The 72,089-nt window shown below is 39.8% G+C and overlaps 2 protein-coding genes across 3 annotated transcripts; both read left to right on the top strand.

The window, feature by feature from the left end:
* Window positions 1-2,409: 2,409 nt before the first annotated feature.
* Window positions 2,410-20,766, top strand: LOC131253570 (mini-chromosome maintenance complex-binding protein). Of its 2 annotated transcripts, none has more exons than XM_058254610.1 (14): window positions 2,410-2,684; window positions 5,434-5,547; window positions 5,686-5,793; window positions 6,302-6,433; window positions 6,514-6,561; window positions 9,663-9,779; window positions 10,183-10,341; window positions 11,212-11,286; window positions 12,433-12,546; window positions 15,430-15,632; window positions 16,208-16,343; window positions 17,033-17,266; window positions 20,123-20,190; window positions 20,437-20,766. In XM_058254610.1, the coding sequence occupies exons 1-14, from the start codon at window positions 2,499-2,501 to the stop codon at window positions 20,549-20,551; spliced, it is 1,809 nt and encodes a 602-aa protein (XP_058110593.1). In that variant the 5' UTR covers window positions 2,410-2,498; the 3' UTR covers window positions 20,552-20,766. The 2 variants fall into 2 exon arrangements, with proteins under 2 accessions (XP_058110593.1, XP_058110592.1); XM_058254609.1 differs by having other exon boundaries at window positions 2,412-2,684; window positions 6,514-6,565; window positions 9,667-9,779.
* Window positions 20,767-39,629: 18,863 nt separating this feature from the next.
* On the top strand, window positions 39,630-68,463 carry LOC131253569 (5-amino-6-(5-phospho-D-ribitylamino)uracil phosphatase, chloroplastic). Its single transcript, XM_058254608.1, has 11 exons — window positions 39,630-39,776; window positions 39,874-39,990; window positions 46,161-46,229; window positions 46,315-46,419; window positions 47,741-47,795; window positions 50,033-50,106; window positions 61,086-61,169; window positions 62,545-62,685; window positions 62,801-62,866; window positions 65,217-65,326; window positions 68,151-68,463. Exons 1-11 carry the CDS (start codon window positions 39,681-39,683, stop codon window positions 68,317-68,319), a joined length of 1,086 nt encoding a protein of 361 aa, XP_058110591.1. The 5' UTR covers window positions 39,630-39,680; the 3' UTR covers window positions 68,320-68,463.
* Window positions 68,464-72,089: the final 3,626 nt, after the last annotated feature.

Genomic DNA, 72,089 nt, shown 5'->3' with positions numbered 1-72,089 from the left:
ATTAGAGAAACTAGTCTTAAAATGAGAAAATGTTGTTGGTGATGTATCTGTCTCCAATAGGGAGACATCCCCCCCTCACTCTCTATTTGATGTCTCTCTTGGAGACAACTATTAAAGTTATATATATTTGTGTGTACATCTACTTACAATGAAGCTTATATTTCATTTGAGTCTTTGTATGTGCTTTCTTGCATGGTTTATATATGGGGACCACAAGTAGAGGTGGGTATGCAATTTCATTAATTCATTTTTAAAATTTTTATTTTATTTTTTTGCATTATTTGGCGTGGGATTTATTGTACAAGTGGAGAGAGAGGTAAGCCTTATATTTTTATTTATCTTATTTATAGCGAAGAAAAAAGCTCTATTATTATCATGTGAAGCACGCATACTGTTGAACCACATAAATTTTTGTACCACTTGTCTAAAGTTTTATTTTAGCTCTTTTTGTTTTTCGTTTTTGTCATTTTCTCTTATTTTTTAGCTTTGCTTACAATGATCACATGCAAGTATTTTTCTGCAACATTAACTAAGTTGTTCATCATTTTTTTCCAAATATTTTAGATATGTATTAAAAATAGGTAAACCCAAAGCTTAAGTAGACTGCACCACATAAAACAATGAGGATAATAACAACCATCGTTGAAAGTTGTCCAAGGCTAACAATGACCTTTACTTGCCATCTATCCTGTTCATAAGGTCATGCAGGCATGGTTGAAGTGAAAGCACAAATATCAACTTGATCCAAAACTTATGTGGCCCCTGAGAAGTTTTCAACAGGGACATCATTATTCCCACAGTTTATTGGTATGGGGTTTATTCAAGCTTTTGATCTACCTCATTTACAAGCATGATTTCGAAATTAAGTTGGCAAAAAAGATGTACAACATAGATAAAACGCACATATCATAGTGACTCCACAAAGTTGGGTCACCAAGAAATTCGTGTGGGTGGTTGTGATTAGTGTAACATGGATACGCATTAACCTGACACCCAAGTAAAACATCTTTGCCGTTCATCAGTTAGATCAAATGTCAAGTGCATTTATTAAAAGAAAGTTGGTTGGTTCATAGAAAATGAGCTCATACATATAGGAAAACAATCTACTTTTAAAAACATTTTATACGAAGAAACACTATCTAATGAAAATTAAAAATATTTTATACGAAAAAACACTGTCTAAGGAAAAAGGAGACTTTAGTCCTTTATTTTCATTCATCCATACCCCACTTGACATTTGCATGTGGGTCCCAATTGATAATAGTTCGGAATGGAAGCGGACTCTATGATGTGCCACACACCATTGACCTCAGTGGTGTGCTGGCGTTACTAATTTAAGGTGCCTCACCTTATATATATATATATATATATATATATATATATATCACATTGAACATCCATTTAAAAAAAAAAATCATTTTATGATATGAGATTAAAAAAAGAGGTAAATCCAAATCTCAAGTAGTTCACCTATGAAACTCATCTATCATTGAAAACTTCTAAAGGTTGTGAAGTTTTGAATCAAGCTTATATTTGTATTTTCCCTTCTTTCAAAAGTGGATTAAGTAAGACCGCATCCTTCTCGTAGGGATACCATTGGGCCTACCTTGATGTATATATTATATATCCATGTTGTTCATATGTTTTTATTTCAAATAATTTTAGAGCATTATCCTAAAATTGAAGCAAAATCTAATTATCAAGTGAATTATGCCATACGAAATAATGGTGATTAATTGTCCTACATTAAAATTTTATTAGGACGAACCTTAATGTTCCCATAGTATTTATTTATCATCTAATCTATGGATAAAAGTCATGTGAGTGAAGGGATAAAACAAATATCAGCTTGATTCAAAACTTGTGGCTTATTAATTATCAATCACCACTTTCTTATGATATAGTTCACATGATGATTAGATTTGCTAATTTTTAGAATAATGTTTTAAAATGATATGAAAAAAATGAATAAAAGATTTAAAATAAAATACTAAATACATACATCAAGGTAAGCCCCACGATAAACCCATGATAAGGGTCTCACCTAATGTTCTCTCCCTTCATCCATGTGTGTCTTGTAAATAGGCTGATGGCAAATAAATTCCACGGTGGGCTTTAGGAGGGTTTGACCGGTGGGCGTTACTGAGGTAAACTTAATTTTTAGTCCATGATCTAAAATGGTCTAGTGGAGTGGAGGACTAGTTGACGTCAACACACCACTGAGGTCGGTGGTGTGTGGCACACCACGCAATCTGCTTCCGTCCGGACTACACGTGCTAATTTATCAAGTGCCGCCACACGCAAAGGCTCCAGGAATTGGCGCCAAAACGTTGGCGGGAAAGCCACGGGGCACCCACGTGGCACCCTTGCTATGGCGGGAAAACATCCTATTTTTTTCCGCGGGAAATCACTCCAATTCCACCACGTCTCCCTGCCCGGCCATCTCCCTGTTTCCTCCGTTCCCGCCAAAATCCTCATATCGGAGAGAGAAAGAGAAGATGGTGGGCCTCACCTTCGACTGCCTGGCCAATCCCCTGGGCGCCGTACGGCTGACATTCGAGAAAGCAGTGGCCGCTGCTGTATCTTCCGGCCTCGATCCCTCCATCACCTTCTCCAGCGGCGCTGACTGGGGTGCTCTCGACGTCTTCCGTAACTTCCTCTTCAACCAGGGCGGTCTCTCCCATGTAATCCCTCTCTCTCTCTCTCTCTAAAACCCTAGATTTCTAGGGTTTTCTCATCTTCTTTCATCATTTCCTCTCCCATATCACACGTTCTCGAGATCTGGGCCATTCATCTGGTAAGAGTGTGAGCATGCCTATCCATTCATTAGATAGGTTATACGTGTGATCTGAACGTGGGCCGTTGATTTTTTTTCCTAACCGTACGTTTTTCCTGTATAAGTGTGGCGTGCCTGATGAGTGGGCCAGGGCATGCTCGAGGTGTACCCTACCTGATGAATGGCACGGATCTCGTTCATGTATGTGCCCATTGTTTGGTATTCAGGGCCATTCGTTTCGTGGGCTGTCCAGGATTGGATGATCCTGGCCACAACAACCGTCAGTTGAGTGTGGACAGCTCTGTTTTTCTCAACAATCTATTTTTAGGCCACAAGTAGAAGGGCTAGGATTGTCTGATGGAGGTGATTTTTTGGGGCATGGCTCATCCATGGTAGGATGCAACAGATCAACGGTTTAGATTATGGGAAAATATATGGTAATTTTGGAGCAAAGGAACGGTCCAGATTCAACTGGCAATACTCAGGTCTAGATGGTTACAATAGTCTCCATTCTTCAAGCATTTGGGCTTTTCGTCTATTGCTCGTCCAGCTAGTGGCCCATCATACCAGCGGTCCAATCACCATCCATGTTTGCCACATGTACGATAAGGAACTGCATAGAATTTCTATGATGACAATTGCATTAAAGCATTTGCCATTGTAGCATTCGCATTGCAGTGTGTGAAACCAGGGCATTCTTCTAGTTGGAAATGATTAAAAAGAATTGACATGCGTGGGTCATCTGCTGAAAGGATTGATCTGATTTTCAGCCCATAGGGTAGTCACCAATATAGCACTAGCTCTTACAACAAGTAGCAATTGCTACCAGTACAGCTCTTACAGTACAACAATAGCAATCTTTCGATTTGGAGGACCTCACTAGCTCTGTCTGTTAGTACAACTCTTACTGTCAACAGTACTAACAAGCTAACTACCACTACAGCTTACTCTTTAAGTCCACCAATATCTCTGTTGGGGGCCTAGGCTTGTGGGCACTCTGTCTGTTTCAAATCAATCTCTTTATTTCTTCTTAGCCACTGTTGATTTCCTTGATTCGGGCACAGTGTCTTTGTTAAATTGTTGTCTCAGTCTGTGTCTCATCTCTGGTCCCGTGGTTTAGTAACCTTAGTCCAGATGCAATGTTGGGATCACCTGATGAACGGCCCATATCTTGCATAGACATGCCCCGTTAGCATGCGGGAGTATAGGATTTTTAGTCCCACCCTGATGAGCAGTTGTTGAAAGGGTAATAAACAGATATTTGGTAAACTACGTTGTGACTTTTTAACCGTTCGTTAATTGGCCTTGACACATTCACTGTACATGTGGCATGCATGTATGTCATGCCAGACACTGTCTGGATCATGGGCTGGACTCTGGATGAGCAGAACCTAAAATCACACTAATCAGATGCTTGTCACCATCCAATGAGTGGCTATCAAAAGGATGGCTAAAAAATAATTTTAACTGTCCAAATTCAAAGTAGCATGTGTATATATGTATGTATTGAAAGGCATGTTGCGCACAAACCTGAGACCTCACTGTCGAACCCAGTACTTTCTTTCCAAATCGAAAGACTGATATCAGATGGTCAAAATTGTTCAATCTTTGTGATTTTTGGGCTGCATTCATCTACCGTGGTCCATGGAACCCAGAATTTTGATGGTATGGATGAATGGATCTGTGTGCCATGTGTCAGGAGGATGAGTTGCTTTTTAGCAAATGGTGGAAAATGCACAAACTAGGCTTGCCCCAAATCAAATAATCTTTGGAGAAGTTCAGTAGTTTCATATTCAAAAAGTGATGCTGATGTTTCTATGAATGAAGCATATGTTCTAATTTACATTTGGTGCTTTTGCGATCGAATGATGTTGAATTATCTTGAATGGGATCTGATTAGTCTGGATCAATTGTTGACATTCATTGGGTGTCTGAATGTGTGTATGATGTGGCTTTGAAATCGAGTCAGTAAGGTGACTGGCAGGAGACAGTATTTTCAATGTGGGCCATTGTTGTATTCTCTTTAAATGTCCATTATGAGATACATGCGTGACACACTTGATAACCAGATTGGCCACGATTTCAGGCCAAGGCACAGTACACACACCTCATTTGCATATGAAGGGATGGTAGGCTTTGAAATCCTACTCTGTTAAGTATTCATTGCATTTCTCATCTGCTTTATAAGAACCAAGGAACATGAGAATCTATACGTGTTCTTGAATCAACCCCATTAGAGCTGTGGCAGACAGGTGAAATATCCTAGTCATCCATCAAAAGGATACCACAATGGAGATTCCCTATCCCAATAATGTGGTGGGTCCACTAGTCAGGTGGGCCATAATTAACTGGACAAATGTACGGTTGTGAAAAGATCAACTAGTTTTCTAACCGGTATTTCTAATACCAGGGCACACCCACTGAATGAACCACCTTTATCTTTGAGCAGCAACATCCACATGGTGGGGTCTACCTGATGGATGGCTTCACCTGTCTCGTACACACGCTGGCTTAGCAAATCTTTAGAAATGGTTATTTTGGCCACATTAAATATATGTGCTTCAGTTATTTTCTTGGAAATCGGGATGTGATCTTTTGTATTTTCTATGCAATTTCTGAACTCGAAGAAATCCATGCTTTTGACATGCCTCTCGTAGGTTCCAATCCTGGATCCAACAAATCTTCATTGGATTCAACCCAATACTTTGGTTCGATTCCGGGGAATGGTGCAAGACATGCTTGGCAATGAATTTTATGTTGGGGCATTCAAGGTAATTGTTTCATATGCATTGCCCTTTGTTTTAGTTGATGTTTTATTCCTTGTTCACATTCCTTGGCTGCACCACCATAGCTTTTGATTGTCCCATGATTGGATTTACAACGATCCTAGTAATGCTGGATATTTACAGGATGGTTCGACGTGGAGAACGAATAAATTCACTGATATTCCTTCGTATCCGATTGCTTCTTCATCTGAAATGCGAGTTTGGGAACGACGACTTCTATACTGCATTCCAGTAAGCTGTTATACTTTTTGTTAAACAGGAAAAGTTGAAATGCAGAAAGTAAGCCTCAATAGGCTGCTGCTACTCATTAACTGCACACATGGCAGGGATATAATTCAAATAGTCACTCTAGAGTGTTTAAATCATCAGCTTTAATTTGGAACGTGGCCCAAAAATCCAATTTAACAAACTATCACCATTAATTGGAAGGTCACAAAGAAAAATATCAATCATCCAAATTCAACAAACAAAAGCAAATGTTGGGATGGTCTAATTAGTGGCACTTTTGGGCCATGATCCATCCATGATGGGGCTGGGCAGTCCGATTGTTATGCATGTACGTCACATGTACAGTGGATGAGTTATGATACTGTACGAGTTATAATATGCGAATGCCATCCAGCAGGGGAAGATGAGCCCTGACTAATTTGAACAAGAGTTGGTACCTTTTTCATTGAAGGTGCCTATCATTTGCTTTCTGATTGAACTTTCTTGATTTATCAACAATTTTCCTCGCTAGGTCCCAGGGCAGAATTCATGGGTTGTGGAGCAGTCCCCTTCTGAAACCATGATAAAAAGATGCAGCAGTTCTTCATCCCAACATGGAGAAAAGCGCCCGAGAGATACAGCTACTGATCTTATGGAATTCGAAGTACTATTCAAATCATCTCCCTATAGTCAACACAATTGTTGCTATATCCTTTTCTTTTGCTGACATGTTGTCAATAACAGGTGTCGAATCATGAACTGATGGATCCTTCTTCATTCACCAAGAAGCAGGCAAGTTGATGAGAACTCTTGTAGTAACAGTTTGCTTTGAAAATTGAATAACTTAAAGAAATGCTCATGATTTTAAAAGATATTGCTTATATTAAAAACTCTGGAATGTTGGATCCTATGAAAATGACTCATTAAATCCTTTCGGTATAATCTCAATCCAATTCTTCCATCTTGTATAGTTGTCTAGTATGCAAGTATGTGTAGGAGTAGTTGTTCAATCGGAATCTTGGTTACGAGCCCAAGAAATTTCAAACAGAAGGAATCGTTGCAATCTAGCTGATCTAGTAAGACTATTGGATTTCAGTTTGTGGAAAAATCTCAATCCAATTCTTCCATCTTGTATCGCCCCCCCCTCTTGAAAGTTCCAGTGATTCTATAGGTACATCCCCCTCCCTAGTGTAATGCATTTAGAGGAGAGTGGGAACTAGGCTTAAACATAATGGATTCCTGTACATGTCACCTCCAATGAATCGTGGATTTTCTTTACTGCAGGGGTAATGTTAAAACTTCCTTGAGATACGTAAAATGAGAACAATACCAATAGATGGTGGTTGTAACTAACATACATTCTATGAATCATCTTTATTATCATCTCAATCTTTCTCCCAGCAAATTCAGGCTGGCTAGATTAGCAAAAGTTTTACAAGTGGCTGCCCACCGTACATCAACCTTCCTCCTTTACCTGGAATATAAGAATCGACCACGGCGAAGGCTCACATTGACACCAAAGCACCATCCCTCCTAGCATTGACCCCCAACCTAATTATTACATGCATGCCCCCAAATGGTGGGAAAGCCAGGTAGGGTCATGGAGGGGCAGTTGGCAGACAAACTATTGAGCATGAGGACATAGATGTGCCACCATCCGAACAAAAGTGGGAATGACATGCTCATGTGGTTGGGTGGGGGAATTGCAGGAGTCTATTGATACACTTTTATTGAAAACTCTCACATGCCAACATAATCATGCCAAAAACTGCACTTGAGCCTAACAATTGTGCATCTTTCGGAAAGGGAAATTTGCAAACAGTTAAACTCTCGAGCATGTAGGGGTCAAGCTGAGCCCAACCTGACTTCAAGAGAACCTGATCTGCAAACTGACCCGACTGGACTCAAATTCTAACCCGAGGTGCCCAACTAGAACCCAACCTGGATTCCTCTATACCCTAACCTGACCTTCCCAGCAAACCTGTTACTGTAAGACCTATGGAAACACGTATGGGTTTGGGGAAGGGATCCCCTGAATATTGGGTACCTGTCAGATACTTTATGAAATAAATCTTCAAAAGAAAGAAAAAAAGAAGAAGAGAGAAATGGGCGGAGTTTTGGAAAACAAAAAATATAAATTCTAGTCCTATCATCAGCTACGGGTTCAAATCTAAGAGAAATTCTAAATAATGTTTGCTGCCCTGAAATTTTCTTGTCTTTTCTTGTCTTTCTTGAATGATAAGGAGAGAAAAAAAAGAAAAGATAAGAAAAAAAACAACGATTGGCAACCCAACCGACCAACCCAAATGCATGTGATTATTCCCAATAACCCAACCCAGTTTCAAATCAGTATGCTTTTTCCAATCCTAATCCAACCCTAGGAACTTGATAATCTAAGGAGTTGGGTCAATCAGGTTTAGTTTGACCCTAACCCAAGTTGCAGCCCTACAAGCATGCCCGCTAGACAAGCTTGTGAATAATGCTATACAAGCTAGTTATTGCATTTGTGAGCATCACTTATTAGATGGGACACTCATTTCGTGATGACTTCAAAGACATCAAAGTGTCTCATGTATTCGAATTTCGAACTAAGGGTCAAAGGACCTAGTTAGCACCATTTTTTTCCATTTAGGATCCTGTGTGCATCTCATCCAATTCCATTTAGGGGGTTTTTGTTTTTTCATTTACTCGTGTATTTCCTTGCAAATGAGTAATGATTATTTACCTGTGTAAATGCAACGCTTGTCCCAAGGCTGACGTTGACATGGAGCTTGTTTGAAAAGCTTCCCATTTTTTTAAAATACAATCGTTCAGTTTCACATATAAACATTGTGGGCCCCACCATAACATATCTTATCCACACCGTCCATCCATTCTAACAGCTCATAGCTCATTTTACGACAAGAGCCCAGAAATGAGGCAAACTTGAAGCTCAAGTGGACCACACCCAAAAAAATGGTGTGAATTGAACACCTAACGTTGAAAACTTCTTCGGGGCCACAAAGGCTTTGTATCAAGCTGATATTTGTGTATACCCTTCATACATGTCAATGTAATCTAATGAACAGGTTAGATGATAGATGCACATATCTGTGGGCCCTAGGAAGGTTTAAACTTTGAATGATGGGTGTCATTAACCCCCTATTTCCTGTGGTGTGGTCCACTTGATCTTCCAATCTGTCTTATTTTTTGGCTCATGCCCTAAAATGAGACGGTAAAACAGATGGATTGTGTGGATCACACACGCATTACCGTGGGACCCACGGACTTCAACGCTTTCCAATCCCTCTTGATTTCATGCTTTTTGGACATTGTTTTCAAGATGTAATTACATATTTACCTTACCCTCAAACATACACCCTTCAAAATTAATTATTAGTTATTTACCTGCATTTACAGGTGTAATTGAAAAAACAAACACCCCCTTAGTAAATGTCAACCTACAAACCCCTGATTGTGGTACTTAGGTGTAGGATCTGGAACATCCAATTAGATGACCCGCTCTTGTATGACCCAAAGCCCAAAAATTGTCCCAGGTGGGAGATAATAACCATCCAATCCATCACTCACAACCGAACAGTTCAGAAAGTCTATGGATGCATTCTGGTAAGAAGTTTATGGATAAAATGGTGAGAAACAGCTGATATCTGCACCTTTTGATTATTAACCCCATCTATAAGGTTGGCCTATTTGTGGGTCTGTTCTAATAGATGAACATATTTGTCAATGTTAGCAGCTGCAGGGTTGATACCATTTACTAAATGCTTTTCAATGCACTCTGAATCTGGCCCCTTTTCTTTAGTTTAATCTCTCCATTTAGCACTTTTGAATCCTTGATTCAATGATACTGAGGAACTGTTCCCTCCTTTTCCCTTTTTTTTTTTTTTTTCCAGCGAGAAGATGCACTCCCTTCCCAGTCATTTCAGACAACACAAGAATCAGTTTGGGATACCTGTTCTGAACCATCGGTGCCTGAATTTGATAGGAATTCCCTTCCATGTTTAGTTAAGGTACAAACTGGACTTTCTTTTAGCATGCAATGGCTTCCTCCTGCCTTCACAACTACATTGGTTTATCAGGGTGCATTTGGATGCTCAATTTAACTGAATTTCAATTTATTTTGGTTGTTGTAGAGGAAATGACCAAAGTGGGGCTAGCCCATTTTAGGTCATGATAACTTCAATCACATGTTTAAAGTTAGACTTAAACAATTCTAATGTGATTCATGGCCGAGTCCATTGTGAACGGAGTGGAACTAGTCCCACTTTGCTCATTTACTCTTTATTGAAAGTCTTAAGACCATTGTGGCCAACTTCATATCTTCCATCCAAAGACATGGATTTTGTATTTTTTATTTTTTAATTTTTTTAATTATTTTTTTTAAATAATTTAATGGCAAACTGTGTTCTACAGATATATGATACACCGGAGGCTGATTTGAAGCTGAACGACGTCTTTGAGTTTATCGGTGTTTTTACTTTTGATCCAGAGCTTGCCGTTCATAAGGATAATTCAGATGAGTTCTCGAATGGCCTTTGTGATGATGCGCTGGTTCATCTGCCTCCTAGTAAGGTGTGTAATGTTGTTTTCCATCTTAAGAATATTAGAAGTACCTTACATACAATTGTTGGATGAGCTGTGAAGCCGCTGCCCTTTGCTTATTTTGGTTACTTTTTGCATGTGAGCTTTTTTCTGTTAGTTATAACTAATATGGTGGGAAATGAACCCAAGCTTTCCAATGCACCTATACATGCATGGTTTGTGTTCATATTCCCACACATCATGTGTGCGTCTATGTGAAATTAAACTTTTTTTTTTTTTGTGAGGGGCTATCTGAATGTGACTTCATGCTTACCTGTAAGGAAAAGTGATTTGTTTGTTCATTCTCATTCTAACTCATTATCATAAGCTTTCTAATCTTGTGCACACTTCTCCACAAACACCCCTAGATGTGGTCACATGTACAACTTAATGTGCTTGGAACTCTAGTATGTGAATCATGTGTGCCCCACTGCCTGGATGTACCTGGCTGAAGCTTGTCGGGTGGTGACTCATGCACATAGATCGTGGCTGGTGGCAGCCTTTTTTAATCCATCAATTGTTTCTGTGCTTATGGCTCACCCGATAAGTTGACTAGCCTCATTTTTCAGTCAGGTCATCAACATGACTGGGCCCTTCGGATGCATTGCCCTGTTTGTCCCAAAAGTCTCATTTTTCAGTCAGGTCGTGACTGGGCCCTCCTGATGCATTACCCTGTTTGTCCCAAAAGATGATTGGTTTGCGCATGTGGCTGCATGTAGAAGTGTTCATGGTCTTTCGAATTCTTGAGATATGTCATCTCTCTCTCTCTCTCTCTCTCTCTCTCTCTCTCTCTCTCTTGCTCTTTTTTTTTTCCGAAGCACCTTGATGTCTCAAGATACTTTCAAAATGATGATATTGCAGGTTCCACGCCTCCACTGTTTAGTACACCGGAAGCTGTCAGTTCAGGACTTCCTTCTTAGTCCCCGTGTGATTGAGGTGATTATTTTTACCTTTAAATCTCTTATTTCTTGTTTTATCCAATCCAATCAAACCTGGAAATATGATTTTTTTTTTTTTTTTTTAAATATCTGCTGAATGTTGTGGAGTCGCAGCAATTCATGTCTACTCTACGTACTTCAAGTAATCATATAGTTGAAATTTTGGATTTGTGAGTGATTATTCGATCTTTGACCTGAAGATACACATAGCTTGATCATTATTTTCCACCAATGAGGCACAGGGTTCACTAGCCAGACTATTGAGCTGGTGGGACCCATCTTGATTCATGACCTAAAAACTTCCCAGATGCCATTCTTTGTGCATTTTCTGTTGAATGTTGCTGTGTTTTGTAACTGCTTATTCGCAGGTCTTCAAAGGTCCAGGATTCTCCCATTTGAGGAGACTTATGTACAAAGTCCACCTGTGGGATCCATCAGATCAACAATTTGATCACCCAACTGCTGAAATTGGGTGCCTTTAATCTATGCTGAACAGGAATTTTTGATAGGATCGACACCCTGTTTGATTCGATCGAGAAATTTCGGATTTTCCCCAATTGCTTGCTGGACTGTTTTTGGCCCTGTTTGATTCTATCAGAGGAGGCTTTGATCCTATCGACAGGCCATCGATGGTTGTCGATCCCATTGAAGGTCCTATCAACAGTTTGTGCAACTTCTGCATAAGTGTGCAGTTTTGTTTCTAATTCTGGATCCGGGTTATATAAACGAGTGTATATGGGATTAGGGTAAGACAAGGTGATTAGAAACTCGCTATGGTTTGGAGGAAGGGGATCTAGGGTTTGCAAGTAAGTTGATTCCATGTCTTGCATTTTCGTTTTCATAGTGGATTGCTTGTCGCTTTGTGCCGTGGTTTTTTTCCTGCAAGGGTTTTTGCTTGTAAATCGCTGTGTTCTCTGTGCTTGCCCCAAATTTCTATGTCCGTGCTTGTTTGATTCACATCTGGGTCTCGTCTGGGTGACGCTTCTGCGCCCAACAACTACTTTGGGCCCCACTTATACAATCCGGGGACCTGAGATTATATATCCTCCTGTCGAGGATCATATATTCCTAGTAATAAGTTGCTGCTATTCTATTATTATTTATTTATTGCTGATACCACTGCCTTTGTTGACTGAGTCTACAGCCAGTGCCTAGTTCGGTCAGAGGTATCCGAGAAGCACTGCTAAGACATCTCACAGCTGTTCTTGGGAATGACGGCGTTGCGGCTCAATGCATGCTTTTGCATCTTCTGTCAAGGGTAATTTTCTTTCCTTGGTCATAGTTTTGTGTTTTTCATACAGTGCTGGAACACTGAAACTCATGACGGCTTTTCCATGGTATGGGCCTCTTTGGACTTCACCAGGGTTATCTTTAGTTTCTGTAATAATGGAAAACCAACATTATCTGCTTTGTTATCCTTTCGTCAATTGACACAGATCGATTCACGTAAATCCACCTACACTTTGCCTCAATGGTAGACGTTTCAATATTGAGGTCCCAGGTTCAAGCCCATACTTGCCTGTAAGAAAAATCCTCCTATGCCAAATGTAAAAAACACATTTCTTTTCTGCTTTGAAATCCCAATTGAAAACAAATGTACCCATGTTTCCCTTCTGCATTGAGGGAGGGATGATGACATCTGCCCATCACGGAGTTCTTCGAAGTGCCCGGGGTGGCGATGGGTTGGGCTCTGGTCTGATCATGGCAGTCCAAGCCTGACCTATTTGCTAATGGGCCCAAAATCCCCAAGCCTGATCCATGAGCCAAGCTTGGCTGACCTGATCCAGGAAGAAAACAAAGCATTGGGAAGGCGCAACCCAAGTCTCTTTTCAGTCTATCAACAATTCTCCACCACTAGCAAGCATGCACTTGGTATGCAAAACCTTTTTGCTGCGTATAAATAAAATATGTAGGCTGGTTGGGTTGGGCCGGGGTTTGCTGAGGCCAGTCCAAATGCTCAAGTGGGCCACATTTTCTGACCAAGATTGACCTGAAACCTGATAAAACTCAGACAGAGACCCACTTTTAGGTGGGTTGGGTTGGTTTGGTGCAGCGCAACTTGGATAATTGTCAACATTAAACAAACAACTAGATGCTTTGAGATCCAATGTTTAAAAACTCTTAAACTCAACTGGAATAAGGTTTGTCAAATTGAAAAACTTGGTCAAGCTTTTTCTTTCCTGATTTTTTGGTAATATTTAATCTTTAAAGCATGATAGCTTCCAAACATTGTAGTGTCCTAGTCATCTAGTTTTGTTGAGTTTAATGGAGTTGTTTGCATACTCATGTTCACTCGCTACTGCTTTTGGCCTATTCCCATGTAGGTGGTGGCCCACCAAATCAATAGTCCTTGAGATCTGTATGCTAGCCATGTGTGTGACGAAGAATTGCATAGTGCTTCTATGGAGCTGCATGATAGTGTTTCTCCTCTATACTAATACCATGAAAACCCACATGATCTCAAAATGACTAATAACTAGCCTCATGGAAATATGCGATAGTCCCTAGTGGTGCTACCTTTCGTTTGGGTATTTTATGGTGTCTTGCAGTATTGGTATTGGTTTTTTAAGAGAAATGATATGATACCAATACTCCCATGCATGTAAGGGCCTGTTTGATTTTCCGGCTCAAATGTAATTACCATGTAAATGGGTAATAATTATTTATCTAGGTAATTACCACATCTTTCCCAATGCAGATGTGACAACTTACTTTTTTAACACTTTAATCAAGAAATTTATAACATCAATGCGGGGCCCATCGTGATGCATGTTACTTATCCACACCACTCATTTGTTATGCCAGCCGAATTTATGGCATGAGCAAAAAAATGAGGCAGATCCAAAGGTCAAGTGGACCACACCACAAGAAACAACGGGAATATGAGCAAAAAAATGAGGCAGATCCAAAGGTCAAGTGGACCACACCACAAGAAACAACGGGAATGGAATGCCTACCATAAAATCTTCTTAGGGCCCTTAAAAGTTTTGGATCAAGCTGATATTTGTGTTTTCCTCTTACCCATGCCTGTGTGACCCTATGAACGGGTTAGATGATGGAAAAACCTCAATGTGGGCCCAGTGAAGAAAATAACTTTCAATGGTGGACGAATTAGGGCCACTGTTTCCTTTAGTGTGGGCCATTTAAGTGTTGGATCTGCTTCATTTTTCGGTTCATGTTCCAAAATGTTCTAATAAAATAGATGGACGGTGTGGATATATCATATACATTACAGTGGGGTCCACATATTTAAGTCAACACATTTGTTTCGATTTTCGAGGTGGAATTACTCTCATATTTTCAAACATGGTGAAAAAGTAATAATTACTTGTTTACCCTGATTTACATGTATCATGGAAAATCAAACAGGCGTTAAAATTATTTGGGCTTCCTGATTTAGATTCGCACTTCGATAGTTGAATGGAGGTATCTTTTAGATTTTCTCTACACTGGTACCAGACAAAGTGGGGCCAACATGGTGTCTACATGACATCCAACCTGTCCATCAGATGTGTGATCGCAATTTACCAACATACATACAATTCAGCCCCAATCCAAACTCAGGTGGGCCACAGCAAAGGGAAAAAGTTGAGAGTGGACGACTACGATTGATTTGAAAAGGGTCCGACTGTGTAGTTTATCTGTAATATGGGCCATATTTCAACCCCTTCATCTGGCCTGGATGAAGGGTCAGGCCCAAAATAGGCTGTTTTGCAACTCCGACAGGCCCAGTTCAAATCAAGGGTGGGGGTTCCCTTCCATCTTGTTCCCTGTGATGTGGCCCACCTGAGTGTTGGATCAGGCTGCAATTTGATACATGAGGCTAAAATGATGTCACACTTCTGATGAAAGTGTTGGATGTCCCACATCATCATGTGGGCTCCACATCTCCCTGGTACCTTACAGTGCTACCAGTACCACTGAAGCATATCTCATTTCTCTGTGTTTTGCGAGTCCATATTTACCGGCACAGTGATTGATGTGCTGAACCTACCATGTCTCTCGGGTTATAGTAAAAAAGCATGCTCTTTGAAACCCAAAAAGGAATTGGGTATAAGCAAATCAGCATGGGTCAGTGTAGATGTCTCTGTTTTGATTTTTGCCCCCAAAATCTAGCTGTTATATTGGAAGTTGTGTTCAGGTGCATGCTAGAGTGGAAGCTCTTGCAGTGGGGAAGCTATCACTAAACTTGACGGGTTTAAGCAGCGAGGCCATTTCTATTTTTGGAAATCAGATCAGCCTTGCAATCCAGAGCCTTCTGCCGTTCACACAATCTATACTTCTCACGGTGGAATATCTCAACACTGCAGCACTCGGGCCTAAAAAAGATTACAAATCAAATAGGTAAATAGAATTCATCCTAGTGACTTTGGAAGTAATAACCCTTTCCCATGTTAGAGATTTATTTTAAAATGCTGATTGTGTTTTGTTGAGTATGTATGGCTCATTTCTATGATGTGTCCACATAAAATTTAAGGCCTCTTGAGAGAGTGAAAATTTGAGTCCTACTCATCAATGTAATTTGTGTGCAAGATCTTAAGAGTCATGGTCCGAAATTTGGGCTGGCCCAGACATTGGGTGGAGTGTGGACCACATGGGTGCTGGAAAATAGATTGATGAGAAGAAAATGGCCAAACTAATGTTCATGTGCCTTGCCTGATGATTGGACTGTGCCTTGCCTGATGATTGGACCGGACTACTTTTGGTATGCGGCACACAACGAGGCCTACCAGATGAATGCCCAGGCCTGGTGTGCACGTGTGTTTGGCAGGACTGGAAATCATGCTCTTATGAGTAGCTAACTAGTGCACTTCCTCAGAGTCTTATTTTAAGAAAACGTGTATTTATTTATAATTATTTTGGACTGGTATATTGATGTGACATGTTCTTACTCTGATGGGATGGCTGTTTTTTCACAGGCTGCTTACAGGAGTTCTGCAGCTAGCCCAGGGGACCCACCTAATCATTGATGAGACCCAGTTGCAGTCAGGCACTCTCAATGCCACTGGAGTTGCAAATGCGCAGTTACTTAAGAATCTCATGGAGTCTCAAAAGGTAAATCCAGCTGCCTTGCTGTTTCACTTCAGCAAATGTCTATGGGCTTGGTGGAGATCGGATTGAGGCAATACTAGAAGAAGAGTTCTGAGAGTCATGATGTATCAGGATCAGGAAACATGGTAGCCTGATGTGCCAGTGCATACAAGTGGGGCCCATACAGGGATCTGGATCTGACTGGCTTCAAGGATAGGGTACCCCAAAAAATACTCAGAAAATCCTAAGAATGGACAGTAGAAAAATACAAAAAATGTTCTGGAAATGAAAACCCATACATTTGATCTCTAGGATTCTTCCAATCTAGACTTTTGGGGTATGCTCTATCCAGGCGGAGCCCGTCAGATCATATTGGTCTAATTTGCTCAGCCATGGCCTGTTTGTACAACAGGACCTGATACTACCTATATTAGAGAAGTAAATATTTTGTTATCTGTGCTACTTCCTATTGGGGTTGAAGGATAGTTTCTTCACTTTACAACATAGATTTTCCATAGCCAAGGACCACATCCCTCTCACGATCTAAATCAACACAAGAATTTTATCCTATGGGCAGGATCAACGCATGCATGACTAGATCTCAGATGCCTTGTGTGTGTGTGTGTGTGAGAGAGAGAGAGAGAGAGAGAGAGAGAAAGAGAGAGAAAGAGAGAGAGAAAGAACCTTGTATTTATTCCATCCGTTTATTTCAGGTGGATTACGAGTTTCAGTTCTATAAAATGGAAATGGCTGCCGATGTCCAAGTACTAATCCTTTCTGAAGGAAAGTCCAATATCTTGCCAGCCGACTTGGTGTTGCCTTTCCGTCCAGCTGCTGTCTCTTCCACCATAAATGCAACTACCACTGCTGAAGAATTGGAATCATGGAGATGGTACTTAGCTGCACTAAGATCCCTTCCACATACTATTGAAGCGGAAATGCAGAAGGTAGGCTATATCTATTATCCTTTTCTCAAAAAAGAAAATAGATTTTTTTTTTTTTAAATTTTTTTTTTTTTAAAATTTTCGTTTTAATGCTTTTAGCAGTTTTGAAAATGATTGGTAGTCCATGAGACTCTAGTCATGACCTTGTTCTCAAAACACACACACACACACACACACACACAAAAGAACTTGCAGCATTTATCCTTCCTGAAATATTTTTTAATAGATTTTTTAAATGCTTCTAGTAGTTTCAAAACAAATTCATAAGCTTAGAGGACCTGAAATATGAAATGATTGGTAGTCCATGAGAACTCTTAAGTCATGACCTTGCCATTGGTGGAAGGCATGGGACCCACCTGAAAAGTAGTGGGACACTCCATGTTTTCTTTAGCTTCCTCATTTCTACAGCCAATCAGAAGGGGGGTATAAAAGGTGAAGACTTGCAAGCCTACTTAAACCGATCTTCAGAGCTTCAACTACACTGTCTGCTATGAGGGCATGGTTGATTTACCCTCTTTCCTTTTTGAGCTAATATGTGATAGTAAACAGCAAAAGCAAACAATTATGATTAGGGGTGCTACCTGGAGGGGTTGGGTCAACCCGAGTCCGACCTGACCTTAAGAAGACCCAACCTGAAGTCCAACCTAATACATGTGATTATCACCAACCCTAATTTCCTCAAACTGAATCCAACCCCATTTTAAATTGAGTTGGTGTTTTCCAACTCGTACCTGACCTAAGGACATTGACAATTGACCCAACCCGACCTGACCAGAACTTGGGCTGGGTCGGTCGGGTTTGGGAGTTGCAGCCCTAACTTGGATTGAAAATTAATGAAGGTTTGCAATCTACCAAGGGTGGTGATGATTTTGTGAATAAATAAGGTGTATTTGTATGAGGCTGCAAATATGCAATCAAAACAGACTACATGGATATTGGGATGGTGAGAAGAAGATGCAAGGAAGACCTATAATGAGTCAATGACTTGGATTGAGGTGGTGAGAAAGGATATGTGGGCTTTACATAGGTTTGATTGGCCAAACAAGATTCATGAAGTCGACCCCAAAAGACTTGGATAATGATATGATGATGGCGGCAGCAGTGGCGGCATGGATTATGAAAGGTTTAGGATATTGAGAGCTACCACTTTTTTATGTTAGTGTTGGAACGTATGGCCATCAATGGCCTCCACTTTTTTATGTTAGTGTTCGAACGTGTGGCCATCAATGGCCTCATTCCATAACGGGTGAAATTTTCTCCTCTCGTAGCATATGTATTGAATGCACAAAAACTCTAGTAGCGGACAGATTTCAAAAAAGGCTATGATTTCACCATCTATAAAAGAGGAAATCCATGGCAAACACAACAAAATGTCTTATGAGAAAACAGGGAGATATTACTCGTTTTTGTGTGTAAACTTTTTACTGGCGATCTGTCTTCAAACGACTGTGCAATCGTTTCTCCATGATCTGCATTAGTATAAGAGCTTAGGAAGATCAACGCTCCGTTGCTATTTGACCTTACGACAATCGGGCCTCCCGTTGGGAGAGGATTCGAACTAGTGATCACAAGGAGGAGAGTTAATTTGTTAGACTTAACCTGATTGTGAATGAGATCTCAATCTCGACCATTAATCATACTTTTTGATGTACGGTTAAATTCATCATGGAAAATGGGAGCACAGATTTCTAGACACAGTTCATCAAGCCCAGGCCCGTAAGATCGGGCCTATTGTAGTAAAGGCTAAATTCCACCCTGAGTTGGTGTTTGAGATGTAGTTCGTCAAGTCCAGGCCCATCAGATTGAGCCCAACTCAGTTCATTTCAATTTTTCCTCCAGTTTTTTTGGAAATGGCATCAAGAGTTGTGAATATTGAGTTGAGCAAGACTCATCGACTTAACGGTAGGAATTTTACAATGTCGAAAATGAGAATCAAACATCCCTTTCCAAGATAAGGTTGATTATGTCCTTGACTCAATCTGATGGGCCTGGTTGAGAATCAAACATCCTTTTCCGAGACGCCACATAGCAGAACATGGTCCAAGAGACGATATATGTTGTCTCGGAATCTTTGCTTGCCGGCAAGATGATTCAGATGCCTGGTAGATCGATTCAGTCTCATCCAGGCATATTGCAAAGTCAAAGGAGTATTTTGTTGACATGAAGGAGATAAGAATCAGCAATCATTACATGTATATGGGAAACAATACATATAGCGATGTAGCAGGCATCAGAAATGTAAGGGACTTGTCCCATGTGAAATGAATCTACTCCTAACTAATGTCTTGTATGCTCCGACTATGTGACAAAATCTGATTTCAGTGTCCTGACTTGATGAAAATAGTTATGAAGTCCATTTCAGATCATGGAAGGTATTTGTGGGAAAACATGGGAGAATTTTGTTTCAAGGAACCAAGGTTGATTGGTTGTATTGTTTTAAACAAAGCTTCTGAAAGTAAAATTGCTTCTTCATTTATTTATATTGATGATCCTGTTAATTATAATTGTTTTAGTGTGTAAGTGCTAAATGTTTATGAATAATTTATTTGGCACAATCTATTTTCTACGTCTAATTGTGGTTTAATACCTAAATTAAGCATAAATTTGTAACTTGTGAACCTTGTTTATCAGGAAAAATGCCTAGTAGTAGCTTTTCTACTAGCTACTACACTCATATGCATCTATTTTCCACATTGATACTGTAATTTTTTTTTTCTCTGCGTGAAAAAAGAAAAAAGAAGAAGATCAGCTATGAGAATACATATCAACAGTTGATTAGTGGGTTTTACTCAAGAAACTGTTGATTTCAGAATACACAGTCGGAACCTGATCGATATATATGCTGATATTTTGTTGCAGACGATAGAAGATGACATGGTTGCAGCTAGACGAGTTGATCGGAGATTGGGTAGCGAGGACTTCAGCAGGTAGGTCTCTATCTAAACGCTTCACCTGACTGATTGAAACACTCCTACTTTCGGTACATGGTTATGCTCTCCTATGTACCAAAAGCAGAAAATGAAGTGTATTGATCAATTCAATTGGAGGGCAGAGACATTGGTTTTTACTTCTTTTTTCTACGTCCCAGGTTTTGTAGATTTGATTGTTTGTTGTGATTGTCTTAAATGGACCATTGATTTTGATTGAGTGGGCCATTGATTGCATTGTTTCAGGTGGCTGACGATGGCCCGGCTAATGTCTGCGAGTTTTGGCGAAACGAGCCTGTCAATGGAGCATTGGCAAATGGTCAAGGAATTGGAGAGGCTGAGAAAGGAGAGGCTCAAATGAGAATGTTGGGAAGAGCATATGGGCGTGGCTGTCCAATGCTGTAAATGCTGATCGCGACCGTCAAGTCAGATTTGGGGTGTCCAGAGGGGAATTTTATGGTTTGGATACATATGCATGAAATGTCTTTGGTTATGGCCGTCCATTTTTTTTAATGTTTTGAAGAAATGTGTATATTGTCTTTACTTTTGGAAAGGTATAGAGCCTTTTGTGCCCCAGCTGACAATCTAACGGCTAGGATTGTCTGATTAATGTGGCTGTCATAATCATTGACCTGACAGTCCCACGAAGATGATAAGATCCTCACCATCGAATATCTGGTCATGTTATAATATACATGTGTTGCATCAGGATTTTACAAAACTTGTATGGTTTGGGGCCTCGCCCCATCCACGGTGAGGCCCACAATTTGGATGGTTTCGATTGGCATACATGAATGCCTGATGCAGTCCCGATGTATCACTTCCGCATAAGTGGGGCCCATGGTTTGTTGATCCAAGCCGTTGACATGATAGGCCCATGGATTGAGGAGCTAAATCCTGATGGGGAGATATCTACCCGTTCAGGCTAACATGTATTTAATCATACTGCGCAATACAGTCTAAAAATACTTGCCCATGTCCACCATGTCTGCGAATTTATCAAGAAGCCCTGGCCCAAAAATCAGGGTGGTCCATTCATCATCAGGTTTGTCACGCATGTAGGAAAAGATGGATTGAAAAGGTCGACAGCCTGTATTCAATCGATCGGTCCTGATTTACTTCCTATGCTATCCATATGTAGGATGTCTGATGAATGGCTTGGATCCTAGAAATGTTGGTACGGATGCCTGATGAAGTGACAAGAGCCAGAGCTACATCTGATGGAAGTACACTGCCCGGATGGTGAGGATTGTCCTCAAGGGATACGATCCACATCGATGGTATTTGTAATGTTGCACGCCTTTCATGTCTTCATTACAACAAGTAGGGCAGGGCGATGACCATGAGGACCATGACAATGGCCATTTACACTGCTTTATCAAGAAATATTCAGTGTTGACTGAATGGCAGAACATCTGTTGTAAGAGGAAGAGGAATACCCATTGAAGGCTCGAGTGACCAAGCAATCAAGGCGACCCAGCCATTGATGGCTGACCGACCAATCAATGTGAATATGTAACCATTATGAATCCGGATCCTAATTCTTGTTTGTTGTTATCTGATTAGGTTATCACACACTTGCATATGCATATAATGCAGCAATACTGACATTGACCATGTCAGTGATAGCTTGGACCAATCACAAGATTAAAAAAAAAAAGAATTTCTTACTCATGGCAAACAGAGGATCCGGATTCGTGTCTCTACCTGCTTTTGACATGGTCACAACTGTCTTATTTGCCATTGTTCTCAATGGACAAAAACGACATCATATCTGGCAATGTTGACTTGATAAACAATGATCAAACCATTCACACCAAGTTAGCAACTTTCAAAGCATTTTTAACATTTTTAGTATCATCAGCTTGATCATTTAAGTAACGAATAATTAACTTCACAATAGTTTAATGTTTTTTACTTGTGCTCGCCATATATTTATTGATTGCTTGTATAAGGTTTTCTATCACCAATGATTATAATACTTGAGGCATATCTGACTTCTTTGGTTTTGTGAGATATTTATATAAAGATAATTTGCAACTAATAGGAAATTAAGTACTGATTGGGTTAGAATTCTGCATGTTAAAGTGACGCATAATTATTTCAATATAATCTTTTTGGGTTATCCAAACCTTCGTATTCTTCTTGCCTCCAAGTACAATCATTGTAAAAATCTGATTAACAACATCCAAACTTTCATATCAAATTGTCTAGCTAAACAAGCTTTTAATGTTGTAACAATATCTATTAGTACATGCAACCAACATGTTATCTACATATCATAAAGCCACTATTACCATAGTTATAAACATAGGCACAGTAATTTGCCTTACATCTCTCGAATCCTAAGCTCATAATGTAGGAATCAAACTGCTTATACCAACACCTTAGCGCATGCTTTAAACCACAAAAAACATCTATTTAGTCAACAAACAAAATTCTTCTTGTTTTCTTCGATAAAACTTTTGAGTTGTATAAATTTCTTTATCAAGATTTCTTTGTAAAAAAATAATTTTTACATCTAACTGCTTAAGCTCCAAGTTAAACATTGTTGCCATACTTGGCACAATATAAATAATACTTAAACAGACAACTTGAGAGAAAATTTCATTGCAGTCGATACCTGATTTCTGAGCATACTCTTTTACTACTAATTGGGCTTTGTATCTTTCAACATTCCTGTTAGTATCTTTTTTCAACTTATAAACATATGTAATAAATGACATTCTGCCATTTGGGTAATTCAATCAATTCTCAAGTCTTGTTTTTATATAGAGCCTTCATCTCCTCATACATGGACGCTCTTCATTGATTACCATCTACAAATTTATATAATTCTGTATGAATAAGGCTCGCGTTCTTATGTCATGCAAGCATAAACTGTAACATAATCATCAAGCTAAACAGAAGGTTTTGTAGCTCTCTTTGGTTGACTTGGATCACTTTGAATTTTAGCACCTGATATCTCATCAACTTGCTTATCATTAGAATTAGTATGTTGATTTTGAACATCATTTGAATATCCTAGTTTAATTATCTTTTAGGACTCTAAGCTTGGTAATTCTGTATCTTTTTACAACGAATTTTCATTATAACTCAACAAACACCAAAATTACCTTCACTCACCTTAAATGGACCACACCAAATGAAGCGGTGGTGACAATGACGCCCAAGGTTGAAACCTTTAACGGGTTCCTTGTAATATTTATTTACCATCCAACCTATTTATAATGCCAAACCTGGATAAATGGAAAACATAAATTTCATATTGATCCAAAGTTGCACCTAGATCCCTAGCTCAACCGGCAGACTGAGTGGAGACACCTTGTTTCAACACTTGAGGTCTTCGTATCGATCCCTGATAGGGGTGGCTAACATGGCTTGTGTGTACTAACAAGCTAGCTCACATATATATATATTGATCCAAAGTTTCCGTGGCCTCTACCAGGTTTTCAGTACACCTACGGCGTAGTCCACTTGAGTATTGGACCTTCTTCATTTTTTAGATCATGCTTTAAAATAATCCTTCAAAATAAATGGACGATGTTGATAAAACATATACATCAAGGTGGGCCCTGTAGAGCCCTGACGGAAGCGTCCGTCTCTAGCTAGGTTGTGGGCATAGTATCCAATTCGTCCTTAAATCGCACACTACCACTTTATTTCACATCAAATCTTTGTTTTAAAAACGTGCAACAAACGGACTTGGACTGCGTAGTGTAGCACACAGCACGTACGCGTACGCCCGTGAAGTGTCGGGCTGAAAAAGCTATGCGGGCCCACCACAATGTGTGCTTTTTTAATCTGACTCATTTTTTTTTAATATCATGTCTTAAAATGAGTTAGTTAAATAGACGGGCAGCTTAGATGAAACACAAACATCATGGTGGGCCCACATAGCTTTTCTAGTACCGAAGTGGGTATGGAGGGTCACTACCGAATCCGAGTCCGTTTATAAGGAATGATAGACCGTCCATCAAATCAAAAAGGATGGCAGGAGTTTCTATTCTTGTAGGGCCAGGTCCCACGTTACCACTTTATTTCACATCAATTCTTTGTTTTTTAAAATGTGCAACCAACGGACGTAAATTTCCGTTGCAAAATACCTTTGGGGCCCACCGCGATGTATGCCCATCCAAGGAATGGCTGCTCCACGCTATCGGATGCGGATTCGCACTAAGTTCCTGTGTAAGGATATGGGTGGGGGCCACTGTGATGTTAGGGAGAAATCGTTACCGTACATCCTTTTTGCTAGTTCATTTCAACCGATGTGGAAAAAAAATGAGGTGGCTCGCCATCCTGTCACCTATATACTTTGACATTGATTGATCTGCCTTGATGGCTGTATTCATGGTGTGGTTTTAGTTGTATATGCGCTTTGATTAGCGTTCATCCGAAGCCAAAGAGCGAGATTCAAACCCAAAGAATGTCTTCATATTCACTTGAGATTTGGATCTCCCATATTTTTGTCCTCACGCCTTAAAATGATCTAGATCCATCGGATTGCTTGTATTCCGGGACAAGTTCACTTGTATCCCGGGACAAGTTCACTGTGTCTATTAGGCACGCCGTGCATATCTCTAGATTTTACCTTCCAATCCATCCAACCAGGGGATAGGATCAATTTTAAGGTAATGGATTGTTTTAAGATCCATGGGATTGCTTATATCCTGGGACAAGTTCACCGGGTCTGTTTGGCTCGTCATACATATCCCAAGATATTGCAATCCCATCCCTCCTAGTACCGTGGGATCAGTCTGGCCAGGCTTGTTTGATTTTCCAATTCATTGGTAAATATCATGTAAGTTATAATAATTTTTTTCCTTATATTTACCTCACCTTTTCCTATGTTTGATTTCACCTAATGCATTTTGACACAAAAATTAAGAATGCCACAATGTATTTGTGGGTTCCATTGTGATGCGTATCGCTTATCCACACCGTTTATCTATTGTACCTGATGAATTTATGGCATGAGCTAAAAAATAAGACATATTGAAAGCTTAAGTGGACTACACCACTAAAAAAAGAGAATCAAACACTTGCTATTAAAAACCTCTTAGGCTCACTATTCCTGTGTGTAGGTCATTCGAGTGTTCAATCTACCTAATTTTTCAGCTCTTGCCTTAAAATATTATGTCAAAATGACTACTGAATTTATCATGTACATTATCGTAGGGCTCATATATTTAAAATAATTCTTCTGATCTGATTTTCAAGGCAAAAGGTTTAATAGATTTTCAAACTATTTCAAACGGGTGAAACGGTGATAATTAACCCATTTAAAGATATTTACACAGCCATGAAAAAACAAACACACCCTAATCCCATGGGATTCGCCGGGCTAAACGGGGCCCACAAAAATCGCAGTGGGCCCCACCCAGCATCCTACTTCCTGTGAAAGTCTTTAATAGAGAATCCGCGTCCGTCCTCGTTAGCCAGATCTGATTCTGAGTGGACGGCAGAGAGTGTGACAGGTGTCAGAATATTATTCAATGTTCGCAAGCGTCAAATCATCGCCGCAGACCTATGGACAGACATGTACTGTAAGACACGCGTCGGCATATCACACGGCATTCCACACGTGGCGTTTTTCATTGGCGGGAGTTCGATGCGTCTTTTAACTTGGCAATTCCCTCTCGCTCGAGTGAACTTAAAAGGTGTACTCCCACATACCTTTAACAAGAGACACAGCACACGAGTGAGAGATCGTAACCGTAGAACTTCACTCTAGGATACTATTCCTTCAGAAGTAACTGCTAGATGATCATCAAGTGGGCCACCCGCGTTTGGAGACCTGAACGGTTAATAGACAGTCAAAATTTCATGTAACGTGGCCCACCTGATAAGCTGCTAGTATCTAATCGGTTGTTATTGTCTGATGAACGGATCTGGTGTAAGACACGTGTAGAGTACGCTTTCAATTTGCACTCGAGCGGGTACACTTTTCAATTTGTATTAGAATTCGGAGCATTTACTGGACCCGAGTAAATGGAGCGGATTAGATGCGGCCCTACCGTGGGGCCCACCTTGATGCATGTATTCTATATCCACTCCGTCCAACCATTTTTCCATATCATCTTAGCCCATGAGCCCAAAAATGGAGAATATTCAATTCTCAAGTTGACCATAATATAGGAAAAAGCGGTGATTGAATCCCCACCATTAAAATTTTCCTAAGGCCCACCTTAATGTTTAACGTTTGATTTCCCATTCAACCTGTTGATGAGGTCACGTAAAACTGGATGAAAATAAAAAAGAAAAAATCAACTTAATCCAAAGTATTTTGTGGCCCATTATAAGTTATTAACGGCCGATCATCACTATTTCTTGTTGTACGGTTTACCTAAGATCTAGATCTGCTTTGTTTTGGGCTCATGCCCTAAAATGATAGGGAGAAACAGATGGGCGGCATGGATATAGAATACATACATAACGGTGGGCCCAATAACTTGTTTGGCTGCATGGATTTTGAAATTTGTGTCGAGTGGCTTAGATTTTACAGCTTTGATCTATAGAATTAATTTTTAGAAACATATATATGTTGGTGATTATTGGACAGTCAACTGTAAGTGAACTTGGCAAAAAAATAATCTACAATAGTGAATTCATTAATTTAATATTTGAACTTAAATATTATATTCCTCCTAGGGCCGTTTGATTTTAATTCCAATGTAAATATATATAGTAACTTTAGTTTGATTTTAAGTGAGTATTCTTGTCTCCAAAAAAGAACTGACTTATATTTCTTATCTTCTGCAATGTATGCGATATATCCACATCATTTATGTTTTTTCTTTTTTTCTTTTTTTTTTAAAGAACATTTTAGGGCAAAAAAAAAAAAAAAAAAGGTAAATCAAAAGCTCAAGTGGTCTAAACCACAATAAATAATGGTTATAAAACTTCTACCATTGAATATATATTTTTTATTCAAGGATTAATAAGATTGTTTAATTTCCATCAAACATGTTTATAATGTCACATCAACATAAATAAATGAAAGACAAAACATACAAATATTCTTGTGAGGGCTCTAGAAGTTTTTAATGACCAGTGTTCAATTATCACTATTTCGTATTATGGTACTTGAGTTTTGGATAGGCTTTATTTTTTCCTCATGCCCTGAAATCAAGTAGCGCTTACCTTGATTGGAGATCATTCCAAAATCTTGAATTATGTAAGCCAGATATAATTATTTGTTGAAAAGTAGTAAAAATTATAAAATTTGGATTGTCTTAATATGTAAATCTTGGATTTTAAGGAATGTCTAATAACCCTCTTTTTACAAACCCTAGGGTGCCAAATGACCCAAAAGCGGTAGCATCTAAACCCTAGGAATATAAGGTACAAGACCATAATGCAACACCCAGGCTTTGTGGGGCCCACTGTGTTGTACATGTCACATGGGGCACTTGAAATCCCATGTAATCAAAAGGTAACTATTCACTTAAATTATATAATATATTTGCAGGAGTTTGAATTAATTACTAATTCGCTTGCAATATTGCAATATTCCTGTGGGGTGGAATTGTGTTGTTTTTAAAATACTGGATTTGAAATCGCATGTAATCAAAAGGTAACTATTCACTGAAATTATATAATATATTTACCGGAGTTTGAATTAATTACTAATTCAATTGCAATATTCCTAACTAACGTTCTTGTATGATGTTTGAAAAAATAATTATAATAAACCTATTGAAATATGTACTTTTGTTGAAATTATAGTAATCCCGTGGACAGAACATAGCCCGTGATGTTCCATGTTAAATGCTCAATATCCAACGGTTAGGATCGTTCAAATCAGTTAATAGATTGCAGGAAATATACATGTGATGAGACTAGTAAGTTGGGAGAGTCGGATGGGCTTTATCTCTTATCTAGTTGGTGTTCCAAGGTGAGAGTGGACGGCATTCATTCTCCTTCAACCTGTACAAATGAGACCTTGGTCCGAGAATCCAGACCGTTGATCTGATGTTCAACATTGCGGGTGGACAATGCCTGGAAAATCTCGCTCGATGATGCTTACACGGATGCAAGGTCAGAGGATTCAACCGACCGTCTTGTGGGGCTACGTTGGATTAGTGCCATTCCAAAAGGGGAACTGAGCATCTCTTTACAAGTTGAATCTGGACCATTAGCTATTGTGATAACCAACCTGCTTGATTCTTTAATGATAATCCACGGTTCAGATCCTCTAAAATGGGCGAGCTGAAATAAACTAAGAGGTCACCTTCTTGGAGCTGACCATGATTTTTATATTCCATCCAAACCGTTCATAGAATTATTACACTACAGGAACAAATATCATCCTTTCAATCCCCACTGTTTCAAGTGTTGTGGCCGAAATGAATTTTGGATCTGCCTTATTTTTACAATTCTGTCCGACTGTGGTCTTTCAAAACAGATGGACGGAGTGGATTTGTCACGGACACCTCTATGTACTCCACAAAACTCCTGTGCCCGGGTCACAGTCACAGACAATCCGCTCCCCTTCCGTTTGGCCAAGGGAAGTTGCCAGGTGATAGGTGGATTCGCGCATGTGCTGATTGAAATGCGAAATCTCTGCACACATGCCAATACAGAAAATTAATTAAAGATCTGATCCATTCATCATGGGTGAATCAATACAAGAATCCAATAAAAATAATTTCAGGCTGTTAAAATCATCACATGGATCATTCCTATATGTATGTGATAGAAACGGCGAAGAAAAAAAGCACCCATGGCCTAGATTCAAGGACACGTGTAGACAGTTAGTATACCATGGTGACTTTCCTAGCCGTGCAATTCTTAATGGTGGCACCCATCTGGTGAGTGGTCTAGATCAATCATACGTGCCACATGCAAGTGAGCTGCTACTGCCTAAGAATCGTACGTTGGGGAGTTATTCGATACTCCGGAGGAGTACGATGCTTGATACGCAGCCACTTAAAAATAGTACACGTGGCATAAACTAAGCCAAATTAAACAGACTAAACTGTGGAATCTACTGTAGTTAAGTTATTTCTAAACCATTGTATATTTCATTTTTAACCATCCAATAAATATCTACCAATCTAATGTCAAATTACCGAACTTGGAAGTTTTACTTTGAATTATCAGTCATTTCTAACAGCCTGCGTATCATCCATCACACTCTGCCGGAGTATGAAGTATTTCTCCATCTACTTTTACCGCTCTCTATTTAAGGCAGAACTGAAAAAAAGAAAGAAGAAAAAGCATAGAAAGAAGTAGAAAAGTTGCAGAGCTCGATTGACATCTGTAATGGCGATTCCACCAAAATCCTTGAAGAAGATCCATGCCTACGAAGTTTCTTCCTGTAAATGGTATTTTTCTGCATATTATTTTAATTTTCTAGAAAAAACCATGCCTTTAAAAAAAATTCTCTTAAAACTCTTTGATCTTTTTTTCTTCTTCTTGTTCTTCCTTCTCTCTCTCTGAAATCATAATTTCTCAAAGACCCATCTCTGTTTTTGCGTTTCTCGCCAAATGAACGGTCCGGATCTCGCACGCAAGATGGAACGTGCGGGGATCGTGTTTCTCTTCTTGTTGTTGTTGTTATTGTAGTTGTAGTTGCTGCTGTTGTTGAAATCCATGTAATGAAAATAAAAGATCGCTTTGGGATATTTAAGGATGCACAAAGCTGGATACAACCATACATTGAATGTGGGGACCATTAGCAAGTTATTCTGTAAACCGTCCATTTTATTCAATGGTGGTGACTACTTGTAAGTGAACCTGCCTGATTTTTGTGCAGATCATCTTCATGGTGTGGCCAACCTCATGAACGGTTCAGATTTTCACAGACTTTACAACTTTTTGGCATATTTGCTGCATGTAAAGGAGTTAATAGGAGGGAGAGAGCATTACTCAAAACTCTAGCTTCAGGAAATTAAGTGTACTTGGATGGCTTGAGATGAGGGTCTTCGTCCATCCTGTCCATTCATATGATGGACCCCACTTTTAGAATTAGGCTTTAGCCCATTTGATCATAGGTTTATTCCTTATCTTAGTGTAAGGTGTCACAGATAAGCATCAACATTCAATGCTAGTATACAACCATCAAATCTACATTGAGCCAAAAACAAACTTCAAATTTCTTCTCACCAAGGGCCAGTGTAGAAATCTACTTAGGGCTGTTTGTTTTTTCAATTACAAATGTAAATAAGAATTAATAAATAATAATTAATTTTGGGCAGTGTTTGAATGAGAGAAACACCCATGTAATTTTGCCTTGGAAATGGTTTTGAAATTCATGAAATTGTACAGGAACGGTACCTGTAAAATCTGAGTCCTACTATGATGTATGTGTGCGGTCCACGCTGTCCATCTGTTTTACCGTATCATTTTAGTATGTGAGCTAGAAAATGAGGCAGATTGTAAGATTAAGTGGACCACACCACAGGAAACACGATGGGGATAATGACGTTTAATATTTAAAATTGAAAGCTTACTAAGGCCCACAAGAATGTATATCTGTCATCAAATCTGTTAATAAGTTCACACTTACATGTGTGAAAGGAATGCATAAATATCAGCTTGATCTAAAACTTTTGTGGCCCCTATTAAGTTTTCAACTTTAGCATTCGAGTCTCACTATTTCCTGTGGTGTGGTCCACTTGAGCTTTGAAACTGTCTCATTTTTGGGTTGTTGGCTAAAATGAGGGGGCGGAATGGATGAACGGCATGGATAAGATACATACATCACGGTGGGCCTCATAAATTTTATATACTAAAATGTGCAGATGCATGGTAAAAGTTTTAAGGCTTTACAAACAGGCTCTCTGTCACTGTCAACATTAGAATAGCGGTTGTAAATCTAGGTGTAAATAATGATGGCTTATTTACCATGAATTATCATTATAAATAAAAGAACAAACAACCCTTTAATATTTCATGTCTTAGCCTAAGGTGTCACATATAAGCATCAACATTCAATGCACAATTAATATAAGAAGAAGAAAATGCAACATTGACATTCTTGTTATTTGTTATGTTTAAGTATCACATCTTATTTTTAGTGAAAAAATAACAACATTTTGCTCTGCCCCACATGTGAGTGTGTGTGTGTGTATGCATAGGGTCTTGTTACTAGACCTGTTGGATGCTTGCATTGGTGGATCACTTGGAGTCTCTAGATGAGGAGTCTCTGTTGTTAGACTTTTTTAAAGTCTTTAATGCTTGGGTCACTCGACCGGTCGTGGCTTGCTCGAATCAAAGTCCAGCGAGCTTCTTATTTGGGTGTCCGGGGCACTCGACCGGTCCAGGGGATGGCTTGATCTCGACCAGTCGAGGGGGTCACTCAACCAGTCGAGGTTACGCAAATTCGAGTCCGAATCTTGTGTGGACTGCGGAAATCTGAGGCGGTTTCGCAAGGGTGTGAAAGAGAAGTTTTCTAAACTATAAATAAGGGTCCCCAGGGCTATTTGAGTGATTCTAAGGCTTCCTAAAGGTATTCTAAAAGGTTTTAGGGTTATCAAAGGGTGTAGCAAGGGTGAAATTCGAGGTTGTTTGAATTAGTCAAGTCTTCTCTCTTTGTAATTAATGCTTTCATAGTAGAATTCTGTCGCTTTGTGTCGTGGTTTTTTCCTGAAAGGGTTTTTCACATTAAATCTGTGTGTTTTCTTGTGTGTGCTTGGTGCCATTGGATTGCTATCCTAGATATAGATCCGTGTGATTCCGCATGCCAAAATCCCAACAGTCTCCTCATGCCTACACTTGATTGACTTGATCCTTAAACCTAAGATGTGCAAGAAGTTCAAGGTTTTATTGTTATGTTCTTTGTCTAACTTTGTGAGGTTACATCGGTGGTCGGCATGTGGGCCAACAATCTCCTCATGCCCACACTTGATTGACTTGATCCTTAAACCTAAGATGTGCAAGAAGTTCAAGGTTTTATTGTTATGTTCTTTGTCTAACTTTGTGAGGTTACATCGGTGGTCGGCATGTGGGCAAAGCTCAGAGCATGCATTAAAGTTTAGTTGAGGATGGACATCCAATGTTTAAGATCCACTGATCCATTGCTTGAACTTACACTGAAGATTAAGCTAAGGATGGTAGTCTTGAGAGTTGAGGGATTTGGTCAATTTAAATACATAGATAGGTAAAATTACATATTTTAGATGTAGTGAGTTGTATTAATTAAAGTTTATAAAATAGTGGAGTAGCATACTTAAATTAGTTTCTCCCTTTGAAACTCTCTTCTTTATATAGATTCTATGCTAGAGAGAGAGAGAGAGAGAGCATCTTCTCCTCTCCCTCTTTCATCAATACGTCTACAAAGTTCATTGATTGAGTGCCTCTCTTAGCACATGCTCCTAGCCCTTTTGTAGGCGGAGGGGGTTCTCACTTCTCATATGGGATAGATTGGGGAGAAACCTCATGATTGAAACCCCAGTATCAAGCGATAATATCTAATCTCACTACAATTGTGGATATATAATATTAATTTTAGTTCTATGTTGAAGCTTTTAGATTTAATAACATCTATATGTGAATCCATTAATTAATTAAATCTAAGATTTTGAACTGTTTATGCCATCTCCATCGTCTTTCTAAAATCCCAACAAGCCTCAGCACTAGCTTGTTCTTAGGCTCCTCTAGATTTGATACTTCCAACCAGCAGGGTTAAGAATAATTTTCAACAAATCTACAGTCCTCAGTCCTTCATGTTGTGGCCCATCTTTTGCATGACTCAGATGTCGTATGCAGTACTTGTATGGAATCATTCCTTATGATGCGCATTTTCACGCAGGAAAAGATTTAAGAAGACATGCAGGAGCGAGGATATGTTTGAGATTGACCGAAGGAGGTTCCAGACAAAGAGAACAACTACAGTAAAGGTGGTCGAATTTTCAACTACAATTGTGTACAAATAGAGCTCATTTTGCGGTCATCCGGACCGTTGATTTTCTAGTACAGAACTTGGATGGGGGATTGCAAAAAAACCTCCCGGATTATAGGTCCCTAAAAGAGGGCTAATGGATAGGGTCTTCTAATCTGGAAGGTTTTGAGAGTGGGTCCCATTGCAACATCTGTCAGGATCAATGAAGAATGGGCCCCACCCTTAAATCTCTTAAATTTTATTATTATCATTGTATTTATCTTTTACATTTTCAGCTTGTTCAGGTAGGCCATATGGTTTAACGATCCAAGCTTTTGATATTATGGGCCCCACCTTGGATGTCACGTGCTCCAGAAATAAACTTAAAAAATGCAAATATTCTACGGCGTGGATCTTTCAATATGGGGGATTTTGATGAACGGACCATCTCATAATATCAATTGTTTGGATCAAGAACCATGGGCCCCACTAGAATAAGTTGAGAACCTGAACCTAATGTGGGAGTGAATTAGGTGGGCCCGGCCTTGTCCAAGATGGTGCGGCCCTTACTATGGGGCCCACCTTGATGCATATATTTTATATCCATGCCGTCCATCCATTTTTTCAGATCATTTTAGCTCGTGAGCCTAAAAATGAAGCAGATCTAATTATCAGGTGGACCATACCATAGGGAACAGAGGTCATTGAACGCCTTACCATTAAAAACTTTCTGGGCCCATTGTAATGTTTTCATAATGTTTATTTGTCATCCAAGCCGTTGATAAGGTTCGTAAATCTGGATGAAGTAGAAAAACAAATATCAGCTTGATCCAAAACATTTGTGGCCTATTAATGGTCAAGAACCATTGTTTTCCCTTGGTCCACTTGATAATTGGATCTGCTTCATTTTTTGGCTCATACTCTAAAATGATCCATCAAAATGGATGGACAACGTGGATATAGAATATATGCATCAGGTGGGCCACACATAATCCGCTCCCCTCAATGGGTTGTTAAGTGCTTTTCCATGCATCTGAACCGTTCATTTGTTGTGAATCACCGTGGTTTACCGTCATCCTAAAATTATGGAGGTTGATGACCTGGACCATTTGATCGATGCCATTCAAATGGATGATTAAGGATGATCGATGGTCCGAATTCAACTTGGTAATTTGAGGGGTTAGATCGCAACCAGCTTCTTTTGTCGTCATGGCCAATCCATGGTGGGCCACAGCAGATAGATGTTTTGGCCACGTGTGGACTCATGTATTTACACATCCAACAAATCTATAAATTCTTCTTGAAATAGGGAGCTTTTGGACCATTGATTTGCTTGATGGATGTCCTCAGAGATCGATCCAACGGCCACAATTGTCGGAACGAAGTTTCTACTGAAGAGTTTTGGAGTATGGTGGACCGTTCACTCGCATCGAAGAGACCGAACGGCTGATGCATTTTCATTACCTGTCTCTCAAAGGCAAGTCATTTGGCTATTGTACTGATGTTTGTAATATTAGGATTTCAATCAAATGGGTTTTCTTTCATTTTTATTTTTGCCTTTTCAAATCTCCAGAAATTTTAAGTTCTTTTTATCTTCATAAATTGATTAGCAAGAAAGCTTGCTTTTTGCTGGAACGCATGATTCATGAAAGTGGCTCTCTGCTTCGGTGATCCAAACCGTTGATGTGATCAGATACATAATGGATGGGTGTTGCTTCAAAAGAATTTAAGATCGGAAGATCCTAATCTCTCAATCAATGGCCCACAAATTGGATGCGTATCATCTATCACACCCTTTCTGAGTATCAGAGTATTTTCCATAAAAAAAATGATTTATTTTGTTACTAAAACAGTGGTATTGACACGTGTCACTCGGGTTGGGGCTGTTTGGCTTTGCTAAAATAAGCGTTTTTAAAAAATAATTTATCAAATTTGAAATAATTTTCCTTCTACAAATTTGTCAAAGGACGTGCACACGTGCCGAGCCTTGTATCCAAAACAGGAGGATGTATTAGAAAATGTCAGAAAGGTGTTTTTAGAGCTGTATGTTTGTTTTGCAAACTATGGCCCACCTTTCCAATGGATGGATTGGATCTTGGACCTATATTTGTATTGCACACGTGCGGCTTAGCAAATCTCATCTTTGGAGAAGCCGGATGATGCAACTTTATTATAGCCCGCTCGCACCACTGTGGGGTCCACCATGATGATCATGCACCATCCATTCCGTTGATCCTTTTCACCATATTACGTTAGGGTATATCTCGAAAAATGTGGAAAATCCAAGATCTAAGTGGGCCACGCCACAGGAAAGGATTCAGCGGTCACCTTTGTATCCCCATATTATTTTTATGTGCTTGACATTATAAACAGAACGTTGACACTTGTTCATTGAAATAGAACCGTAGGATATTATGCTTTTCATTTTTTAACCGTCAAATAAATGTCTTGATAGCCAGGTAATGAAAAAGCTTTATTTATTTTTTTGGTTCATGATAAATACAAGATGGTAGTGTTTGACACGTCTTCAATTTCTAAGTGGTTGCGTACCGTAGATCTGACGGACGCGGATTTCCTTCCCAAGGCTTTCGCAGGAAGTTCCTGCGCTGGGAACGCAGGTGGGGCCCAGTGGGAAGTTTACGAGAAATCCTCGTCCGTTTTGTGAGTTCATTTTAGGACATGAGGCCAAAGATGGACCGTATTCAATGCTAAGTGGGCCGAAAACGTGATAATTAAGCATCCACAGTTGAAATATTTGTGGGGCCACACAAGTTTTGAATCATGCTAATATTTGCGTTTTCAGTTATCCCCATAAGAATGACCTTATTAAGGGTATGGATGGCATGTAATCATTACTATGGAACCCAGGAAGGTTTTAATGGTAGGAATTTCCCTAGATACCTTTTCCTTTAGTACGGCCCAGCTGAGTCTTGTATTCTGTTTGATTTTGTTCTAATCTCTTAAAATTATCTCAAAAAATGGGTGGACGAAGTAGACTCCTGACAAACATTACGGTGGGCCCCGCCTAAGTTCCCAGCGCCGGAAATCCGTGTCCAGATCTGTATCCCCAGGGAGGGCTGATTAGGTGACTCCGGGTTAACAGATTATGGGTGAGTCCCTGAACGCGTGGCCCACCTTGATACATGTGTTATATATCGGTTCTGTCCATCAGTCGTTTGGCCTCATTTTAGGCGTGATCCCAAAAAAATGAAGTAGATCTAAATGTCAAGCGGATTATACCATAGGAAACAGTGGCCACTGACCATTAAAAATTTATTGTGGGTCACGAAAGTTTTGGATCAAGCTGATATTTATGCTTTCTCTTTATCCATGTCTGTGTGACCTTATCAACCGGTTGGATGGTAAATAAATATTTATATGGGCCCCAAGAAAATTGTAATGATGGGCTTCAATGAACACTGTTTAATGTGATGTGGTCCATTTGAAATTCGGATATGCTTAATTTTAATGATAATGCTATAAAATGATCTGAAAAAACTGATGGACGGAGTGGATATACAAAAAATATATCAAGGTGGGCCCACGGTCAGGGACACATCCGCGACACTGTTACCCCGGACTCACCAATCCGCGCGCCTTTCTAGAGCAGTGAAATTTGGACGCGGATTTCCTGCGAAAGCCTTTCGCAGGAAGTTCCTGCGCTGGTGAACTATGTGGGGCCTACCTTGATGTTTATGAGAGATCCATCACGTACATCCGTTTTTTGAGATCATTTTAGGAGCTAAGGCCAAAATCGAGCCGGATCCAATACTCAAGATGTCCGTACTAAAGGAAAAAGTGGGTAGGAAAATTTCCACCGTTGAAATATCTCTAGGGTCGACAGTGATTTTTGAACGCCATCCATTCCTTTCATAACATCATTACTACTTGGATAAACTGAAAACACAAATATTAGCCTAATTCAAAACTTTTTTGGCCCCACAAATATTTCAACTGTGGATATTAAATTCTCACTTTTGCAGCCCACTTGAGTATTGGACCCGGTTCATTTTTGGCCTTATGTCCTAAAATGATCTCACAAAATGTATGGACGTAGTAGATTTCTCAAAAACATCAAGGTAGGCCCCACATAGGTCCCCGGCGCAGGAACTTCCTGCGAAAGGCTTTCTAGAGGTCTAAAATTTCTCTCGTGACAAAGACTATTTCCACAGGAGAACGCTATTTGCAGATGCACAAAAGATAAAGCGTTCCACACATATGGACGTAACACACGTGTGCTATATCTGCATGCTCGTTGACCCTAAGAATAATATGGACCACTGATCAGGTGGCACACACATGTATATTAAATACGAACCTTCGGTTATCCTTTTTAAAATGTTAATTTTTCGTACAAAGTGGGCCCACTAGATATACAGGCGTGTCGAAACTTTGAGGTTAGAAACATTCCTCCTGGGTCCGTCTGATGAACCGTTTGGATCTTCCACACCTATGAAGCATTGACACGTGTGAGTGCTTGTGGTTGGGCGCTTGTAGATCGCATCTGATCCGGATATGTGGATACGGAACTTAGCTAATTCAACATGCATGTACACTGTACAATACCGCAACTGTACACACCACCACACGTGCCAGGGACATAGGCACGAGATCCATACCATCCATGAAGATGCTCCCACTGTGTAGGTGATCTGTTTAAAAATTCAGATGGGTCTATCACAGCAACCGGACCATCTCAGCCGTCAAATTAGTTACAGGACAGTCAAGGAAAAAGTGTTGCGATGGACCGTATTTGGCCAGTGAAAGTGGTATGAATCAGGTAGCCAGGGTTTTCGAATTGCAACGTTGCGTGCGGTGCACCAGATGAACGGTTTCACCTGTCCTATACGTCTGCCACGTGTATGGTGGAGATGCTGGGACGAGGGACCGCCATCGGTCCACCTACAAAAACCTCCATTCGCCACGGAACGAAGAGGCTACAGTGCTTGTTCACCACCATTTCATAAGTTGTGGGGTGCCATCCACAGCCGACACAGAATACACGCGCATCAATCAAGATCGTCCATATATTATGGCTCACTGCGGATTTACCAACCCTCGATGACTGCATGATCTAATCATCCTAACATATGGTGTCCTTCAAATGAACGGCTAATAATAAAACAGCCAACAGTAGGTGAACGGTTAGAACTTCATTTTATTCTCCATTTCAAGTGGGGCAAACATTTGGACGGTCCGGATTGACAGGCGCGCAAGATTTGTAAGATCTGTTGAATCCCACCGTTGGATGGTGCATGCCCCTCCAAAATCTCCCAGCCACGGACGCGGATTAGCGTTGGATCTGCCTAATTTCTGTAAACATACCTTAAATTGATCTGAAAAAAGTGATGGACGGCATGGATAAACAGATACGGTGGGCCCACCCACAGAACTGCCTGTTCGTGGCTAGAGACGGTCGGGATTAGTACGCAATCCGCATCCCCCACTGTCCATTGACCGTTTTCGGTTAAATCCGTCTCTTCCTTGTAATTCTCATCCCAAATGTCTAATTCAAGCCCACAGATTCAAATCTTACGAGGTGTAGAAACAAACCGATGGTCTAGATTGCTTCATCACTAGCCCCACCTGTCAAAACTGAGGACGTGGATTGCGTCCTACCCCAGTCTCTAGCCACGAACGGACAGCTCTGTGGGCGGGGCCACCGTGATGTATCTATTTATCCAAACCGTCCATCCCTTTTCTAAGATCATTTTAAGATATTTGCTAAAAACAATACCAGATCCAACGCTCAACTGGACCACACCAAATAATAAGCTTGGGTTGCATCAAATGTACAAAACATCAAACGCGAGTTCCATTAAATGCAATAATCATCTTTGGTGTGGTCCACTTGAGAGTTGGATCTTCTTCACTTTTCTGCACATACGTTAAAGTAATCTTAGATAAGGGATGGACGGCGTGGATAAACAGATACATCATGGTGGGCCCGCCCACAGAACTGCCCGTTCGTGGCTAGAGACGGGCGGGCCGGGACGCAATCCGCGTCCCAAAACAGAAAGTCGGGCAAACAATGCGGCCCACGTATGGTAATCTCCCATGTTCGAAGGGGCGTATTAGTTGTGGCCCGTCCCCACCCAACATGGTGCGTTCCTGACCGTTGGACCCACCTTGATATATTTATTTCATATCCACACCGTTCATTCGTTTTCCCAGATCGTTTTAGCTTATCATGACAAAAACGAAGTAGATCCAATTCTCAGGTGGACCATACAATTGGAAAAAAGTGGTGACTGATCATTAAAATTATTTGCGGGCCAGAAATGTTTTGGATCAATCTGACATTTTATCTCTGTTCATCCAGGGATTTTTGATTTTATCAACAGGTTGGATGGAAAATAAACATTTCTGGGCCCTAAGAATTTTTTAATGGTGGACGTTTAAGCATCACTTTTTCATATTGTATGGCCCACCTGAGATTTATATCTGATTCATATTTTTCCTCATATCATAAAATTAACTGGAAAAAATTATGGACGGCGTGGATATACAATACATCCACGAAAGTGGGCCCCACGGTCAGGGCCGCACCGTATTGGGTGAGGCCGGAGCCGCACCTAATCCGCTCCCATGTTCGAAGTCTCTCTCGTTTTAAGTAGACGCTTCTGCAAAGCCCTCTCCCACCTCTCTTTCTTTTCTCTCTTCGATGGACTACCATTTCAGGTACTCCTCTTTCCTCACCGTCGGACCCACGTCTCGTTTTCGTGTCTCACAGCTTCCCAACAAGCTCAGATTATTATCGGTAAGACGCCTATTCATTTGTAATTTTCTCCTCATTTTTCGTAATTATCTGTTTTTTTTTCTAATTTTTTCGGTTTATTATTATTATTATATTGCAGAAATCGAACCGCCCAATCCCAGTAAAGCGTCTCTTGACAATCAAAGCCTCTGCGTCTGATGATAAAGAGCCTGTAAATGGGTCATTCGTCAGACCCAGTAAGATTTTCATGGAAGAGGTTAGGAATTTCAATATCTTTTATTTTATTTTATTTCAATATAATTTTAATTTTCTTACAGTGATGTTGGTATTTTTTATTTTGGCATTTTGATGTGTATTTTGGAAGAAATTGTATTGGTTTGGATTTCAATTTCTGGGTTTTGCTTGAAATGAAGTGCTTGATAAGAAATCGAGCGATTTCTGTTTTTTTTTTTTTTATAAATAATTTATTTTTAATTTTATAAATATCTGTTCTCTGATAAGAACCCAAAGTAATTGAATAAAATAAATATTTCATTGATAAAAATCCTCACTGACTCAGATGATTCTTATTCTCTTCCCCAACAATTAGTATCCGATTTTTAACCCTACACATTGTCGAGAGTAAGAAATGTATTTTAGGTTGCGTTTGGCTGAACCAAATATCATGAAATTTCGTGATTAATCAATTGTAAACAGAAGGATAAGGGGTCGTTTGGTTGCCTGTAAAATCCATTAGTTGTTAAGGGTTTACAGGTAAAGACGTTACATGGGCTGTATGTTCCCTGTGGCTATAAACCCTTTACCGGTTGTAAACGCTTTATAGGCAGGGGCTTTTAGGGGTTATTTGGATGCCTGTGAAATTTTAAGTTGCAATCACTTTACACTGAAACTATTTTCAGGTGTAGGTTTAAAGTGTTTACAGTCTGTCTTGTTTGGCTTTAATCTGTAAAGTGTTTTCAAGCAACTACTAGCTGCAAGGAGCGTGTTAGTTGCACGCCTCTCTTGAAGAATATAAAAGAAGAAGCTGTTGAGCCTATTACCGGATTACCTATAATATGAAACACATAAAAATTCTAGGATTCTAAAAGCCCGTAGAATCTGTATAGTGCTTGCATCATGTAAAGATTTTACAGGCAATTGTAGGCATTCAAACAACTCATGTAATGTCTTTACTTGTAAACCCTTCTCAACTAAAAGATTTTATAGGGTATCTAAATGACTCCTTAGAATCCTTGCATTTTGCTGTGTTTCAGTATTTCAGATTACTGGTAATCAAATTACAAGGTCAATGGTCTTTTTTTTTTTTTTTTTGAATTCTTCAAGAGAGGCTTGCAGCCAATAGTCTCTCTCTCTCTCTCTCTCTCTCTCTCTCTCTAGCAGCTATCGGTAAACACTTCACAGCTTAAAGTCAAACAGGATAAACTCTAAACACTTTACACCCGAAACTCTTTTTAGGTGTAAAGTGTTTACAACTTAAAAATTTACAGGCAACCAAACAACCCCTCAAGGTACATCCATTACTAACAAATATTGCTTGGCACCCGTCACGGTTTGGGTGAACGGATTCGGTCGTGGGTTTACTCCCCACAAACGCGAGTTCGATTCCCTTCTCCGTGGATTACCCGATGCATGTGGTTGGCGGGTGATTGCGTGCATCCGTAGGAAATAGTCTCACCTTTAAGGGGCGGGGAAACCCTGTTGTTATTAAAAAAAAAACAAATATTGTTTGGCCAGGGAATTGCTTTTGGTTATGACCCTTTAGGGATCAAAATTGAGCTTTTTGATATTGGTAACAGAGGCAAACCCTTTAGGTCTTGGTTCAATCCTGTTTGGGTTCGAAATCCGAGGGGCAGGTTTGTCTTTTGGTGGCTGCCTAAAAAATATTGGCTCCTGGCCTCTTGTAGGGTGAAATGGACTGGGTTCTGATTTTGGTTCCTGTTCAACCCTATTGATTTTGGAATTGGCTCCAACAGGTTTTGGATTTCAGTTTAGCCTGGTTCAGTTCCAACACTGAACTGGGGGTTTACTCCTCGGTCTTGAGTCTTCTCAAGGTTGATTTCTGGTAAGTGCCCGTTCTCTTCTGTTCAATTTGTGTTGGATTTGGCATGTTCAATTGAATTCAGGACCGGTTCTGATTGATTTGGAGCTGGTTCTGATTTGATTTGGAGTCATTTTCTAGTAACGGGTCTGATTCCAACTGATTTGGTGTTTGTTCTGACCAACTTGCGTTTGGTTTCAAATGACTTGGAGTTGATTTTGACTGATTTTGGCCTGGCATGGGAACCGTTATGTGGTATGCTACTTCCTCCACTGTTTGGTATGCTAGGGGTGGGATCATGTGAGTTGCTCTTGTACATACACAAGGTATATTCAATACAATTCTGTATAGAGTCCATATCGTAATTTATATATGAAATGATGAATATTATTATATAGTTCCTGCATGCATAAAATTATATACTTGCATGTTGTCACATAAATCAAAGTCTAAATCTCTAAATTGTAAATATAGATAGATGCTACAAGTTAATCTACGCTAGAAGTTGTGAACGCTAGTTTCCTGCGCCCATGTGTTTTCTTTATGTGTGTGGGTTGACTTGTGTATATGATGTAGTTAACTTAGAGTCTCCACTAGCCAATTAGCTCAAAATCCCGCAGTCAGCTCGACCCCGCAGAATCTATTAAAGCTAGAGAATTCGAGGACATTCTTGCTTTGAAATGATTCCTAATTTGCGATATGGGATTACGGGTAAGGGACCTCAGTTATAGAGAGAGAATGTGTTAGGCACCATATTTACTTGGACAAGCGTGCGGTCTTTACTTCGTGTGATTAATTGGTCTTATGGGATTTGGTGATTTTACGCTAAAATGCAAAAAAATATTAAAAATGAGACTAGGTAGCTTCGAGTTTCTGATGTGACAAGGTCCGAGATTTTGACAAGTTATAGAGCATATGCTCAAAGAATTCCTAGAGAAGCAAGGGGGTTAAGAGATGATGTGATGGTGTGAATAGTGATATGCTAATGTGATGATTGTGTACTAGTCGGCCATGGACAATCACTTCGTAACCGCTATAGGTCGACCTGGAGATAGTTGCGGAACGAACGCAAGGGCGCTTCGTCCAACAACCGGTATCCAAGAAGAACTAAAGAATAGGGAAAAAGAGGGACTGGGCAACCATGAGTTTTTGATTGACATGATTTGGAATTCTGGCAAGTCACAAAGTATACGCTCATAGAAAGCCTTGAGGAGCAGGGGGGGTGAGAAGGGATGCAATGATGCTAATGTTAAGATGCAAATGCAAATGAGGTGGCCCGATATCGGGCTTACAAACTTGAAGTGACTTGGATGTAGAGAGGCTCAGGTGTAGTGGATGTGCTAATAGAAAGCCTAGAGGAGCAGAGGGTTTGAGAAGGGATGCAATGATGCTAATGTAAAGATGCAAATGCAAATGATGGTGGCCCGATATCGGGCTTGCAAACTTGAAGCGGCTTGGATATAGAGACACTCATGTGTAGTGGATGGGCTCATAGAAAGCCTATAGGAGCAGGGGGTTTGAGAAGGGATGCAATGATGCTAATGTTAAGATGCAAATGCAAATGGTGGTGGCTTGAATCGGGCTTGCAAACTTAAAACGGCTTAGATATAGAGAGGCTCAGGTGTAGTGGATGGGTGAGCGCGCACTATGGTTAGAAACCGTAGCTCGTGTGAGCCTAAGCTTGGGGAGGAGGTTAGAGCGGGCTAAGGGGCTTGGAGAAGGCTAGAGAGGGGGTTAGAATGAATGAGACCTTATAAGTTCATGCTCTCCCTCTCTTACTCTCTCTCTCTCTCCCCCTCCCTCCCTTAAGAATGGATTGTTGTTATGTATGAATTTGGGGGGGGGGGGGGGGGGGGGGTATAAATAGGGCTTTAGGGTGGCATTTTGGAAATATTGGAGACTTTGGAGGGCAAATGCTAATGTGGAAGCTTGTGATTGGTGGAGAAAAGAGAGGTACCATATGACACTCCCTCTTAAGGCCTCCTAGCTGACTCTGGCCTTCTCCTTGAGCCTAGGCTCACCTGGGCTACGGTTTCCAATCGTAGTGCGCTCTCAACCATCCATTTTGCGTGAGCCTCTCAATCATTTGAACTGCTTCTGCTTGCAAGCCTAAGATTGAGCCACCATCGTTTGCATTTGCATCTTATCACTAACATCATTATATCCCTTCTCAACCCCCTTGCTTTAGGCTTCCTCTGAGCATATGCTCTATGACTTGTTGGAATCTCGGATCCTGTCACATTAGAAATTCATGGTTGTTTAGTCGTACATCAGAAATTCGTATGATCACATTATCTCTTAACCTCCTTGCTTCTATAGGCGATCTCTGAGCATATGCTCCATGACTTGCTAGAATTCCGAATCCCGTCACATTAAAAACCCGAGGCTGCCTAATCCCATTTTTAATATTTTTTCACATTTTAGCATATAATCATCAAATCCTCTAAAATCAGTTAATCACAAGAAGTAGAGACCGCATGCCCGTGCGGACAAAGAAGATGCTTAACACCTTACTCAGAATCACAGGTCATAGATCAGGAGTCATTTCAAAGCAAGAAAGTCCCCGGAATCTCTGGCTTTTGCAAATTCTATACGGTCTAGTCGATTGTAAGATTTTGAGCTAACTGGCTAGTGACGACTCTAAATCAACTACATCATATACATGAGTTAACCCACACACAGAAAACATGTGGGCGCAGGAAACCAACGTTCACAAAAGCATAAAACCATAATGTCAGATTAGTACAAATATGATCCGAAATGACCAAGGTGTTCCGTATTCGTTACAATATGACCGTAAAGGCCGAAATGTATAGGTAACGGCCATGACCGTTATACGATACATGAGTGAAATGGGGTAGTTGGTTCTTTGGGACCATATCGGCCGTTACAGGGGCTGTAATGGCTATTATGGGGCTAAACGAACGTTCCCCCCGTAATGGACGAAAAACAATCACTTCTTTTTTCTATGTGAATCCATTTTTCTTCATTTTTCCACCCTTCTCATTCCAAAAACTTTCCTACATTATACTACAATAGATTTTGACCACTTGTACTATAATTTTTAGGATTAAAATAGTAAATTGAAGCGATTGGAGGGAAAAGAAGCTCCAAGGGTCATTTTTTTCAAAAAATTGAAAAAAAGTGGTATATATGTTTGTTTGTTTGTTTGTTTTGTTTTTTTGTTTTTTTTTTAGATTTCTAATTCTAATGCTTGATTGTGATGCATAAACATTAGAGACACATAACCATGTTCATAAATTCACTAGATAGCCAATACAACACTCTCACCAAAAAGAGTGGACCGCTATACTACCATAAATATGTTCAAAACAAAAAATGAATACAGATTTGGAATATTTACATTATTCTAGATTTTCTAGATATTTTTTTCAGAAAATTTTGGGATTAAAAAAAAACCATTATGGGGTTGTAATGGTCGTTACGCCCCCCGTATCGGCCGTTACGACCGATACCCGTATCGGTAACGGTGGTGACCGTTACGGCCCCGTTACCGATACGGAAAACCTTGGGCATAGACCCCCTACCCATATGCGAACTTGATTGTGCTATAAATCATATATATCATCATCACTTCGTAAATGTAAATGTAATCATATATATCATCATATATATCCAACCCATTACTTGAGCCTTATCCCAATTACTTGGGGTTGGTCAGCTAATGTAAATATTATATAAAATATATGTCCAATCATTCAATTAATTTATAATTAGTAATAATGATTATTATTATTATTTTTTTTATTTTTTAAATTCACAAAAATATAAAAAGAGGCTGTTTCCTCTGCGGCAGCCGGCATTAGAGGATGCTTTTCTACAACACTTCGTATATGGGACCACTTGGTGTGTGTAGTTTGTATGCCATCCAACCCATCATGTGTGCAATGTGTATGCCTTCAACTTGTCTAACAAGGCCTCACCGCCAAGTGGGATGCTCCATTGTGCTGTTCTTGAGTTTTTCCTAACCCGAAATAACATGGTTTTATGTTTTTGAAGAAGAGGAAAACTTTGATATGCTGGCAGGGTGTGATGGATAATATGCAGGCACTTTAAATTACATAAAACTTGAAGTTCAAATTACACCATCCAAATTATGTGCAACATTTTAGATGTATCATGATGCAAAAATTACTTCTATCTAATTATCTGATTGTTAGTTTGGTGAACATCTATTGGACGGTTAATAATGAAAATTTTCCATGTTCTGAATTTCAATAAACAAGTGTCCACCTAGAAGAGGTTAGGATTGTTCAACCAATGAGTAACTAGAATGTAAAATGATAGTGTGTTCTACAATTTATACTACTTATTTTGAGCTAGAAATGGAATGAGATTTGCTTGAACATCTTGTATTTATATTTCAGGCAATTGGAGCAGAATATGGAGAAGGTTTCGAGACATTTAGACCAGATGGGCCTCTAAAGGTTGATGTGGTAAGGGCGTCCTTACTCTCAGAAGTCCAACATCATTGTTAGAACTGATATTTACACTCTCTAACAGGTTACGGATTTGTTGTAGGACTTTTTGAATGATAGGATGCAAGAAAGCTTTCTCCAGAGAATACGTTATGCCATGAAGCCGGATGAAGCTTTTGGGCTTATTTTCTCATGGGACAATGTTATGGTAATTTTCAGACTCCAATTTTTTTTTTTCCTTTTGTGCACGTGTTGCGAATTGTTTAAGTTTTGCGAATCATATAAACTTGTGGCATTTTGCGGATTTTTTTACTTGAATTGTGGTAGTTGTTGCTACATGCAACAGATTGTAGAAGTACATGAGATGTATAAGTATGGATTCTATGCATGCCTGTACTGGGGCAAAAGTTATTTATCTTGTTCTTGCTGTCCTAATGTTATATTGCTGTTAACACTCAGTTCTGCATTCTGAGCCTTTTCCCATGTGATCCATTTTAACCCTTGTCCCCACTCTCAATCACTAAGGATCCTTGTAATTTTCAATTAAAAAATGCCCTTGTTACTCTTTAAGCTGATAATCATTTGAGAGGGTAACATATTCAATATGTGTTGATCCAAAGATTTTGTTGAAACCCAAATCTAGAGTGAGCCGCATGAACCATATTTCAAAAACCAAAAACTTGACTCGTCTTGATGTTCATCCGGGTTGGGTAGATCTGAAGACTTGACTCGATAGTTAAATAAATAGTTAAAGTATTATAAAACACAAAAACTGTTGTCAAACCACTGGATGATGAGCTGGTTAAGTTCCTCTATCCCTGTGGTGGAGCTTGTGGGATTCGATTCCCTCCATCCCATCCATCTTATTCGTGTTCACACCGTGACAGAGTGACTCAGGTTTGAGTCACTGCAAATTGTGTTTAGTTACTCGATGAGTCTTCCCCAATTGGGATTATATATATTGAGGACTGACTTTCCCAGCTAATAGGCTCGAAATCTCTCCAAGGCGAGTTGACTCAGCTGAATTTTGAGTCGACTCAGCAAGTTTTAGAACTATGCAGCGAATATGCTGTAACTGTTAACTTTAGACATTAGATGGAACCATTTACATGAAACTTTCGAAATTGATCTATTCCGCATCACTTCATAGTCCCCACAGATGATGAGATTGATATATTCAAACTATCTTAGGCATTTTTTAGGGGTAAATTTAGGGATGTTCAAATTTGTGAAATAAAATGCTGACCCCAAATATCCGTGACAGGGCTACGACGATGATGATTCATGAAAATGTCTATTTGACGTAAAACGATGTGCTTGTCTTTAGTTATTAGTTCCTAGCTTCAGCACGCCTGTGCCAATTTGTAGATTCAAACATCTTGCTGTGAACCTTATTAAAAGCTCTTCTATCTTCTTATTGTTTCCTTTTTCACCTATTTTCACAAGAAGCATGTGTGTTCCAATGCTTTTAAAAGCACATTTATGATGTTATCTTTATCTTACAAGATGTTCTTGGGTTCCACCTCTAGGCTGATACTCGATCTTTGAAGTTGAATGCTTGGAAGCAACTTGCCTCTGAAGAAGGTACGTTGGTGGTTGTTTGATTAGTAATGGATGTTTCTCAATGGATACTGAAAAGGCGAGCTTAAGAAGTCCTAGAGGGGGGGTGAATAGGACTATGCCAAATAATCAAATAAAGTGCTGAATAAATAAATAAATTAGAGATCTCAATCGCACTAGTATTGAAAAGTTGATTCAAATTGATTCGTAAGACAACCTTCACCCAAACAAGTTAGGTAGGACAACCTTATGTCACGAAATTTATAAGAATCAAAATTTCAAACCAAACAAGAGTCAATAAAAGCTAAACTATTACAAGCATTCACCACTTTAACTTAGAGAGATTATAACCATTCACTACAACACCAAGAATTATAGTGGTTCGGTGTGTCAACAACTGTTCTCAAACAGCCACACCTACTCCACTCTCAAGATTACTAACCACGTAATCTCGGCTTTCACTATGAATAAGGTTTTCACAGGGTCACCTTAAAACCTGATACAGTTGTGATTTTAAAGGGCTATACAAACAAAGAAACCTCTTACTGAGATTTTCTGGCTTATCTCAGAAAAACCAACTCTGAGATTTTCTGGCTTATCTCAGAAAAACAAAATACAAAGTAAAAATAATACTTATATTCGCCGTAGAAGAAGCTGTAGCCTTAGAACTTTTTTCTTGAATGACGAATGTTCAATGTTCAGTCCCATAGAAAAGGTCCAGGGTTCTATTTGATTTTAATTAAAATTAAACCAAAGGCTACTTGCATTAATTACCTTAAATCTCAATAAGAGTAAACACTATTTTTAGAATCAGAATGACTGAGTTTTGAGATGAATGAATTAATGAAAAAGCTATAAAAAAGATTATAAATACCGCTTGATAGCTTGACAATAAATGAGGCTTCTCTCTCTCTCTCTCTCTCTCTCTCTCTCTTATATAAGGGCTTTGATAGGCTTGAATTGTATTTTCGGATTGAGAAAGAACCTCTATTTATAGGCAGAAAGTTTGTTCCCTCGACTGGTCTAAGGCAGTCTTTGACTGGCCTAAGCATCGGATTCAGTTCCAACAAATTTTCAATTTCAAGCAGGATAAGATCTAACAGATCTTCGACTGGTCGAAGGACCTGTTTGACTAGTCGAAGGTGGTCTTCGACTAGTCGAACAACCTCTTCGACTGGTCGAGCAAGCTGAATCCGAACTAATTTTAGTTGTTAGACTTCGAGTCGAGGAGCCTTCGACTAGTCGAGGAGACCACTCGACTGGTCAAAGATTCAACAAAAATTCTGTTATACTTCGGCTGTTGCTTGGACTAGTCAAAATTTTTTTTAGACTGGTCGAAGCAGAACTCAGGCTAGTCGAAACACAACCTACAGTAAGTATAAAAACTCAATTTTAAATCGGTTTTGAAAGCACCTAAACCTAAGGTCTTTCTAGGGTTTATAATACCTGTAAGGACTGACTTTCATAGGACTAGAACTTCACACTGGAGATTAATCTTCTCGAGGAGACCACTCGACTGGTCAAAGATTCAACAAAAATTCTGTTATACTTCGGCTGTTGCTTGGACTAGTCAAAATTTTTTTTAGACTGGTCGAAGCAGAACTCAGGCTAGTCGAAACACAACCTACAGTAAGTATAAAAACTCAATTTTAAATCGGTTTTGAAAGCACCTAAACCTAAGGTCTTTCTAGGGTTTATAATACCTGTAAGGACTGGATTTCATAGGACTAGAACTTCACAAAGGAGCTTGATCTTCTGCTAGCACTTTTAGTAGATCTAGCTTGGTTTTTCAACTTAAGCTTGAGCTTGAACTTGAGCTTGAACTTGAACTTGAGCTTGACTAGAACATGACTTGCTAAGTTGTTTTGACAAGACGAAATTTGACAAACCAGGTGTAACAAGTACTTTAAACATAATAGCACTTACATATAGTTCAATCACAGTCGAATTCATCTGATTTTCAACACCAGTGTTTGCAAACTTCCACCGCTGCTTTTTGGCACTTCTATACATACAGTTCAACCGAAAATTGAATCGTGATCTAATATGGTAATGGTCACGTTAGATTGTTGAGCAGCTGATTGTAAAACTTTTGGTAATTTTTACCGGTTTAAAGTGCATGCCAAATTGCTGGAAAAAGACGAATATGATGATGATGATGAGCAGCAATGAAGGAAGCACCCATAGCTTTAGAAATATATTTCTCTGCGTTCTTCAAAAAAAGATGATGATAATGATGATGATGTTTGATTGTTGAGCAGGAAGAGACATCATACTACATGGTGATATACAAAGATCGATGCTATACACAGGTGCCGATCATGTCCTACGTAAGGTTAGGAGTTTTGCTCATTAATTTAGTTGGGTTCTTAATTACGGAAAACCAGGGCAACAACTATCTTTTTCTTGTCGTTCTGATTGCTTGTCAATGTTTTTTTTTTCCTACCTTTGGCCTTTGGCCCTTTTGGAAGTAATAATATTTCTGCTGATCTTCCATTTTTTTTCCCCACCTTCAAAGTTTGTTAAGGGACTGTTTGGGGCAAGGGATTTGTGGAATCCATGGATTTCAATTCTCCCATGGTTGTCTTTTGTTGGGGTTTGCCAAATCCAAGGATTTCTCAGATTTACACCTCATAAATGTATGGGTTTGGGGCAACTCCAAATCAACAATTTTTTTTTTTTTTTTTTTTTTGGGGGGGGGGCCCGCCGCCCATTTGGCAAATCCTGAAAATGAAACTCTTTTACTCTTTTAAAATCAAAAGAAGTAATTTTTTGGCAATAACTGTGCTACCATTGCAATTAATGCTCCCCAAATCCATGGAATTGTATTTTGATTCACAAATTGTGGACTTTTGAAGCTTCGAAATCCATGAATTTGACAAGTTCATGGATTTACCAAATTCTCATTTCCTTGAGATCCAAAAGAGGGCCTAAGCTGTTAACATTCATGAGCTAGGGAACAAATTTTAAAACAATGAGGGCATGACTAGTTTCATGCCATCGTTAGTGATAATTATGCCATATGGTGGGCAATATTGGTTCATTATTCTTTATTTATTTGGTATAAGGTCATTCTTCTCCATGATGCAAATGGATTTTATTCATTATCATAAAGAGGTTACGGAGAGCATGGCCAATCCATTCAACCATCATTTTTACTCCTCTCTCTCTCTCTCTCTCTCTCTCACACACACACACACACACACACACGGGTGGTGGGGAGGAGGGCTTCCAATAGGTTGGCCTCACCATGAGGCTCTTCTAGTGCAAAAATAAGCCTCATCTGCTCACCAGGTGAGCCACACAATAGAAAATAATGGCTAGCCATTGATAAATAGAAAAATACAATTGTGGTCCACCTAACGAGTGAATGTGGCCAATTTTGCAAGGTGATTCTCATGATGGGGCCAACCTATTGGACAAGGATTGATGTCATGACACATGGAATGTTGGAAGGCCCATAGGGTCAATCATATCCTAGAGGGTCAGTCTCCAGCACACATTCTTTGAGCATATCATCCAGTCATTTTGCTCTTTGGATTATGTTTTGCTCGTTTAATCATTAGAGTAGAAATTTCGAGGACGGAATTTTTATGAGGGCGGACTTGTAATACCTGACCTAGCTTATAGGTATGTTCAACTGATTTTTTGCTCTATTTTCTTTCCAACCACTGGGTAGGTTGGGTTCATCTTTCAAATTAGAATCCTGCAATGCCCGCGTATAGAACCCGGATACCCGATCGAACCCGTAATAGTGCCTAGAGAGCACGTCCCGAGTAACGTGACCACAAATACCTGAAACTCATATCATGATGACTACCTTGATAAGGCGAATTCGATGATACCTTCCATGCACGGATACATGACCTTGAACTCGAGATATAGCGCGAAGAACCCGACACTAGTGCATATGCAAATATCCATGGAAAAGTGCATGAATCATGCCATCATGAGGTAAAGTTGAATTCATACTTGGAACTATTCCATTAGGCTTAGTTTAAGTTAAATATAACCTAAGTTTTATAATTAACCAACCCATATGTCTCACAAAAGTCATTTTATTAATAAGGCTAATAAAGTACCTAACCTTATTCACCTAAAGTCAAGGCATTTTCTTGATTTAAGGAGAATCATGACACGTAGCATATTTTAATTAAGCTAACACCCCCCATAAGCTTACATGAAGCTCACTTAAGGGGGGTAAAATTAACCTAACTAACATCTAATAAAGGGAAACCTTTAAAAGTAAAAAAGTTTCCTTAAATTAAGGTGACTATGCCACATTGACTTATTGTAGAAATTCATAATTTCATCTAAAATGTTATTAAGACCCTCTAAACAATTCCAAAGCATGACATATGAAGCTAAAACAATCATTAATAAAGAGTGTTATAAAGTTAACAACACATCCATTAAATTAAGGAAAAATGGTCTATATGACACCATCTCTTTCTAGAAAAGGCAAGTAGTAATAAATTCCATGTAAAAAAAGTCCTTAAGTGATTAACACAAGATAATTACCTATGAATTGAGGGGGTCATAGCTGAATTTTTGGGCACATAGTGCCCAAATTTCTTAACCTTCCTAGTCATTCTCCAGCTCCTCTTAAGCTCTTAAATCACCTCTTAATTAGTCATAAACAACCCCTTAATTTCAAGCAAAATAACCCTCACTACTAGACTTAATTTCAAACAAAACAACCCTCACTACTAGACTTAATTTCAAGTAAAACAACCCCTTAAATCACCTCTTAATTAGCCCTAAACAACCCTTTATCATTAAGAGGAATTTATTTCCCTTTATCATTAAGAGGAATTTATTTCTTAGAGGAGGGGGCTATCACTCCAAGAACTTGCTAGAGTTGGGAGGAGGCCTTGGAAGGGACGACCCCACATGTTAGCGGTGGAAGCTTGCGGTCCCACTAGTGGACCCCACGATTAAGAAATCCGCACTGTTCTTCTATCCAAACAGGTGAGTGAGTGCACCTCCCCTCACTTCCCTTTTTGTTGGATTTTCTCAATCTTGCTTATTATTTGATGCAAGAATAGGGTTCAAAGAAGGTAGATCCTACGGTAAAAGTTGAGACTCGATCTGACCGTCTAACGGTCAGGATGGCATGGATTACACATATATAACTTGATTCAAAAGATTCGGGGAACCCACTGATCGTGGGCCCCACCATGATGTTTATTAGCCATCCAACTAGTTTATAAGGTCGCTGGGAGTGAATTGAAGAAGCAGTACTTGGCTCTGATACCAACTTTTGTTACACCTCAGTTTGGCACACGACTAGTTGAACCCTGGGATTGGCACTCGGTGCCCACACGCTAAGTCCCAAGCTCGGCGTTTGACTAAGCGATGTAAAGGGTAGATCTTACCATGCAATCTTAGTAATAGAAGAGTATTAGAGACATGACAAGTAATGTCTATACACAAATAAACTGTACACTAAAAAATTCCAAAGTTACATGCACCCTTATGTACACACAGTGTTCGCATTGTCGACGAAATGTCGATAATATCGCCGATAATATCGGTGTCGCTAGTCTAGCGACACCGAAACCCCCATTTTTCGTTTCTCTCTGGATTATCGGCGAAATATCGGCGATATCTTCGATAATCTTTGATTTTTTCCGACAAAATAGGTAAAAATGGAAAAATAAACCTTTGATTTCGGTAATACCTGGTTGATGGTTGATCGGAACTCGGAAGCAAAGAATCTCATGGGCAGCAATCGACAGCGCTCGTCTCGTGACTCACAGATACATGATTTTGGCGAAAAATCAGAGATTTTGGCGAAAAACCAGAGATTTAGGGAGATTGCTTGAAACCTCGTCGAAAATCGCCCCCGTTCGCTGGAAAACCCTCTTCCCAGACGAAACCCTTTTTTTTTCTTTTGTTTTTTTTTTTTTTTTTTTTGCTTTTATGCTTCAGCGGAAGCAAACAGGCGCACGGTGCGCTTCAGCGTACTGAGTAAACTTTCTGGGCCCACCGTGAATGTATGTGATTTATCCACGCCGTCCATTCATTTTTCTAGTTTATTTTAGGGGTAAATCCCAAAATTAAAGTATATCCACAGATCCAGTGGACCACACCACAAGAAACAATAAGAATAATGATTTTCACCGTTGAAACCTTCTTAGGCCCCAGAGTGATGTTTATTTGTCATCAAACCTTTTTTTAAATATAAAAAGGCATGGATGAAGGGTTAAAATAAATATCAGCTTGATTCAAAATTTCTGTGGCCACCAAGAAGCTTTTAATGATATGCGTTCAATTCACAAAGTTTCTTGTGGTGTGGTCCATTGAAGATTTGAATCTGGTTCATTTTTTATATCACACACTAAAATAAGCCTTCATATATAATAGACGGTGCAGATTTAAGGTACATAATTCATAATGGGTCCCACAGATAGGGTTTCATGAGAAGCGGATGGGCTACTGTACCTCACACCAGCTATATAGCTGCTGTAGGTACGTGTCGTGCGAAGTCCAGCACTGACGCTCCGAGTTGTACGAACGGTTCAAAGGAGATCAAAGTTACGTTGGCCCCACAGTGATGTATTTATTATATCTACACCGTTCATCTGTTTTTAGAGTTCATTTTAGAGCATTATCCAAAAAATGAATCATATCCAAAGATTATATGGACCGCACCATAGATAGCAGCAGAGATAATGATTTTTACCGTTAAACAATTTGTAGGGCCCACCATAACGTTTATTTTGCATCCAATCTGTTCGTAAAAATATAAATATCTGAATGAAGTGGAAAACCAATTTTCATACTGATCCAAAACTTTTGTGACCTCGAAAAGAATTTCAATGGTAGACGTTCAATCCCCCACTCGTTTTTGCAGTGTGGTCCACTTCATAGTTATTTGTCTTATTTTTCGTCTAAAGGCTTAAGGCAAGCTCTTCAAATGGATTAACGGTTTGGATATAACACACACCTCATGATCAGACCCATATCACTTGCTGATGTCAATAGTTGGGATGAGGTGCTGCGCCACCTGCCATTTCGCTTACGGACTGTGCTGGAACGAAGTGAATTGCACACTGAGTAAAATGTGGGCCCATAGTAATTGTGTATTTGATCCAACTCAGTCCATCCATTTTATTAGATGATTTCAAGGCACAAGCCAAAAAATGAAGCATATCCAAAGCTTAGGTGGACCACACCACATGAAACTGTGTGAATTGAATGTTTACCATTGAAAAATTATTGGGGGCCACAAAAGTTTTGTATCAACATGATATTTCCATTTTTTATTCAACCATGTCCCTGTGATCTTATGAACAGTTTGGATGACAAATAAACATCACTGGGCCCTATGAAGATTTCAATGGTGGAAATTATTATTACCACTGTTTCATATGGTGTGGTCAACTTGAAACTTAAGATAAATTTATTTTGGTTATTATTAGAGTAATTTCTTATGGAAATGTATGCTTTTTTGGGCCCCATTAAATGAAAATTTATTATTTAATGCATTTTTTTACAAATTTTTAATTTCTAAATATATAAATATGTGTATTTAGGCATGTCTTGAAGTTTCATGAAAAAATTTCACTATTATCATATTTTTCTCTGAATTTCCGGTTATCGGCGATATTATCGGCGATACACAAATAAACTGTACACTAAAAAATTCCAAAGTTACATCGTCTGATTGCCTGATACATATATACATCGTATATACAATCCAAAATGTAAGTCAAATTTTGCTCCCCAACTCGTTGCTTAGCTTGTGGTCGCTATCAGTGGTACTTCTTTAATTTCGTTACCTGGAGTATTTAAAAGCCAAATAAGTCATATAGCTTGGCAAGTATGTGGTATTATGGTATGCATGCGGAATGACTAATATGAAAGTTGTAATATGAGAGAGAGAGAGAGAGAGAGAGAGAGAGAGAGAGAGAGAGAGAGAGAGCTTCCGTAAGAAATAAACTCATGCAACTAGCATGCAAGGTAAAGCCATAGCCATAATGAGCAATAAAGATGAGCTATGTGTGACATGCATAGGATAACTGCATGCCAACTGTAGAAACCTCCGCAAACAGTCATTTCACTACAGGGTCGACCGCACTACCATGAATATCACCATCTCAACAAGGATCACTGTACCGCTGGAACTCGGGATCCATTGGGGTCGATGCCCATGCACCAGACACTAGCAGTCGACCTCGCTACCTGCTAGTGGGGTTACAGACATCCGCTGTGCACGCCAGTAACAGACCTTTTCAAGCTTCACCTCGCTGGACAGGGTCGGATCGTTCCTCGTTTGCCACCTCAGCCCTATGGTTGTTTGAACCTACCCCTTCTCAACCTCACCTCGTTAGTGGGAGTCAAATCCATGACCCAAGTATCCACCTATCCCAACAGTGAGGCATCCTTAGGTACCATCGGAGTTTAGGGACTTTCAACTCAAGGGGCACATCATCCCCTACTAGTTTCATCATCCATCTCATAATCTGACTATAGGCTATGTACTACAGTTAAGTTGTGGTGTAGCAAATAATCAGGATATTACTTTCTTGCCTAATACATCATGCCATGGTATGCATGGTAATGCTGCGTAACAAGTAACTTGAAGATAGCCAAGAACTCAAGGCATGCCACTATGCAAGATGCAAGACTGCTAAAGAGTCACGTACCTAGGTAGCCGACCCTTACGTGGTGTTGCCAACTTATGCTTGGGTTAGTTTCATAACTTTCTACCTTTGACAAGGCTATGCTTACCTTCACTTGCTTGATTATGGCTAGAATGACTATTCAAGGTCCAACCATGTTGGGTGGTCCTAAGTCTAATGTCCATCGAAGTCCTCATGGTGGACTTATATGGGTTTTGATTTGGGCTTGGTGGAGGACAACTAGAGCGGAAGGTCCTATGTTCGAATCTCGAGAGCAGCAAATATGCCTCGCTAATATATTATTCTCCCACGGGGGGTCCGGAAAATTAGGTCCCGCCCAGGGACCGGGAAATTAAGCTTGGCCTATTTATGGTGTGAGTGTTCCTCCACCTTCGTCAATATGTTCTCATGCGAATTTCCCACCTCGCACGTGCGGGGGGTGTTGAAGTGATAAAGTCCCTCAATATACATTGATTATGGCTAGAATGACTATTCAAGGTCCAACCATGTTGGGTGGTCCTAAGTCTAATGTCCATCGAAGTCCTCATGGTGGACTTATATGGGTTTTGATTTGGGCTTGGTGGAGGACAACATATGGTTATTGAGTGGCCCAAGTCCCAGCCCACATCATCATGGTGACTTGGGTAGTCATTTCGACCCTAAATAAATTTCTGAATCCTAGTTTATTTCGATTTAGGATCGCCACCATTGTTTCTGTAGGGTCCATTTAGATGATAAGTCCATACATTTTTAGATCCCATTTTGTTCCAAGTGTAGGGTCCATTTTTTTATCATAATATATATTTATTATTATTATTTTTTTCTAACATTGGATGGCAACGAAACATCACTGTGATCCTGGGAAGGTTTCAATGGTAGGTGTACAAGCCCCACTGTTTCGTGCACTGTGGCTCACCTGAACCTCATATTGTCCAGATTTTCAGGTCTATGCTCTAAAATGATCTATTGAATGGGATGATTGGTAGGGATGAAACACATACATCATGATGGTACCCAGGGTGGCCCCACAACCCATCTGTCAAAAAACAAGAGAGATGTTCCTCTCTGGACACTATAACATCCAAAGAGGATCTCTCCTATTCATTTTATTTTTTTTAAATTTTTGTATTGTTATTATTATTATTTTTTTAGTCTCATTCCCCTTTAGAACTAAACCTTACAGTGGGCCCTAAGTTTTTTTTTTTTTTTTTTAACGGTTGGTGATACATCCCCACAGTTTCATGTGGTGTGGCCCACCTAGGATTTGGATCGGCCTGATTTTTTAGCTTGTCCCTTAAAATGATTTGACAGGCTAGATGGACAGCTTGGATCAATCTCATATATCATGGTGGGCCCTGCAGTGGGCCCCACCATCTGGAACCCATGGAGCAACAGTTGGCTGCATGCTGCTGAGCCCAGCGTGCAGCAGTGCGCGTTGGACTCAGCAGCATTAGCAGCCGCTGACTGTCTTTTTTTTTTTTTTTGGTTTTAGAATGGCAATCATAGTGGGCCCTAGGAGGTTTGAACAGTGAATGTTCATGCGCCATTGTTTCTCATGGTGTGGCCCATCTAAGCTTTGGATCTGATCCATTTTCGGGCTCATGGCCTAAAATTAGCTGATGAATTGGATGGACAGCGTGGTTATAATACATACATCATGGTGGGCCCTGTAGTGGGCCCCCACCTGCCGGTCTTAGAAGCAGCAGCAGTTGCATGTTGTTGTGGACGTGCAAGGCTGCATGCTGTTCCACTGCAGCGTGGGCTGCTGTAGTGTTGGTTTTTTTTTTCTTTCTTTTTATGTATATTTATGTACGAATATTATATTTATATGTTGTGTGCGTGCGTGTTGGGTCTCCCCAGTGGGATCGGCTTTTCGAGTGAATCTGATGGCAAATAAACATCACAATGGGCCCACGGTGGGCCCATATTCACAGGATCAAGCTGATACTTGTGATTTCCTTTCATCTAGGTCCCAGTGAGCTTATAGGCTGGTTGGATGGCTAATTAAGATCATGGTGGGGCCCACGATTAGTGGGTTCCCCAAATCTCTGCATCAAGCTAATATATATGTAATTCATGTAATCTTGATCGTTGGACGATATGATTCAGCCTTTACTTCCATCGTAGGGTCTACTTTCTTTGAACCATACTCCATCAAATAAGAAACAAGAATGAGAAAATCTAACAAAAAAGGGAAGTGGGGGGAGAGAGAGAAATAGAGAGAGGGAGAAGAAGAAGAAGAAGAAGAAGAAGAACGGTGCGAATTTCTTAATTGTGGGTCTAGTAGTGGGACCATGAGCTTCTGCCACCAACGTGTGGGGTCATTCCTTCCAAGACCTCATTCTTCTTCAATTCCAGTAACTCCTTGGAGTGATAAACCCTCCAAAGATAGAAATTCCCTTAATGACAAGGGGTTTGTGATTCTAATGGTGTATTAGTGCTAGGAGTGGGGGTTGTTTTATTTGTATTTAAGGAATTGATTGGGGTTAATTAGAAGGGTTTTAGGGGCTGAAGATGGCCTGAAAAATGGTTAAGACTGGCTAACGTATTTGGGTACTATGTGCCCAAAAATTCAGTAATTGCCCCTTTTATATAGGTTAAGGCTAATTAGCTTGTATAAAGCTAGAAACTATGAGTTGGATGACTCTTCCCAATTCATGGGCAATTGTCTCATGTTAATCACTTAATTAAGGACATTTTTGCATGAAATTTATTACTTCTTTCATTTTCTAGAAAAAAATGGTGTCATGTGGACCACTTGTCCTTAATTTAAGGGATGTGTTGTTGACTTTACAACACTATTTATTAATGATTGTTTTAGCTTCATATATTATGTTTTGGAGTTGTTTAAAAGGTCTTAATGATATTCTAAATGGAATTATGAATTTCTAGAATAAGGGGATGTGCTATAGCTACCTTAATTCAAGGAAACTTTTTGACTTTTAAGGGTTTTCCTTTATTAGATGTTAGTTAAGTTAGTTTTACTCCCCTTAAGTGAACTTCATTTAAGCTTATTGGTGGTGTTAGCTTAATTAAAATATGCTAGGTGTCATGGTACTCCTTAAATCAAGGAAATGCCATGAATTTAAGTGAATAAGGTTAGGTACTTTATTAACCTTGTTAATAAAGTGACTTTTGTGAGACATATGGGTAGGTTAATTATAAAACTTAGGTTATATTTAACTTAAACTAAGCTTAATGGAATAGTTCCAAGTATTTACTTCATGATGGCATCATTCATGCACTTTTCCATGGATATTTGTATATGCACAGGTGTCAGGTTATTCTTACTGTATCTCGAGTTCAAGGTCATGAATCCGCGCGTGGAAGGTATCATCGGATTCGCCTCGTCGGGGTGGTCGTTGTGATATGAGTTTCAAGTATTTGCGGTCGCCTTACTCAGGACATGCTCTTTAGGCACTATTGTGGGTCCCATCGGGTATTTGGGTTGTATATGCGGGTGTTGCAGGGTTCTAATTCGGAAGATGAGCCCAAGCTACCCAATAGTTGCAAAGAAAATAAAACACAAGAACAGTTGAACGTACCTATAAGCTGGGTCGGGTATTACAAGTCTACTGGATCTCCTCTCGGACTCGAACCTAATGGTATCCAGAATGCAGGTCGATCTTCGAGAAGAACTACGCCTCTCTAACCTGATCAAACAAATCACCAATCCTCAGTAGCGGATACTTGTTCTTGATAGTTACCTTGTTCTGTTTTTTGTAATCCACATAGAGTCTCAATGACCCGTCCTTCTTCTTAACAAATAGATCTGGCGCTCCCCACGAAGAACTACTTGGGCGAATAAAGTCCAAAGCCCAAAGTTCCTCAAGTTGCTTCGTCAATTCTTCTAGCTCTAGACATGGCACCTTCGAGATGGGCTCAGTATTTGGCATCAGGTCAATGCAAAACTCTACTTATCATCTAAATGTACCTATGGACCCTACAAATGTCATCCATTTAGATAAATAGAAAATACAAATGTGGTCTACGTAACGAGTGAATGTGGCCGATTTTGCAAGGTGATTCTCATGATGGGGCCACCCTATTGGACAAGGTTGGATGCCACGTACAAATGAAATGTTGGAAGTTATCCACTGGGTGGACCGTAACTTGAGGTCTAACCCAGTTGGACTCAAGATCTTCGTGTTCATATATTTGTGTGTGTGTGCACCTTTACTTATTTGTCCAACTGTTTGGACTTGAGACCTTTTCATTCATATATCTGTAAATATATCATCAGTTACAGTTCCCTTCAAATCAACACTGATGTACATAAGGCATCAGAGTCGGCTAGGAAAGCATGCTTGGAACTAGTGGCTGCCCTGGTAAACACATCAACTATCTGTACAGTGATGGGGATGTGAGAGAGAGAGGGTGCTTCTCGCTCAATACGATTCCTAATAAAATGGCAATTTGCCGAAATATGTTTGGTGTTCTTATGTGAGATGGTATTGGACCTTGATCTTTGTAGCACTATTTTGTACTCATATGGTGGGACTGAGAAAGGTCTAATCAATGGCAGTGCCTGTAAGATCTCCAATTCAAGCAATTGAATGTTTTGTTCTCCTTTTGTATTTCTTCATGATTGCTTGTAGAGATTGATTTACATTCTTGCAATCTTTTATTTTGGTTTATCATTGATTGTTTATGTTTGATGCCTCTAATATCCCCAAATATTCAGGTTTTGTGCTGGGAAAATGAAGAAAGCAAACTCAAGAGATTGAAGTCAAGGCTCTCCGAGTTGTACTTTGAGAATCTCCTTAAAGTTAGTCCCTAACCATGCTCTCCAAATAAGGATGTACATGCAACTTTGAATTTAGAAAGGGGAATTTAAATCTACACCCATCCTGGTCGGCAATGTGATGCGTTCGTTTGGTTGGGGTTTACCCAAGCTGACCTGTTTATTAAATGGTCGTGGAATTCTGGTCGGAATCCAACCTGCAATGGTTACCTCATAGCTTGACTCGACCTACTTAAAATTCATCAAGCCCAAGCCTGATCCGGCCAACCCATTTAATTGTAATTGGGTAAGCTCAAATGACTTGATCTGGCTCAACCTGGCATGACCCAACTTAGGTTTAAGAATGAAATATGGGCTTCAAGGTATACCTAGCCTGACTCCTTTTGGCTTATGAGTTGGATCAGATCGGGTCATCTGGCCCATCCATTGATAAAATACGTGGGTGGGGTGGGCCGGGTTGGTTGGGGTTCCACTTGAGCCTGACTAATTTTACTTAAATGGGCCTCTCTAGGCTATTTCCTGGATTGTATAGTTTTTGCTTAGGTTTCTTTCTTTTTCCTTCTTTGTATAGCTTCTGTATAGGTTTCTTCTCCTCTCTCTTTTTTCATGTTTCTTATCTTTAGCAGTTTGTCAGGTTTCTTTCCCTCTCCTGTTTTTGTCTGGTTTGTCTGTTTTTTGCGTTGCTTTGGCTCCATTTTTAATATATATATATATATATAGTGAAATGCTCACCTGTACACCGGTTCTCGTGAGAACTTTTAGAGAACTCATCTCACGTGATCTGAGCCCAACATCTGAAAGGTCCATGTTATGCAGCACCCCATGAAACCCACAGGGCCCAACTTTTACCCTGATCCAACACTTTGGTGGGCCATGGCAAAAGGAAAAATTTTCCTCATCTGATTTGCATCTCTCTTTGCTATGGCCCACCAGAGTTTTGGATCATGTTGAAAATTGGGCTTTGGGGGTTTCATGGAGTGCCGCATCACATGGACCGTTTGGATTTTGGGCCCATGACACGTGTACGAAGGGGATATATATATATATATATATATATATATATATATATATATTCAATCTTCAATTTCTTTTCCTTAAAAATGGGCCACATTTCTAGCCCAAGCCCAGCCTGCTACCCATTTAGCTTGGCCCGACCTGCTCTCAAACCCACTTATGAAGCAGGTCAGGCCAGTTGACCATCAGGCTGATCTGACCCATTGACACCCATGATCCTGATTGAGAGATATATCCTTCTCTTTTATACTTTTGGTAATAAAACACTACAAACTAGAGTGGGTAAGTGTATCATCAATCAGGCCCGTGTAAATAATGGCTCCCTTCTATCTGTATTTGCTGTAGTCTATATTTGATGTGTCACATGCTTGACTCGTATGACCAGCTCAGGACGCCTATGGAAGGTTTGAAGGAATGGTTGGATGCTGTTTATACAGCCGGCATCCCTTGTGCTGTTGTTTCATGTCTTGATCGGATTAATCTTCTTGCGTCTCTGCAGCGGATGGGGCTCAATAAATATTTCCAGGTATGAAATTGGTGTGTGTATATATAAAAAAACTATTTTTTCCCTTGTTTTCATTAGTATTCGGATATGTAATGGAATATAATCTGAGTCTGGATGTCTCTGTCCTGAGTTGTAGGCGATTGTGTCAGAGGAGGATGGAATGGAGTCGATGGCGCATAGATTTCTCTCTGCTGCAGTTAAGGTACAAACGGGAGTATAAACTATTTGAAGTCAAATAGCTTTTGTAGTCAAGGGTTCGAGTACCCATATGTGGTGAAATTCCACCAGCGTGAGTGTGTGTGCGTGTTTTTTTTTTTTTTTTAAAAGCTTTTGTAGTCTAATCACTTAGGGGGTGTTTGGTTTTCCAATTTCTTGTATAATGCAAAGTAAATGAGCCATCATTATCATTTCAAGGTGTTTGTGTAAACAAGAATTATTACACGCAAATCGAGAGTCAAATAAACTTGTAAAGGAAATTGTGATCATTACATTTTTATTTATTTATAAAACTTCCATTTTTACGAAGTTTTCTCGGTGAAACAAGTAATGGTAGCAAACTCATCATTGCAGTCAAGAAATCATCACCCATTTCTAGCCATTTACCGTTGTAATTGGGAAACCTTGAAATGTCTAGTAATATGTTGCTCATTACATTGCTTACCATTCATTGCTCTTTTTTGTGTATCTTTCTCTCTCTCTCTCTCTCTCTCTCTCTCTCTCTCTGTTTTTTTTTTGGATTGGATTGTTGAATGTGATGAAATTTTGATCATTTTCCCATGCAGCACGCTCGGGTTTCCAGCTTCAAAGAGTGGGGCCCATGGTTCAGTTATCCAAACAGTTGGTATTTTTGTTCCCCACTTCAGTGCAGGAACAGCTCATATTCAACCAAGAAAAGGCCAAATATTTGATGGATAGGATCTTCCAAACTGTGGTGTTTTTGGTGCATAGGTTATCCACTGCGAGGTCCATCACATCAACAAATTGGATCAGGGAATCATGGGCTCCACTTGTATAAGCTAAAACCATAGGTGTTCTGTATCCGTTACGATACGCCCGTAAAGGCCAATATGTATAGGTAACGGCCATGACCGTTATGTGATATGGGGGTGAAATGGGGTGGCAGATTTTTTGGGACCGTATCGGCCGTTACAGTGGCCGTAAAGGCCGTTACAGGGCATAACGGCTATTACCCCCATAATGGTTGAAAAACGACTACTTTTTTCTATTTAAATCAATTTTTCTCCTCATTTTTTCACTTTTCTCATTCCAAAAGCTCTTCTAGATCATTTTACTATAGTTTCGACCATTCTTACTATAGTTTTTAAGATTAAAACCTAGATTGAAGTTATTTGAGTGAATGGAAGCTTTGAGGGCGATTTTTTCAAAAAATTGAAAAAGTAGTATTTATCCCTTTTTTTTATTTCCTGATTTCTAGTTTTAGTGTTTGATTGTGATGTGTAAATATTAAAGACATAATCATGCTCACAAATTCACCAGACAGCCCAATACAACACTCTCACCAAAGAGTTTACCGTTACACTATCATAAACATGTTCAAAATAAAAAATGAATACATATTTGGAATATTTACATTATTCTAGATTTTCTAGATATTTTTTTTTGGAATTTTTCAGGCAAGAGAAAATTTCCAACCATTATGGGGGGTCATAATGGTCGTTACGCCCCCGTATCGTTAATGGTGGTGACCGTTACGGCCACCGTTACCAATACGGAATGCCTTGCATATAAACTTTTCGCCCAATCATGGTATTAAATCCCTTTACATCCCCTATCATAATCTGTTGTGTAGAGATAGAATATTGGATTTTTCATGGGCGTCAGCTCCAACAAAAGTACCAATGCATGCCTAAAAAAAAAAAGAGTAAAAGAGAGAAAAAATGATTTTAGACATCAGTCAGCCATCTGAGGCCGCTTTATAATTTAGGGGAAATGATATGGTAGACCCAGGAGAACTGGAATATGGTAGAACTTTCTCCATAGTACACGTGACAGGGTGATGTACCAATTGGGGTTGTCTGTCTAGAGGGTCATATCATGGAGTGGCTTATATTTGAAACCTTTGGTGCATTTTGGTTCTTCAATTTCTGGCACTGAACGTGGACCATTAAGCATTTTGGATTTGTACTATCATTTTGTTAGGCCTCTTATCAGATGGCTAGGATCGTCTGGTCTCTATGTATCTTAACCATTTGCAATCAATTGTAGGGCAACTTAATGGACGTTCCCGAATGATAATTCACCTCACTATGTTTATTTGGAGAGATGGCTTTACCAATTGTGGTTCTACCTTCTCTACTTAATCATCTCCACAATGTAGTTGTCCAGTCCTTGCTTTGTTTTTTGTTTTTGGCTTTTTTTTTTTTTGTTTTGTTTTTTTTTTGTTTTTTAAAAAAATTTAAATCACTAAATTACACCTCCTGCCACTATGGAAGATTGGGCTAAAATGCATCACTCGGAATACTTCTCACCTTTATTATTGGAATGTCGGTGTCTGCATTTTCCTGAAATACTAATTGGGTCCCATCTTGCAGTTGGATCGGAAACCATCCAAGTGCGTCGTTTTCGAGGACGATCCAAGGGGCATAACTGCTGCTCACAACTGTACGATGATGGCAGTCGCATTAATTGGCGCTCACCCTGCGTACGTATTCCCATTTCTTGTCATAATTCCTCTCTTTCATTTGATGCATTTCTACTGGGCTGGAGAGCGTCTATCTAAATATTTTTGTTATTGTCAGCATATCTCATGAGGAATGATCCAGTGTACAGCATCTTACACTGATTTATCTTTTGCATGTTTGTAGACAAGCACCATAACATGATTGGATGATGAACCACCAGTCAGGTGTGCGTTGAAGGTGGTGGGCACCACAACCCAATTGCTGTTCCGACAGTTGGGATTGGTTTATACAAGATCGAATCAGTGTATACTGCTGTATCTGGATAACTCATTCATGATAGGGGCATTCTTGAGATTCACCAGTGCACCGTAAGCTTACAGTGGTACTGGCCAGATGTGGGCCCACATGACGTATGAGGGCCATCCAATCTGTCCGTCAGATGCGCCACCTCATATTATCTCTGGTGTTGAAAATTATCCCCAACACTCAAGTGGGCCACAACAAAGGGAACAATGCGAGAAGGGATTCTGGCCCTTTACTTTCACAGGGGCCCACCTGAATTTAGAAGCAGCCTGGTTTTCGGCCTGCCCCTTCATCCTGACCAGGTGAAGGGTCTGAATGGCCTGATTTCATATATACAAAACAGCGAGCCCTCCCAAGTCCCAACTTGTTCCCTGTAATATGGTCCACTTGCTTAACAAATCAGCCTGATTTTAGGGCCCAGGGGGTATGATGCCATGATGCATCTGATGTATGTTTTGGGTTTTATTCATGTGTCATTTGGGCCCCACATCTGTCTGGTACCATAACCATGAGCTTGCCCCCTAACAATAAGCCACCTCTCTCTCTCTCTCTAATTAATTTCTTAAATTTTTATTCGGTAAAGGACCTAATACAACCATCATAAGCCCACAGCACAATTATTGTCCATTCATCAATCTAGACTGTCATTCAGTTTGGCTCTTGTCAGGTGAAAATGAAAGAATCACGTGATATTCCAACTTTAACAAAACACTTCCCTTGGATGATATTAACCATCCAATCTTTGGCTTGTAAAATGGATGGCTAAAGGGTCAGGACCATTCAACTGATGGGACTTCTGTACAGTGGCAATAGTAGTATGTTGGGAGTGGACGCTTCGGAGTGGTAATTGGGGAAAGGGAAGGTGTCCCGATGGCTCCATCCCTAATTGCTTTCCAGCCCAATCTCCAATGAACAGATGCAAGATGGTTGCCTATGGGAATCAATAACCATTTGGGCAGGCCACCAGCAGAAAACCGCACTGAATGCTGGCCAGCACACAGATAGCTGAAACCAACAAAAGAAAAACAAAGAGGATTTTGGTTTAGCTTCTCATCTGCGCGTCAAAGGTTGGATGGTTAGAACTCCCCGAACTGCTCACAATACCAATTTCTCTTTGAGAAGTGTTCAGATTCATCTCAATGGATGGTGAAGTTACTGTCCTTGAGTGGCATGCAGTGGATGTCTCTCTTGAAAAGGCCCCAACTAGAAGATCAAGTCAGGCTTATGCATTCATTAGATGGGTAGTACGATAGAAAACAATGGACAACCTATGAATTAATTCGATGTACACGTGGCCCACCTGATCATTGCATTTGCATGATGTTTGCACCTAATGATCTCTACGGTGGGTTGAACCTTTTTGGCAGCTCAGATTTGTATCTAGATGAAGCTCTGACCATTTGCAACTTGTCAGATGGTAACTTCTTTTCCACAATGGATCTGGACCGTGTCTCGCTTGTTGTGGAATGGTATGGCATATGCATTCATCACAAGGTGTTCCACATCTATTGCAATACGCCCATAAAGGCCGATACGTATAGATAAAGGCCATCTTACGTGATATGGGGCAGTTGATTTTTTGGAACCATATCGGCTGTTACAGTGGCCGTAAAAGCCATTATGGGGCATGGCGACCGTTCCCCTATAACAGTCGAAAAACAACCACTTTTTTATTTCTATTTAAATTTATTTATTTATTTATTATTTTTTCACTTTTCTCATTTCAAAAAACTCTCCTAAATAACTTTATAATAGATTTCAACCACTCTTTTTATAGATTTTAAGATTAAAACCGTAAATTGAAGTGATTTGAGTGAATCGAAGCTCCAAGCGTCTCATTTTCAAAAAATTTGAAAAAGTTGCATTTAAGCATTTAAAAAAAAAAAATGATTTTTAGTTCTAATGCTTGATTGTGATGCGTAAACATTAGAGACATATAATCATGTTCACGGATTCACTAGACAACTCGATACAACACTCTCACTAAAGAGTGGACTGCACATTACCATAAACATCAAAAAATAAAATAAAAAATGGATACATATTTGGAATATTTACATTATTCTGGATTTTATAGATATTTTTTTAAAGAATTTTTTAGGCAAAAGAAAATTTTCAACCGTTACGGGGGTCGTAACAATCGTTATAGCCGATACCCGTATCGGTAATGGTGGTGACTGTTATGGCCACTGTTACTGATACGGAATACCTTGGTTCATCATCATCATCTAAGCCTTATCCCAACTAATCGGTGTTGGTTAGTTATATTGTTCGAACTCATATTGTAAATTATGGCATTTTGACGCCTCCTGCCAGCCCGACGCAACCCTCCTTTATTTGGGGCAGGACTAGCAATGAGAGGACAAAACTCCTGTAGGCGCAATGTAATGGCTTACTACATAGGTTGATTTACAATCAAGTGCTATCTAATAGTCTATCACATAGTTTGATTACAATTAATGAGCTACTATGATCCCATGCATTCATGGATTTAATACACCACCATTCTTCGAAATGACAAAATGTTCTGTGCACATACAGGTATGAGTTGGTGCAGGCTGATCTCGCCGTCGCCAGCTTCAGTGAGCTGTCGGTGATCAATCTCCGGAGATTGTTCGCTCACAAGGGTTCCACATTCATGGATCTACAGAAACAGATTGTAGAGAAGTCGCCCCCGAAAAGGAAGCTCACTACTGACACCATTTTCTAATCTGATTCCCCCATCCCAATTTCCTCTTCTTACTGTACAGCGAGTAGCATGCAGGTTGTTAGCCATGCATGCATGCATTTTTTCCACCCTTTTTCAATGTAAAGATGTAGCTTTAGTAATGTTATTGGGAAGGATGCCCGTCTATTTGGGTGTGTTTGGATGTTTACTAAATCTGCATTCAATGGAATGGTTGGCCCAAACAGGGGTCAGAGGGATTTGGGGCAGGAATTTGTGAAATCCATGGATTTTATTTCTCCCATTTGTTTATTGTTTTTGATATATTGACCCTGCCGTTGGGCGAATTCCCAAAGAACCTCCTCCCTTTTCACCCAAGACAGTGTGGCCCTTACTGTGGGGCCCACCTTGATGTATGTATTGTATATCCGTGCCATCCATCTGTTTTGCAAGGCCATTTTAAGGCATGAGCCCAAAAATGAAGCGGATCCAATTCTCAGGTGGACCATAACATAGGAAACGGTGGTGATTGATCATTAATGGGTCACAAGTTTTGGATCAAGCCAACCCTTTTTGCTATTTTTGTTTTTCTTCCCCCTTCATGCAGGTTTATGTAACCTTATCAACAGGTTGGACTGCAGATAAACATTATGGAAACAATAGGGTTGGCTCTAGGAAGCATTATTTTCTATAGTATGGTCCACTTGAGATTTGATCTTCTTTGTTTTTGGGCTCATGCCCTAAAATGATTTGGCAAAACGGATGGATGGTGTGGATATAGAATACATACATCAAGATGGGCCGCTCGGAAAGGGCCGCATGGACTTGGGTGAGGCCAAAGGCTGCAACTAATGCTAGTACCTTTTCCTCCATTGGCCAAATAAACGCCTGCAGTAAGTAGCGTGAACAAATTTTTAGCTTTGTGTGTAAAAGACCTTTTTCCGAATGCTAACATGGTTGCTTATTTCCTTCACTGGCTGCAATTTATTTGGCAATGGTGGCCAGGTTGGGGTTTATTTTGGAATATAATAAAAGGGAAGGGGTTGTTTGAAAAGTCATCTAAGGTGGGTAGCAATATGTCAAAAGCCTTTTTCTTTTTGCTGAGATTTGCCAAATCGTTGGATTTTTCCCAACGCCGATTAGCTATGACAGGTTGAGCAGCGAGATTCTCGGGGCCCCACCGTAATGTATGTGTTGTATCCGCACCGTCCATCATTTTGGAGAGATTATTTTAGGGCATGAGCCAAAGAATGAGATAGATCCAAAGCAGTAGTGGACCCCACCACCAAACAGTGTGGACAGACGTAGATGCCCACCGTTGAAACCTTCCTAGGGCCCATCATGATGTTTATTTGAGATCGAACCTGTTAATAACTTAACACATACATGAATGAAGGGAAAACACAAATATAAGCTTGATCGAAAACTTCCGTGGCTCCTAAGAAGTTTTTAATGGTGGTGGTTTAATCCCCACTGGTTTCTGTGGTGAGGTCCACTCGAGCTTTGGATCTGCCTCATCTTTTGGCTAATGCTCTAAAATGATCTCTTCGAAATTATGGACGGTATGGATACATCACATACATCATCGTGAGGCCCATAGAACTTGGTGACGTCACTTCAGTGGATGGGGCTGGTTTTTGCTCCAGGCGATTCTCATGGTGGAGCCAACATATTCCAAGGGTTGGATGATGCATTAACATGATAGGTTGGAAGTTAATGGATGGGTAGATCGTGTATTATTGTCCAACCCGTTGGATTTGAAACCTCCTCATCCACATCCCTAAACCTTTAAAATGGGACGCAGGTGACCTATTGTTGATCTCAACCATTCATTTATTCATGCATGTATCTGCGCGAATTTATAATAAGCCAACTGTCCAAACAGCTGAGCCAAAGTTACAATGAGAAGATGATTGTATCCATCTGATCACCCTTGAAATTTGGACCACCAGCTACTTGTTTTAACCATTATTGATGGACAGCAATTGGATGGCTAGGATTGCTTGATCAGTGTGAGATTAGAGTTGTGGTACCATCCACAATGTGCCGTACGGTTTGGATGATCTGGATAGCCAGCCGAGGGCATTTTGGCCATTTAAAATGTAAGCGCTTGGGACATTTGTGGCATTTAGGAAAACGAAGGGATATTTCTGGCATTTCCAGGACGACATCTATCCTTCGATGATCGAAGCGAATCCTATCGGAGGCTTGGGATAGCGTATTGACATGACAGAGGATAAGAAATTAAGTTGAAAGACCGAACTGCCCCTGTCGTAAAGACCGAATAACTGAGCCTACTAGATTTCAACTTCAACTTCATTAACCGTCACCAATTTCCAACGAAATTACCATCATGCCCTTTCATAAGTTGGTTTCTCATGGGCCATGTCGCACGGATGGAAGATGAATTGTAGCAACAACCCAGCCACAGCACGTGTGGCATACGTGTGCATCAATCCAGACCGTCCCAAGTCATTGGCCCACTGTTGATGGAGCATATCCCAAACATTAGACTGATCCTACAAACAAATACATCCAATTTGCCTTCTGAATTTGGACCCTTGATCATTTCCCTTCTAATAACCACGTGATGGCCCACACATGGTTGCCGATCATATGAGCGTGGTTGCAGCCGGCCTTAAAGCCATGTTGGTATATAAGATTGCTCTGCTATTATTAAAAATCTCTATGTTGGTAAGTTGGAATGGTGGGCCCCACTATTCCAACAAGAAGTTGGGGCCTACCACGAAGACGTGACCCACCTACGTTGTTGAATGTGGACCGTTTATCCCTTTACTTCTAACCGTCCAATCTCACATACTAAAATGGTACTTAATGATGTCCCTTGATTGATGAATGACCTGTATCTTTCACACACGCATGGGAGGGGGTGGCCTCTTACGGAAACAAATCCGGGGGCGTTATTTGATACTCTGGTAGGCACGATGCTTGATACACAGACACAGAATTTGTTCACTTTTCCTTATGGTAGTTGGAATTAAGCCAACTAAATTGTGGTCGAAAATCAGATTGGTTGGAGAGTTCCTAACATCTGATTCAGGAATTATTTTTGGAAAAATGGCCATGGATGTTCTCATTTGTAACCGTCCAATAAATTTCTATCAATCCATTGTCATTAATCCAATCAAGTGTTCCTTTTTTGTTAATGGTTTGATTTATAACAGTATATATCAAGAGTACAAATTCTGAGGCCTTGTATTATACGGTGCAGCCCATACCATGGGGCCCACCTTGTGCATGTATTGTATATCCACACTGTCCATCTGTTTTGGGAGATCATTTCAGGCCATGAGCCTAAAATTGAAGCTAATCTGAATCTCATGTGGACTATACTATAAGAAACAGTAGTAGTTGAATGCTCCACCATTAAAACTTTCAAGGGCCCACCATAATGTTTACGTAATGTTTATTTTCCATCCAACCCGTTGGTAAGGTCAAAAAAACCTGGATGAAGGTAGAAAAACAAATACCAGCTTGATCCAAAACTTTTGTAGTTCACAAAAATGTTTTAATGGTCAATCACCACTGTTTCCTACAGAATGGTCCACCTGACATTTGGATCAGCTTCATTTTTTGGGTCATGCCCTAAAATGATCTGAAAAAACGGATGGACGGCACAGATATACAATACATATATCAAGGTCTACTGTAATGAAGTATCATACACTGCCAGAGTATCAAACAATCGAGCAGTAACGTGCATCAGCCGCGGGCCATGTTGTCATTTAACTGTCCAGGGGTAATATCGGAAACAAAGGGTATTTACGTAATATCAACGTAAAAAATTCTATCCT

Source organism: Magnolia sinica, chromosome 8 (assembly GCF_029962835.1).
Source record: "Magnolia sinica isolate HGM2019 chromosome 8, MsV1, whole genome shotgun sequence".
In the NCBI taxonomy this organism is placed as follows: Eukaryota; Viridiplantae; Streptophyta; class Magnoliopsida; order Magnoliales; family Magnoliaceae; genus Magnolia; species Magnolia sinica.
This window is presented reverse-complemented; position numbering and strand designations above follow the sequence as displayed.

Bases quoted from the DNA above. Each gene is read 5' to 3' on its own strand.
- LOC131253570 (XM_058254610.1), top strand. From the start codon at position 2,499: ATGGTGGGCCTCACCTTCGACTGCCTGGCCAATCCCCTGGGCGCCGTA. The intron at 10,342-11,211 runs GTGTGTAATGTT...ATGATATTGCAG, and splicing joins TTCATCTGCCTCCTAGTAAG to GTTCCACGCCTCCACTGTTT. The intron at 11,287-12,432 runs GTGATTATTTTT...CTGAGTCTACAG, and splicing joins TTAGTCCCCGTGTGATTGAG to CCAGTGCCTAGTTCGGTCAG.
- LOC131253569 (XM_058254608.1), top strand. From the start codon at position 39,681: ATGGACTACCATTTCAGGTACTCCTCTTTCCTCACCGTCGGACCCACG. The intron at 39,991-46,160 runs GTTAGGAATTTC...TTTATATTTCAG, and splicing joins GTAAGATTTTCATGGAAGAG to GCAATTGGAGCAGAATATGG. The intron at 65,327-68,150 runs GTACGTATTCCC...GTGCACATACAG, and splicing joins TTAATTGGCGCTCACCCTGC to GTATGAGTTGGTGCAGGCTG.